General features: G+C 43.9%; 5 protein-coding genes across 14 annotated transcripts in view; 1 reads left to right on the plus strand and 4 right to left on the minus strand.

Annotated features, from left to right (window-relative positions):
• The window catches only part of LOC106576021 (phosphate carrier protein, mitochondrial), a 6,372-nt gene extending 5,551 nt beyond the window's left edge, over positions 1–821 (minus strand). For 2 of the 3 annotated variants that reach the window (XM_014152820.2, XM_014152819.2), the window contains exons 1-2: positions 658–820; positions 59–216 (exon numbers count right to left, since the gene is read on the minus strand). In XM_014152820.2, the coding sequence (XP_014008295.1) occupies positions 59–97 (39 nt within the window). In that variant the 5' untranslated portion in view covers positions 98–216; positions 658–820. Of the gene's footprint in view, positions 1–58; positions 217–657 lie in introns of all 3 variants that reach the window. The other variant, XM_014152817.2, reaches the window with a different exon arrangement.
• A 10,752-nt stretch (positions 822–11,573) lies between these two features.
• Positions 11,574–27,361, minus strand: lap2 (Lamina-associated polypeptide 2). Its single transcript, NM_001141787.1, has 6 exons — positions 27,105–27,361; positions 19,652–19,769; positions 19,128–19,277; positions 18,795–18,898; positions 12,860–12,963; positions 11,574–12,652 (listed from the first exon to the last, which is right to left on the minus strand). Exons 1-6 carry the CDS (start codon positions 27,333–27,335, stop codon positions 12,289–12,291), a joined length of 1,071 nt encoding a protein of 356 aa, NP_001135259.1. The 5' UTR covers positions 27,336–27,361; the 3' UTR covers positions 11,574–12,288.
• A 667-nt stretch (positions 27,362–28,028) lies between these two features.
• LOC106576022 (serine-threonine kinase receptor-associated protein) lies at positions 28,029–37,423 on the minus strand. Its single transcript, XM_014152821.2, has 9 exons — positions 36,910–37,423; positions 36,503–36,638; positions 34,994–35,075; positions 34,718–34,790; positions 34,533–34,632; positions 34,049–34,186; positions 33,615–33,751; positions 31,915–32,064; positions 28,029–28,710 (listed from the first exon to the last, which is right to left on the minus strand). The coding sequence occupies exons 1-9, from the start codon at positions 37,019–37,021 to the stop codon at positions 28,643–28,645; spliced, it is 996 nt and encodes a 331-aa protein (XP_014008296.1). The 5' UTR covers positions 37,022–37,423; the 3' UTR covers positions 28,029–28,642.
• Positions 37,424–45,047: 7,624 nt separating this feature from the next.
• proser2 (proline and serine rich 2) lies at positions 45,048–53,222 on the plus strand. Its single transcript, XM_014152822.2, has 4 exons — positions 45,048–45,567; positions 46,537–46,764; positions 48,597–48,870; positions 49,142–53,222. Exons 2-4 carry the CDS (start codon positions 46,636–46,638, stop codon positions 50,851–50,853), a joined length of 2,115 nt encoding a protein of 704 aa, XP_014008297.1. The 5' UTR covers positions 45,048–45,567; positions 46,537–46,635; the 3' UTR covers positions 50,854–53,222.
• Positions 53,223–55,966: 2,744 nt separating this feature from the next.
• LOC106576024 (regulator of nonsense transcripts 2) overlaps positions 55,967–61,837 on the minus strand; it is a 24,898-nt gene continuing 19,027 nt past the window's right edge. For 6 of the 8 annotated variants that reach the window (XM_014152825.2, XM_014152829.2, XM_014152824.2 and 3 more), the window contains 2 exons: positions 58,543–58,663; positions 57,963–58,345 (listed from right to left, as the gene is read on the minus strand). In XM_014152825.2, the coding sequence (XP_014008300.1) occupies positions 58,207–58,345; positions 58,543–58,663 (260 nt within the window). In that variant the 3' untranslated portion in view covers positions 57,963–58,206. Of the gene's footprint in view, positions 57,485–57,665; positions 57,714–57,962; positions 58,346–58,542; positions 58,664–61,837 lie in introns of those variants that run through there. The other 2 variants (XM_014152831.2, XM_014152830.2) reach the window with 2 other exon arrangements.

Below are 61,837 nucleotides of genomic sequence, written 5' to 3' on the forward strand. Positions count from 1 at the left end.
AGCTAGCTACTTGCTAACTGTACTTGTTAGCTAGTTAGCATGCAGAACATAGGTTTACCAGCGATTGCTGCGGCAGCGAGGTTGCGGCTCTGTCCATTTGCAGGGAGGCTCTGTTTGGGCTCCTCGATTTCTTGGAGGGAGAAGAGTGGGGCGTTGAAGGGATTAGCCCGAGACAACTGCGTTAGTGTGGTCGGATACATGATGTCCAAAACCTGGCTGTAGAATGAAAGCGAATGTTAGCAAGCTAGCTCACTAGTGTACCTTGCTATTGAAACACGATCAGCAGTAAGACAACTCAGCTGACACTAACAGCAGGGTTGGAATGTCACGTGAGTATGTAGCTATAGTTTGACATCCAGATAACATGGAATGGAAATGCAAACCGTATTATATCATGTTATTGTTAGCTAACGAGCTATTCCGGCCTCTGGCTAGTTAGCTAACTTATTTAGCATGCTCACTACTACTAGTTAGTGAGCAACTGATTAGCTAGCTTTCCCAAGGTGGAACAGTTGCACAAGACAAGCTAGCAACATAAAACATTCTAAACGTCCTAAATACAGCATTACAGTAAAGACGAGCCTTAATATTCCCTTCTACTGTAACATTGTAAATTCGAATTATGTTAGATATTTCACAGTACAGTACTCCACTCACTCTCTCGGTGTCTTAAAATGGCACCTCCGCTCTACTGCAACCGGCGGCTCACAGGGACCGAACGACCTAGCGATAAAATCATTTGTCCTTCCCTGACGTCACGGAGAAAAGTGGGAGAGTCCTTCTGCGTTCTGTCCTATCGAGGACGATATATGGAATGACAGTGCGATCAATCAAAATGCGGGGTTCAATCACGAAACAGGACTTTCCTAGGTCTTCAGCGCTATCGTAGAAGTACAATGCTAGAATGCTCTTTAAATTTGGTTTTAGAAGTGACAGTGCCACCAACCACATGGAAGACTAAACAGTTGATACATGATGGAGTGCTGTGTGTGCCAGATAAAGACAGGGGGTGAGGGGGAAAGAGAGAGGTAATGTAAACATATGTTTCCCAGGCCAATAAAGTCCTTTGAATTGAATTGAGAGGCAGAGAGAGAGCGATACAGAGACAGAGAGCTTGTGGGAGAGAGCGAGAGAGGTGAGAGTAAGTAGATTACTATGCCTTGGCAGTGCAGTCTATTCTTGTCCATGGTATTAATCTAGGCCTGTGGAGCAGGGCAGTCTTCCATCCCTGCAGGTCAACAGTGTCAGGGCAGTCTTGACTTTTGCCGCATTCACGTGCTAGTCGGAACTAGGAAAATGGTTATAGTTATACACATACCACGTTCAACCAGTTAGCAAGTCAGAAATATCAGAATGTCCTAGTTCCGAGTAGCATGTGAAGCTCTTATCAAGTGGACCTCTGAATGATTGGACCAGTTTAATAAATATCAAATCAGAGAGCAGAAACCACAGAGAATGCCTTCATGCCTCTACTACAACCTATATTTAACAATTATTTGGCAATGGGCAGTCAGTAGGCAGCTCAACCCTGCTTCTGGCTGACTGTGTGTAGGTGTCTGTGTGAAGTTAAAATTGGCATCAGGGTCCTATATGAGTGCAATAGGTGAAACTATTCCTGATTTCCACTCTGGGCTAAGTAGAGGGTATTCAGTGGGGCCTGTATTTTATCATTGACACCATTACCAAAAAAATTGCCATCAGAGTGCAGTACAGTATGTTGCAAATAACACTATGTCCAAAATAACCATTTTTTTACTGCAGTAATTTTGCAGTATAACTGCAGTTCAACTGCAGTACACTGCTGTTATTCTGCAATTACTGCGTCCAAAATAACACAGTCGACTGCAGTTACTGCACTTTCACTGCAGTTTCAAAAGGGCAATCTTTTTTGTAAGGGCAGGCTCAGCTCCCCCTCTGCAGCTAGAAAGTACTGCTGTAAGAAAAATACTATAGCTATTTTGGAAAGGCTGCTCCAAGGAGTGCCTCAAGGCTCCATCCTCGACCTCTGCTTTTCATTATTTACATGCCTCCCCTGAGCCCGATCATCCGCCGCTATGGTCTCAACATCCACTGCTATGCGGATAACTCACAAATTTACATCCACACCAAACCCACCTCTCATCTCTCTACCCCGCCTCTGATCAAACATCAAGGATATGAAAACTGGATGACATCCAATCTACTCAAACTCAACAGTAATAAAACAGGTCATGCTGTTGGCTCCCAAGGCTCTCCTCAAGAAAGTGGGAGACCTCATAATGTCCATCAAGGGCTGTTCCATCTGCCTGTCATCTGTGGTCAGAAACCTGGGTGTCATCCTGGTCCCACTCTCTCATTTGAGACCCACATAAAATATATCACCAAATCTGGCTTCTTCCACCATCACTTGGTACATCACGTATGGACTAGAGGTCTTCTCTGGTCCAAAACTGTGGACCCATAGAGGCCCAATAATTTTTGAAAGGGGGTGCCCGAACCCGAATGAACCCGCGGACAAACAGACCTTAATAGGTTTAGGCTTTTGAAAAATAACTATTTTTCATAAAATATTTGTTATCTTAGCTAGCTGAATTGTTTACCAGTTGCTAAGCAGTTGCTAGGGACTCTTTTGGAAGAAGCTAGCTAGCTAACGAAGAACAACAAAGAATATCTAGTTAACATAAGAAAAGAAAGAGAAAATCAGGACAGAAGAAAAAGGATATCAAAGTGAAACAGTTCTCTAAAGACACAGGAGACAATAATACAAGAAACAACACTTCTGTAGCTTGTCAACTATGTGTCTGTCTATCCCTGTTCTCTCCTCTCTGCACAGGCCATACAAACGCTTCACACCGCGTGGCCGCTGCCACTCTAACCTGGTGGTCCCAGCGCGCACGACCCACGTGGAGTTCCAGGTCTCCGGCAGCCTCTGGAACTGCCGGTCTGCAGCCAACAAGGCTGAGTTCATCTCAGCCTATGCTACCCTCCAGTCCCTAGACTTCCTGGCGCTGACGGAAACATGGATTACCACAGATAACACTGCTACTCCTACTGCTCTCTCTTCGTCTGCCCACGTGTTCTCGCATAGCCCTAGAGCATCGAGCCAGCGGGGTGGTGGCACTGGAATCCTCATCTCTCCCAAGTGGACATTCTCTCTTTCTCCCCTGACCCATCTGTCTATCTCCTCATTTGAATTCCATGCTGTCACAGTTACCAGCCCTTTCAAGCTTAACATCCTTATCATTTATCGCCCTCCAGGTTCCCTTGGAGAGTTCATCAATGAGCTTGACGCCTTGATAAGTTCCTTTCCTGAGGATGGCTCACCTCTCACAGTTCTGGGTGACTTTAACCTCCCCACGTCTACCTTTGACTCATTCCTCTCTGCCTCCTTCTTTCCACTCCTCTCCTCTTTTGACCTCACCCTCTCACCTTCCCCCCCTACTCACAAGGCAGGCAATACGCTTGACCTCATCTTTACTAGATGCTGTTCTTCCACTAATCTCATTGCAACTCCCCTCCAAATCTCCGACCACTACCTTGTATCCTTTTCCCTCTTGCTCTCATCCAACACTTCTCACTCTGCCCCTACTCGGATGGTATTGCGCCGTCCCAACCTTCGCTCTCTCTCTCCCGCTACTCTCTCCTCTTCCATCCTATCATCTCTTCCCTCTGCTCAAACCTTCTCCAACCTATCTCCTGATTCTGCCTCCTCAACCCTCCTCTCCTCCCTTTCTGCATCCTTTGATTTTCTCTGTCCCCTATCCTCCAGGCCGGCTCGGTCCTCCCCTCCTGCTCCGTGGCTCGACGACTCACTACGAGATCACAGAACAGGGCTCCGGGCAGCCGAGCGGAAATGGAGGAAAACTCGCCTCCCCTGCGGACCTGGCATCCTTTCACTCCCTCCTCTCTACATTCTCCTCTTCTGTCTCTGCTGCTAAAGCCACTTTCTACCACTCTAAATTCCAAGCATCTGCCTCTAACCCTAGGAAGCTCTTTGCTACCTTCTCCTCCCTCCTGAATCCTCCTCCCCCCCCTCCCTCTCTGCGGATGACTTCGTCAACCATTTTGAAAAGAAGGTTGACGATATCCGATCCTCGTTTGTTAAGTCAAACGACACCGCTGGTCCTGCTCACACTGCCCTACCCTGTGCTTTGACCTCTTTCTCCCCTCTCTCTCCAGATGAAATCTCGCGTCTTGTGACGGCCGGCCGCCCAACAACCTGCCCACTTGACCCTATCCCCTCCTCTCTTCTCCAGACCATTTCCGGAGACCTTCTCCCCTTCCTCACCTCGCTCATCAACTCATCCTTGACCGCTGGCTACGTCCCTTCCGTCTTCAAGAGAGCGAGAGTTGCACCCCTTCTGAAAAAACCTACACTCGATCCCTCCGATGTCAACAACTACAGACCAGTATCCCTTCTTTCTTTTCTCTCCAAAACTCTTGAACGTGCCGTCCTTGGCCAGCTCTCCTGCTATCTCTCTCAGAATGACCTTCTTGATCCTAATCAGTCAGGTTTCAAGACTGGGCATTCAACTGAGACTGCTCTTCTCTGTGTCACGGAGGCTCTCCGCACTGCTAAAGCTAACTCTCTCTCCTCTGCTCTCATCCTTCTAGACCTATCTGCTACCTTTGATACTGTGAACCATCAGATCCTCCTCTCCACCCTCTCCGAGTTGGGCATCTCCCGGCGCGGCCCACGCTTGGATTGCGTCCTACCTGACAGGTCGCTCCTACCAGGTGGCGTGGCCAGAATCTGTCTCCGCACCATGCGCTCTCACCACTGGTGTCCCCCAGGGCTCTGTTCTAGGCCCTCTCCTATTCTCGCTATACACCAAGTCACTTGGCTCTGTCATATCCTCACATGGTCTCTCCTATCATTGCTATGCAGACGACACACAATTAATCTTCTCCTTTCCCCCTTCTGATAACCAGGCGGCGAATCGCATCTCTGCATGTCTGTCAGACATATCAGTGTGGATGACGGATCACCAGCTCAAGCTGAACCTCGGCAAGACGGAGCTGCTCTTCCTCCCGGGGAAGGACTGCCCCTTCCATGATCTCGCCATCACGGTTGACAACTCCCTTGTGTCCTCCTCCCAGAGTGCTAAGAACCTTGGCGTGATCCTGGACAACACCCTGTCGTTCTCCACTAACATCAAGGCGGTGACCCGATCCTGTAGGTTCATGCTCTACAACATTCGCAGAGTACGACCCTGCCTCACACAGGAAGCGGCGCAGGTCCTAATCCAGGCACTTGTCATCTCCCGTCTGGATTACTGCAACTCGCTGTTGGCTGGGCTCCCTGCCTGTGCCATTAAACCCCTACAACTCATCCAGAACGCCGCAGCCCGTCTGGTGTTCAACCTTCCCAAGTTCTCTCACGTCACCCCGCTCCTCCGCTCTCTCCACTGGCTTCCAGTTGAAGCTCGCATCCGCTACAAGACCATGGTGATTGCCTACGGAGCCGTGAAGGGAACGGCACCTCCATACCTTCAGGCTCTGATCAGGCCCTACACCCAAACAAGGGCACTGCGTTCATCCACCACTGGCCTGCTGGCCCCCCTACCTCTGAGGAAGCACAGTTCCCGCTCAGCCCAGTCAAAACTGTTTGCTGCTCTGGCACCCCAATGGTGGAACAAGCTCCCTCACGACGCCAGGACAGCGGAGTCAATCACCACCTTCCGGAGACACCTGAAACCCCACCTCTTTAAGGAATACCTAGGATAGGATAAAGTAATCCTTCTAACCCCCCCCCTTAAAAGATTTAGATGCACTATTGTAAAGTGGTTGTTCCACTGGATATCATAAGGTGAATGCACCATTTTGTAAGTCGCTCTGGATAAGAGCGTCTGCTAAATGACTTAAATGTAAATGTAAAATGTAATGTTGGCTAGGCATTCTATAAGTCAATAAATTCACCTTATTGGTGTAAAATACATATCTTACAGGCTATGCAGAGCTGTGGTTACATATAGTGTATTTGGAAATTATTCAGACCCTTTGACTTTTCCCACATTTATTTTTACGTTACAGCATTATTCTAACATTTATTAAATTGTTTTTTCCCCCTCATCATTCTAAACACAATACCCCATAATGACAAAGCAAAACACAGGTTTTTAGAAATGTATTAAAAATAAAAAACGGAAATATCACATTTACATAAAACTTTGTTGAAGCACCTTTGGCTGCGATTACAGCCTCAAGTTTTCTTGGGTATGAAGCTACAAGCTTGGCACACCTGTATTTGGGGAGTTTTTCCCATTCTTCTCTGCAGATCCTCTCAGGTTGATTGGAGAGCATCACTGCACAGCTATTTTCAGGTCTCTCCAGAGATGTTCGATCGGGTTCAAGTCCGACCTATGGGTGGGCCACTCAAGGACATTCAGAGACTTGTCCCAAAGCCACTCCTACGTTGTCTCGGCTGTGTGCTTAGGGTCCTTGTCCTGTTGGAAGGTAAACCTTCACCCCAGTCTGAGGCCCTGATTGCCCTGGAGCAGGTTTTCATCAAGGATCTCTCTGTACTTTGCTCCGTTCATCCTTTCTCGATCCTGACTAGTCTCCCAGTTCGTGCTGCTGAAAAACATCCCCACAGCATGATGCTGCCACCACCATGCTTCACCTTACGGATGGTGCAACGTTTCCTCCAGATGCATTTAGGCCAAAGAGTTCAATCTTGTTTCATCAGACCAGAGAATCTTGTTTCTCATGGTCTGAGAGTCCATTAGGCGCCTTTTGGCAAACTCCAAGCAGGCTGTTATGTGCCTTTCCTTGAGGAGTGGCTTCCGTCTGGCCACTCTACCATAAAGGGTTGATTGGTGGAGGGCTGCAGAGATGGTTGTCCTTCTGGAAGGTTCTCCCATCTCCACAGAGGAACTCTGGAGCTCTGTCAGAGTGACCATCGGGTTGTTGGTCAATTTGGTCAATTTTAGAATAAGACTGTAAGGTAACAAAATGTGGAAAAAGTCAAGGGGTCTGAATACTTTATGAACGCACCGATGACAATCAAACAGGACCCGACCTGGACCCAAGGAAAAAGTGAGAATTTCAGGTTCGGGTGGACCCGTGAAGACGTCTAGTCTGGACTACTGCGGCTCCAGTACGTTCAGAACTCCGCTGCCAGGGTCCTCTCACACACCAAACTCTCGGAACACATCACCCCCACTTTGCACTACCATCACTGGCTCCCAGTCAAATTATGCATTACCTGCATTACTCCTCACCTACAAGGCCCTCCATAGCCCTTTTATTTATTTCACCTTTATTTAACAAGGTAGGCAAGTTGAGAACAAGTTCTCATTTACAATTGCGACCTGGCCAAGATAAAGCAAAGCACTTCGACAACATACAAAAACACAGAGTTACACATGGAGTAAAACAACATACAATCAATGATACAGTAGACAAAAATGAGACTATATACAATGTGAGAAAATGATGTGAGATAAGGGAGGTAAAGGCAAAAAAAAAGGCCATGGTGGCAAAGTAAATAAAGTATAGCAAGTAAAACACTGGAATGGTAGAATTATAATTTGAAGAAGGTTCAAAGTTCAAATATAAATAATATGGTGCAAAGGAGCAAAATAATAAAATAAATAAATACAGTAGGGGAAGAGGTAGTAGTTTGGGCTAAATTATAGATGGGCTATGTACAGGTGCAGTGATCTGGGAGCTGCTCTGATAGCTGGTGCATAAAGCTAGTGAGGGAGATAAGTGTTTCCAGTTTCAGAGATTTTTGTAGTTCGTTCCAGTCATTGGCAGCAGAGAACTGGAAGGAGAGACGACCAAAGGAGGAGTTGGCTTTAGGGGTGACCAGAGAGATATACCTGCTGGAGCGGAGATAAGGGGGGACTTTACATAGCAGGGTCTTGTAGATGACCTGGAGCCAATGTGTTTGGCGACGATTATGAAGCGAAGGCCAGCCAACGAGAGCGTACAGGTCGCAGTGGTGGGTAGTATATGGGGCTTTGGTGACAAAACGTATGGCACTGTGATAGACTGCATCCAGCTTGTTGAGTAGGGTATTGGAGGCTATTTTGTAAATGACATCGCCGAAGTCGAGGATTGGTAGGATGGTCAGTTTTACGAGGGTATGTTTGGCAGCATGAGTGAAGGATGCTTTGTTGCGAAATAGGAAGCCAATTCTAGATTTAACTTTGGATTGGAGATGATTGATGTGAGTCTGGAAGGAGAGTTTACAGTCTAACCAGACACCTAGGTATTTGTAGTTGTCCACAAATTCTAAGTCAGAACCATCCAGAGAAGTGATGCTGGACAGGCGGGCAGGTGCAGGCAGCGATCGGTTGAAGAGCATGCATTTAGTTTTACTTGTATTTAGGAGCAGTTGGAGACCACGGAAGGAGAGTTGTATGGCATTGAAGCTCGTCTGGAGGGTTGTTAACACAGTGTCCAAAGAAGGGCCAGAAGTATACAGAATGGTGTCGTCTGCGTAGAGGTGGATCAGAGATTCACCAGCATCAAGAGCGACATCATTGATGTATACAGAGAAAAGAGTTGGCCCAAGAATTGAACCCTGTGGTACCCCCATAGAGACTGCCAGAGGTCCGGACAGCAGGCCCTCCGATTTGACACACTGAACTCTATCAGAGAAGTAGTTGGTGAACCAGGCGACGCAATCGTTTGAGAAACCAAGGCTACTGAGTCTGCCGATGAGGATGTGGTGATTAACAGAGTCAAAAGCTTTGGCCAGGTCAATGAATACGGCAGCACAGTATTGTTTCTTATCGATGGCGGTTACGATGTCGTTTAGGACCATGAGCGTGGCTGAGGTGCACCCATGACCAGCTCTGAAACCAGATTGCATAGCGGAGAGGGTGCGGTGGGATTCGAAATGGTCGGTATTCTGTTTGTTGACTTGGCTTTCGAAGACCTTAGAAAGACAGGGTAGGATGGATATAGGTCTGTAGCAATTTGGGTCAAGAGTGTCACCTCCTTTGAAGAGGGGGATGACAGCAGCTGCTTTCCAATCTATGGGAATCTCAGACGACACGAAAGCCCAGCTGATTTGTAGGGGTCCAGATTTTGCAGCTCTTTCAGAACATCAGCTGAATGGATTTGGGAGAAGGAGAAATGGGGGAGGCTTGGGCGAGTAGCTGTGGGGGGTGCAGTGCTGTTGCTGTAGTTAGGTGGAAAGCATGGCCAGCCGTAGAAAAATGCTTATTGAAATTCTCAATTATAGTGGGCTTATCGGTGGTGACAGAGTTTCCTATCCTCAGTGCAGTGGGCAGTTGGGAGGAGGTGTTCTTATTCTCCATGGACTTTACAGTGTCCCAGAACTTTTTAGAGTTTGAGTTGCAGGAAGCAAATTTCTGTTTGAAAAAGCTAGCCTTGGCGTTTCTAACTGCCTGTGTGTATTGGTTTCTAACTTCTCTGAAAAGTTGCATATCGCGGGTGCAGTTCGATGCTAATGCAGAACGCCACAAGATATTTTTGTGTTGGTTAAGGGCAGTCAGGTCTGGGGAGAACCAAGGGCTATATCTGTTCCTGGTTCTAAATTTCTTGAAAGGGGCATGCTTATTTAAGATGGTGAGGAAGGCATTTAAAAAAAATAACCAGGCATCCTCTACTGACGGGATGAGGCCTTGCCCCCTCATACCTCTCCGACCTCCTCCATACACACATGCCTTCCCACTGCCTCCGCTCCCCTGACACAGGACTACTCACCATCCCTAAAACAAAGATTGGGGGACCAGGTACTCAGTATCACTGCTCCCCAAATTCTTATACTCTCTCCCCCCCAGCCACCCACAACTCTGACTCCATCACCACCTTCAAAAGCAGACTAAAATTCCACCTGTTGAGTCTGGCTTTCCCTCAGTTTAGCCCAAGCTTAAAATAAGTAGCTTATATTTATATTTTAATTAGGGTTTCACAGAGAAAGCTATGAAAGCTACTGTTATTCTTAGATTTTTTTTCCCTTTTCTTGATATGGTCAAATAAATCAAGCATACATTGGTAACTTTTTTTATCATTTGGCACAGCAACTAGAGGCCATGAGTAACTTGGTCGAAAATAATGGCACAGATTGGCCTATAGGTGGCGATGTTATAAGCAGTCTCACTTAAACACTCACATGTGTCGCCCGTTTGAGCTAGAGACTTGAAACTTTGTATGTAGGCGTTGTTCTTCATGCTGAACAAATTTACCTCAAAGACCTGTAAGGTCCGTCAGGGTAGATTTTCCTCCATTTTTGAAAACCTTTGAACTATATAACACCAAATAACAAAAGTCTAGTCCAAATATCACCAAATTCACTATGTAGGCCCACTTAAGGGACTGGTTAAGAGATGGCTGTTATTGATCAAATCAGGAAATCAGACTTTCTATCCATTTAAATCCTCTGTAAATCCACTCTACAATGGCCTTTCAACTTGAAACTTTTTAGGGTCATCAAAGACATTACCATGATGAACCATGTTACGTTTGGCATTGATATCTTAAAAAAAAGGAAGCTATTAATAATGAACTTTTTTGACTATTTAACACTAATGCTTAAAATAATCATACAAAATCTTCCTTCTCATGGACAAAGTCAGATTCACTCCAAATGTGGTCTTTGGACTCACCACAATAGTCCCTAGAGTTTGAGAAAATAACATTGATGCATTCAAAGATGTCCACACTATACCAGCAGATACATTAATATGCAAAAGATTCTTGCTCCTATGCATCTTCTCATGAACCACAGGACCAAATGACACCAAACTTGGAATGTAAGCTCATGGAACGTCTTAACTTAGTTTGAGAAAAGCTAAGGGATTGGTCAAAAGGTGGCTCAGGTATTGACAAATCAGTCCCTAAAATGAGATGAATTGAATTTGGTATTATCAACAAAAATGAGATGAATTGAATTTGGTATTATCAACAAAAAAAAAGAAAACTATGTAAAGCTAATGCTCAAAATCTGCAATCTTTTCCTCATGAACCATGCATGAGATTCACTCCAGATTTTGGCTTTGAGAATGATTAGTTGCTACATTCGTTGTCAGCCACGCTACAGCACTAGATGGCATCATATCACACCAGGGCTAGAAGAACTGAACCGATGGACATTGGGCAATGAAATTTGGTATGTAAACCTTATGTATACATCCCTTAGATTTTATTTTGGAAAATTAGAAACCATAAGTCCTGCCACTTGCCCAGTCAAAGTATTACAACGGAGAGTGTATTGAAGCATGTACCAACAGACAAATCATTTAGACAAATATTTACACTAATGCTGAAAATATTTAATCTTAACATAAACCATTAGTCAAATTGACCCCAGGATTGGTATAGAAACTCAATACATTAAGTAAAGATAACCAACCTACAGTACTAGACTAAACTTCACTTGCATCCTCCTTGTGGTATTGAGAGGAACTTGGTAATGCTTTCACTGATTGTTTCTACATGACCGAGCACTTCCTCTGTTTTCCAACAAAAATCGTCATGCTGTGAACTCCGTTGATTTGTTAATAATATCTGTTGTTACTCTTTGCTGTACTGCCCCTTTTTTTGGAATGGTGCTTTGTTGTAATATGTATCCTTACATATTACAATAACAGTTTTATTGAGAAGATATTCCATTATTTATTACTATTATTTATTATTATGAATACATACATTATTAATTTGGCTACACAGACAATTTCAATAAAAAAAATATAAAAAAAACGGGGCGGGGGCATATAAGAGCTATATGTGTGCATGAGTTTTAAGAATCCCCCGTCTCACACGTACGCTGTATAGATGGTTCGATCAAGAAAACAATTATTACAATGTTGAAATTCCTTCAGTCTTTTCCTGACTGTTTTTGCTAATAACTGCATTAGATTACAGCGACAGCATTACAAAAGCAAACCGCGTGAAACAGACAAGCACACAGGCAATTCTCTCTCAGACTCACGGAAATGCAATCATACAACTACACCATGCAGAGACATAAAGCAAAAATAGACCATATAAAGCAAGTTCACATGATTTGGAAGCCACTGTTTCGGTGTATGTACGTTATCTGGAGATGAGTGGTGCAACTGGCTCTCTCTCAGGCTCAGATGGGGAAAGGACAGACAAACAGAAGACGGTATTGTCATTTCAGAATGAGAAGCGGTGGTCATCTTCAAGGTTCAATGTCATATTGGACATTGTCGTCTCCAGGAGGTGTTGACAAAGACTAGGCTACCGTACCTGACCATTTAACCAATTATAAGTGACAGAAACAGGGGAAGGGAAAAAAAATACAAGAATGCCAAGGAAGCGAGGGACGATGACAATGCAAATGGTGGCAGTAACATTATGCTGCCTTCACTTGCGGACCTCACTGCCACTGGTCTGCGTGGAATGTGAGGACCCTCCAAAGGGGGCCATAGCGTTGGTCTCCATGGTCTGGTAGACGAAGAATACGAAGCCAGCTACAACACTGAGGAGCAGCAGCTTCAGCCAGACAGGCAGGCCACGGGGTGGTGCTACAGCCTTGCCAGCAGGGGGCGCCACTGACGTTACCAGCCTGGTAGAGGGGGGCAGAGTGGTGACTCTGTGGATGGTGGCGGTGCGGCTCTCCGTGTAAGAAGAGTTAGAGGCGGAACGCAGGAGGTTCTCATCTGTCCACAGATCACCAGACTTTAGGGGCCTACCGGCTGCACCTCGGATGGGCCTTCGACAGGTGGCGCTAGAGGGACAGGAAAGGAAGAATGTTGAGTTTCATGGTGACATTTCACACGAGTTGCCATCAGGCAAGTATTACTATCAAGCTCTTAAAATTAGTTACAGGACACCGCTTTACAGGAATGACAAGACTGTGGGTGGCAGTCTGCCAGATATAGCGATGTTTTATTGAAGTTGTTTATGTTGATAGAATAACGTGCATGTGTCTTACTTGATTCCTGTTGGAGTGTTGGTCTCGTAGGGGAACATCTCCTTCAGGATATCCTTCTCATCCGCCCTGCTGGGTGTCTGCTCACCAGCTGCTATCTTCTCCACCTGCAACACACATTTTAGTACACTTTCTTTAGACGTTGAAGCTGACATGGAGCGATTAAGGTGAGGATGAGACATTGTTCCATTTGCGTGTTACAAAGTCAATGCCACATATGGTATTATTTTTGGAAAAGGCCAGAGAGGGTCTGTGTACACCTTAGAACCACTAGGTGGCCATGTGTTGTAGTCCTCTTCCCATGTGACCGCGCAACCATAAACCCAAGGCTTGTGACAAACCCATTTGACCACAAACACAATTACCCCGTCTTGAGAAACGAACCAGCCCAGACCCTGGGTGATACATACATAAGGAATAGCAATTAATTACTTTCGTACCCATGGGTCCTTAGAGATACTGGAGGAGACACTGCCCTGCCCCCTCACTGGGGTGACCGAGGAGAGGAAGGGGGTGCTTTTCTGCTGTCTCCACTTAGGTTGGAGGTCATCTTTAGACTCATGCTCTGGTCCTGCTGGTCAGAGAGGTGTTGGCGTCTGCGTGTATACACGTGTGCGTGTTAGTGAGAGCGAGTCGAGGTCGGGGGTAATGGTTTAGAGTCTTTCACTCCCCTCACTTCAGCTGGCATTTAAGCAGCTGTACTAGTACAGACAGCTGTGTGCCACACACACACACATTACAGTAGCCCCATTCATAATTGTCACCCATTTGTTTACAATTACAACATGTGTGAAGAAAAAACGTGAGACCACATTCACTCAATTAAATTCACCTTAAAGTTCCCATTTCCGGGTGCCACCACAACAAACCGCTGTGAGAAAAACAGAACTCTATTTGAGAACAACTATTGGGCAAAGACTGTATACCAGAGTAAAGCGATTGGACAGCGTGTCAAACTTGGCAGAGAGAGATGATAGGGATTCCAGTTGTTCCTTCAGGACTTGAGATGGAGATGAAGGAGGCAAAGGGGTCACTTCCAGACAAATGAGGTAGTGAGGAAGGCTTGGCTACTAGGAGCGGGCGGACTTCCTGCGGTACCCCCTTTAATATGGAGAGGGTAAGTAACACACTGGATCAGTCTCCTATACTCGTAGAGTTGGGCCATGTCTTAGACAGGTACATTTCAAATCCAGTGAGCATCCTAAGAGGACATTGTGATTAAGATCATATACCCACCAGGGGCCATTGTTTCAGGGGTCTAATGCTCTGTCCTACTGGAGCGTGGACACTTGGTGCAGGTTCCTGAGATGACCACAGATACAGAATAGAAATGTCAGTTATAGAAGAGGCTGGTTGATATACATACAGACCCAGGAGAGACTGACGGCAAGAGAGACCAAAACGAATAGCCAGTGATCAGAGCACTGATGAAATTGTGAACAGATCGAAATCAGACAAAACACCCAATACAGAGTGATGTCCCAAGTACTACAGCAGGTGAGAGAGATGTCCCAAACCTCTAGCAGTATTGAGTAGGGAGGTTGGCTCATGACTGGGAGCTTTAGCAGTCAGAGTGAGAGGAAGACCACCATCCTCCTCACAGCACAGCTAGAATAGAAGAGAATGGATTTATTTTTTCACAGAGAGGAAAGAACAGTTGTGGCCTTCGAATTAGATAAACACACACAAGACAGATACAAACATTACAAGAAACAAAGTCACGAAAATCCATTTTTTTAAGTGGATGAAAAGGTCTTTGGTCTTGGTGGCAGAAAAATCTTCCAGGACGTTCTCCTTATACCAGAGGTCAAACTTGTCCACTGAATTGAAACAGTCGAGATGTTTTGCCTTGTGCTGCACTCACCGTTTACACAAGGTAGGCATTGTTCCCGAACCCATCCAAACTCAGTTCGAAGTAGATCAAATCATCAAACCATGTTCAGTTAACCAAATCAGGCTGGCGTCAAAGGTATGCCCATTGGAACCAAACATGGACATGTCGCTCATCCTGTTTAATACGGAGACTAGAGACTAGCTAGAACTATAGAAGAGAGTGGTGAGCATACCTTCCATAGTTCCTCTACCACCAGCCCCCCTCTACTTCCTCTCTTCCTTTTGGTTTCCGCTACCTCTTGCCACACCTCATTTGGCTTCCTCTAGGGTGTCAACCCATTCTGAGTGGGTGAAAACACAGTTTAGTGATGAACTTTCACTTCCTTATTTTATAAAATACATTTTACCAAGACAAATATGATTCTTCATGTTCTGAATCGTTCAGTGGGGTCTTTCTCAAACATATCATCTAACACGTCTGCAAAGACGTTTCTGAGTCGCTAAATTAGTATGAACCAAGCTAAATTAAATGTAAAAAGGCATTGAAAACACTTGTTTGTGTGAGAAATATTCTGTCATGTCTCAAAATCGATATCCATCTTAACTCTATTGTTTTATGTTCTCTGGATTCAGAAGAAAGATGAGTTCAACGGTGAACCTGTCAGTTTAGCCTCAATTCTCGCACAGTAACCAGCCTAGCTGAAGCAATGCTATTTTCCTGGTTTTTAACACTTTTTGTCTCTGGCCTACATTGATTTAGTCATCCTAATTTGGGCCATCCTACAACGGTAAAAACGACAATAACTTTTAAACAGATTATGACAGAGACATGAGTTTGGACTATTGGTTTTCTTAGAGTATCTACACAATTAACATACATTTACTAATTAGTCAAAAGATGCGTTTTTGATTGGACACCCTACTTCCTCCATCTGCCTGCCCTCCAGAACACCTACAACACCAGGTGTCACAGGATGGCCAAAATAAAACCCAAGCCATGGCCTGTTCTCCCCGCTTCTTTCACCTCCCCAACAAACATTTACCCTGCCCCCACCCACCCCCCAATGGACATATATCATTGTCACAGCGTAAATAAATAAATAATAGGTTTTATTACAGTTCCACTCACTTCTCACTCCCCCCTGCTGCACCCCTATGGACATTCGCCAACTGACTCTTCCCCTGCCCCCACCACCCAACGATTATTCATGATTGCTACAGTTGTAAATGTGTTTACATTATTATTCATATTTTCTCGTTCACTTCTTTTTTAAATGTATTTTTACCTGCACTGTTAGAGCCAAGAGTATAAGATCTTCACTGTACCCTGCAGTTATATATGCATCCCTGTACATGTGACTAATGAACTCAATCTAATGCCACACCCATTCCATCTTAAGATTCTGAAGAAGCAGGCTCTCTCGACTATGATAACATCTTATGTCTCCATCATTAACGTTAAGTCACACAGGTGAGAAGCACATCAAAACCAACAAAGTTAAGAAAGTATACCCACGCACAAATGTACAAGTTAAAATGTAGCCTGACAATACATTGTTCTAACGTGGCAAATCATTTTTAGTTCCCAATGATTGACCAAAAGGCTGTTTATCTCCCAGTAAGTGAATAAATGAGGGGGCAAGGAAGGCACCTTCCTACTGGTCTGCCAGGGAGTGAGGGCCCTCCAGATCTCTGTGGCCCTCAGGGACACTGTGGCTGGGGGTCTTGACTGGGGGGCCGCTGGGTTTGGCTTTGGGGACCCAGAGCGCAGCAGCATTCACATTCAGGGGGAAGGCTCGGTCAGGGACAGACTGAGGGTAAGACACAGTAGAGACTTTAGAGTACTAGACTAAATAGCCAAAATGCCAGGTGGGTGGGTGACTCTTCAACATTAAGGTTCAGCAATAAGAAAAATATATAATGGCACAGTCCCACTTATCTTACTATAACTAAGAGACACCACTGTAACTATGTGATCATTACCTATGTACACCCATTAAACAACTTCCAATATCAATCCGTGCCATGATCACAACAACAAGTCATAGCGACAGTGAGTGACAAGTAACCACAGAGAACCCCAGCGCCTGAGCTGGGAACCTAGGTACCTCAGTCAGTCTGGGTGAGGGAGACTCAGCCCTGGCTGTTATGGATAGTCCTAATGGACTGGGCATGGGCTAGGCCCTGCAGTAAGGGAGAGGGCTTAGAGCTTGGCTGGTCTGCAAATATCGGCTTAGGTTCCTTAGGGACTTCCTAGAACATGACAGAGGGGGAGAGAGAGGCGAAAGGAAGTTAAATAGAGGGAAGACTGACAAATGGATCAGGGAAGTTTACTCAGGACATCAAACTCACTAGAAGCAGAGGTGCCTTGGTCCTTGCCTCTCTGGGATCTGATAGCTCAGATGGAGCAGGAGGATGAGGAGGCGGCCTAATAATGGAGGCAATCAGGCAGCTAGGCTTAAGGTGAAACCTGCCACCTGTGCAGTGTTCATTGTTCACTATGGCTGAGGAAGACAGTGGCAGCAGGTGATGTGGTGAAAGGTAGGACACACCCACCCACACAAGAGTAGCTTCCCAAACATATATTAAATAGTGGATGTAGAGAACCCAGTGAATAAAAACATTAGTCTAAGCCTTACTTTGTGAGACTGCTTAACTAATTGTATACTACATCTCATTAACTTACTTCTACGCAGCTTTTAGCTGGAGATGTGTACAATTCCAAATAAACCTTAAATATATATAACATGACTAACACTATCCACAAAAAAGGTGATTATCAAGCTAAACACTTCTCCATCGCACCACAAACCTAGTGAGATTGATAGGCTCAGTGTACATTACAGAATAATCGCTTGCAGGGACCACCTGGTCAACTCTATGAGAGGATCTCCTCGATGGTCTCTTTATATCAACACAGGATGCTCTTCCTCAAGATCATCATCCTCCTCCGGAGCATAGATCTAAACACACACTTCTCAGAACACCCGACCTTCCACCTCTTCTCAAACACACCTTACAAAGCCAAGTCCACAACTTCAGTGAGTAAAGTGGGCAGTCCACAAACATGCTTTAAAGGGATAGTTTGATATTTTTCCAATGAAGCCCATCGACTTCCCCAGACTCAGATGAACTCTGGGATACCATTCTGATGTCTATATGTCCAGTATGTAAGAAGTTAAAAGGTGCAAGACAAAACTAACCAGTTAGCTCATGACTGAAAATACACGGGAACTGCTAACTTGGGGTAGTAGATACAGGGCTTAATTTCCAAAATGTGAAACTCTTCCTTTAATGTGGATATGATATCCACATGAGACAGGCAGCTTCAGTTGAGTAGGTTACCATCTGGTAGGTTCAGGATTTCGACACCAGATGGCACCAACACCTCCCAAAGTATCAGGAAAAAAGGAGGAGAAAAGTAAAAGGGCTTAAAAATATTAAAAATCACTCAAACGACAGGTTTTGCATAGGAGTTGGGAAAATAATAAGTATGTTCTTGCAAGGAAAGAATGAAAGAGGGAGAGAGAGAGTCAAAGAGACAGAAAATAGTGGACTAGAGGCACCCAGTGGCAAAGAGAAAACAAGCTAATCCAAGTCAGTTGACCGGTCCAGAATCTCCCAGCAGACAGACACACCGAGGGCCTTCAACAGACATTTGGTGCTTTGTTTTCCACACACACACACACACATAATTCCCACCCCTATAGGAGTCTCAAAGGACACACTTCCTCTTTCTCAATTAATATTTGAGACAGGTTTAAAATCAACCCTATAGCCTCTGACTACTAATCACAACTTGAGATATGCATGCTATTTAACTCATATTTACATTTTAGTCATTTAGCAGACGCTCTTATCCAGAGCGACTTACAGTAGTGAATGCATACATTTTCCCCCCCGTACTGGTCCCCCGTGGGAATCGAACCCACAACCCTGGCGTTGCAAACACCATGCTCTACCAACTGAGCTACACGGGACCTATTTCAACACATTCTGTATGGCGAGCTTTGAAGGAATAAAAAGCCATGAGGTTGGCCTAGGGTGAGGATGTGCTTTTGTCCACTGATTAAATAAAGACAATAAAATAGAAACAGGGACTCACTCGGTTGTGCTGGTTGCTGCGGGTCCTGGTGGTGACTGGGGTCTCCCCTCTGCTTCTGACAGGTCTCTCCACCACGGGGACTGGCTCTGGGACTGTCGTCATCTCTAAACACATACACACCACACAATTTCCATCAATGTCATGCTCTGTCAGTCAGTCTATTAACCAACAAATCAAATCGCATGTATTGTATTATCCCAGAGGGCCAATTTGGTTTGAAAGTAGGCATGTCTGAAAATAATTTGTAATGTAATGTGTCAACTGCCGAGATGAATCTGATTTGAATCTGTAATAGCCTGGTCTAAGAGGATGATTAAGTGTTACGTTTCTTACCTTCCTCCTTGTCGCTGTAGTGGTATGAGTCAGAGTTGCCGTTGTGGTTGCTGTCTACCTGAGTGATGACCACCGGTAGAGCAACGGCCTCAGGAGGACCATGGTCCAACAGCTTCTGGAGCCTTCTCTCATACAGCTTACGGGTTGAGGCTGCCATGACAAGACATTCAAATAAATTCAATGGAACTTTATGAATTCCCTCTTCTCATACGGTCTATGGGTGGAGGCTGCCAAAAGATCACATTATTCAAATGAATTCAACACAACTTTATTAATAAACAAATGAAGACTGCAACAATAATGGCCATTATTAAAATAAATGCAATACAACTCTTAATTCCCTTCTGTAGAAATATAGAAGGCACTCTATGTCTGGATCAAAGTAGTAGTTTTATTTACATGGTCGGGATACAAGAGCCCATCACAATTAAATACATAATTATAGACTCGATAACACAGAATGAACCCAATGTTTTCTAAAAACAATGCCCCTGGCTAATGTACTAGCAGACTGACTGACTCACCCACGATGGGTCCTGCGTTGACTCCATACTTGAGCAGCTCGTCCTTCAGGCCCTCACTGGTCAGCTCAGTCACATCCAGGTCCTCAGGCCGAGGCTTGTCTGTTTTCCTTGTGGCTTTCTGTGAAAGAAGGACCACAGAGGTCAGATTGATGCAACATGAAAAGTGTTGAGATCTATAGGTCACATAATTAGCCTTACCACCCATCACAGAAGGATGACTTGAATTGGAACGGCCATTCTAGTAATTATATTTCTTTGAGTTATTTTTAATGCACTTCAAATAAAAAGGTTGGATTCAATTTTTGCTGGAGCCCACCAAAACAGAAATCCAAAGAAGCAAAGCAAAGAAATCCATTTTGTGCTACTGAACATTACAGGGTTTAACATTTGAAATCCACAAATTGAAATGTCCAAATAACCTCTCCGTAACTCTGCAGTGTGTGAATGTGTGAGAGAGAGTTGACTGATCTTTAGATTAGTGTGTTCTTTACCCAGCTCCATGGGCTGCTTCAGCAAGCAACACCACAGATGTTAAACGCCTTAAAAAGGTTTCTAATCGCACACTAGTTATCAGCAGAGCTAGTTTAACACCCTCTCCTGACCCAAACCATCATGACTGATCAACATTGCACGTAAAGAAACAAGTCTCAGCTCAGATGAATCATCAGTAAGATATTAATGTTTGCCTAACGCAAGACATGCATCATATACACTGAGTGTACAAAACATTAAGTACACCTGCTCTTTCCATGACAGACTGACCAGGTGAATCCAGGTGAAATATTTGATCCCTTATTGATGTCACCTGTGGAATGCTCTTGACACCTTGTACTCCATTCCCCGATGAATTGAGGCTGTTCTGAGGGCATGTAGTGTGTCCGCCTTGCCCCGAGGACAAAGGGATTTCCTCCTCTAGATGTTCACAGAGATAAAACAACAATACTCTCCACATTGTGTCGTACATGCTACACACTGGTTGAACTACTCAACCATTAAAGGTGGTAAACAAACAACCAAAGATCAAACAGAGCGGTATACTACGAAGCATGTTAATGCCTTCTTTGGTGTGCTTATCAATGCACAAGCACCTTTTTCCTTCTATCTACGGAACAGCTTGTTGCGTTGTGGGCATTCCCATTCAAGACTGGCAGCCATTGCTAGTGTATCCATGAGTTTAACAGTCATCTATGGAAAATATGTCTATGGTTGGTTGCGGCTGGCAGTTTGCCTTTCGCAAAAGTCAGAATATAATAGCGCAAAAAACAGTTTGGAAAGAAAATACTGTCATTACTGAATGTGTAATGTGATAGACTTTTATTGTATAAAAAGTCTCTTTTACACAATTTTTTATACTGAACAAAAATATACAACGCAACATGTAAAGTGTTGGTCCCATGTTTCATGAGCAGAAAAAAAAAGCCAGAATGTTCCATACGCAACAAAACCTTCCATTTTGTGCACAAATTTGTTTACATCCCTGTTAGTGAGCATGTCTCATTTGCCAAGATTAGAAGCTGATTAAACAGCATGATCATTACAGGTGCACCTTGTGCTGGGGACAATAAAAGACCACTTTAAAATGTGCTGTGTGACAAAACTGCATAATGCCACAGATGTCTCAAGTTGAGGGGGCGTGCAATTGGCATGCTGACTGCAGGAATGTCCACCAGAGCTGTTGCCAGAGCATTGAATGTTCATTTCTCCACCATAAGCTGTCGTTTTAGAGAATTTGGCAGTACGTCCAACAGGCCTCACAACCGCAGACCACATTTAACCACGCCAGCTTAGGACCTCCACATGCGGCTTCTTCCCCTGCGGGATTGTCTGAGGGGGGGTGGGGGGTTGCTGAGGAGTATCTCTGTACTAAAGTCCTTTGGTGGGGGAAAACTAATTCTGATTGGCTGGGCCTGGCTGACAAGTGGGTGGGCCTATGCCCTGCAAGGCCCACCCATGGCTGTACCCCTGCACACTCATGTGAAATCCATAAATTTAGGGCCTAATGATTTATTTCAATTGACTGATTTCCTTATATGAACTGTAACTCAGTAAAACCTTTGAAATTTGAGCATGTTGCGTTAATATTTCTGTTCAGTATAATTCATAAAATATTTAATTAGTCCTCTTCCTCAAATGAAGGGGATGATGACAAACTTTGCTAGAGGAAGGGTATCGGATTTCATTGGTCCTCAACCTCGTGGCTCAGACATTTCATTCAGGATATACTGAGTTAGCCTGCCCTGGAGCAGATTAGTTTCATAAGAATTTGTTGGTGTAGAAATGTACCTGGCTAAAAAGGTGAGCCACTTTCATGGAACCAGTTGACCAAAGTTAACTCCTCAAACCTGATTCGTAGTATAGGGCTCAGGTTCAATCCCCTTCAACCAGGCTGCAGAGAATGTATCCACTCTGCTGACAAGTATTTTTCTAGAATGGAAAAACATTCTAGCCATTCTGTTTAGTCCCAGAAACTGATGGGTTGGGCCAGACCCAGAACACACATGGGTAAAGCGGCGGTTTGAAAATGTGCCATTGGATTTGATCCGATCGCTGATGACTTTGTTTTGTATAACAACTCATTTTGATGTCATCACAAACAACTTCAATGATGGCAGTCTCAGACTGAAGTATACAGCGAATGATAGAGCAGTGGAAGAATTCAGTTTGAGTCGTCAGACAAGGTATAGCGTGCTACCGGCAGTCACCTAGTATTAGTTTTTAGTGATTCTTCCTCCACAGAGGTGGATGATTGTAGTTGTTCACAACCAAAGGCTATTTTCCCCCTTGGCCTAGGCTGTGCAACCGTATCGAACCGCCCCGCCCCCAGGACGCCTCTACGGCAGAGCTAAACAACTATCACTTTCTGTGCATGTGTTACTCTGATTCATATTTCTTAACAGCTAGAATAAAAGCCCTGTCTCTATTTGAACAAATATTTCATATATACTGTGTACGTACACAAACATTTGTAAGGGTTGTCCCTGACAAAAACAAAATCTTGGTTGACCGAAAGTGCTCTTTAAACCAATTGTTCGGTCAACATTTTTAAACGTGTATTTTTCTATACAGTGTTTCAAGAAAATCAACTCCACGCATTGAGCTTGTCTGATGCTTTAAGCTCACGGTTGGATGAGATAGGACAAATGCCTCAAGAGGGTGGCAGAGTTCTAGATAACCTGACCCAACTATTCTCTTCCTGCTGGCTTTCGCAGATTCTGCCATTACTCTCCTGAAGTTGCTGGTAATAGACTACACGAGGAGTCGGCAACCTTTCATGTGGAATGCCAATATATCTTACCATTTCTACCAATTTGCGTGCCAGTTATGGTTTTCATATGCAAATATTTGTGAAACAGATTCATTTAATTTATAATAACGTCTTCAAAATGATTGTCATGTGGTTAACTAAAATTCTATCCAAATCTAAAATTGTACAAATGTAAAAAGAAACTTCTATTGCCATTGCTAATTATAAACAAATAGCCTACATAAAGCCAACAAATAAAAACATTACAGCCTGCAGGTAAAAAAAAATATCCTGATAATAAAAATCACATTGGCTACACATGGCCTGTCTGCAACATACTTGAAACATCAACTAACTTCTGTCCTGAAGCTTGAAACATTGTATAAAATATTCTGGGCCCTCAGTTTCCAACACTAGTGAACGCGGGACAGTAACACAGACACATCTGTAGGCTATTTGCACAAAGGTTAAGAAGCAGTGATATTGCAGAAGCAAACATAAGCAGGACGCAGACAATCTGTGTTTTAACCATAAAATAACATACAACTATTATTTAGCTTCTCAGTAATCATGCAACACCGCACATCATTGAAATTTGCCAGAGTAGCCTGTTGTGCCTTGTGCATAAAGTTGCAAATGTGCATAAGGTAAGGATTTTTAGCTATCAGGAAGTCCAGAGACCCTGGCCACGCAGCTACTCTGTTTGCTCTTCAGTCTAGGATCTTTTTGTTTGAAGCAAACAAGCAAAAAAAGTGACAGGAATTAGGAAGTTCTAACTATTTCTATAGTTCTTGCCACATTCCATTGGAACTCTGCCATGGTTCTCTTATCCATGGAACATTTGATGGGGTGGGAGTAGTAAGGAGAGAGGGGGAAAGAATCTCAAACAGACACAGGGGGATTTAGCAGCTATCAGTCTCCCACTAGCCTCTATTAGACTCCTTACTGTGGGCCTCAGTAAAGTTGGAGCTGGATCTCAGCCCAGCAGAGCACATTCCATAATCACAGCATTCCAAGGAAGAAATAAGGAGGGGGAAAAATAAGAAAACAGTTGAAGACTACCCGTTTGTTCCCTCACTTTTCTTCCGCTCTCTGACCACACAGTTTAAAAGTGAAATCAAGGCACTGAGCTCATGGCTAGCCCCAAGGCCCAGACCATCCCTGTGCTTTAAGTTTTGCGTTAGGTTACTTGCAGGTGGTTTGTAGACTAGAGGTTTAAATTACATGGAATACAGATTGCATCAATGTATTGCAGAACGATATGGATTAATATAGTTCAGTCGCATGATCGCCTAGATTTCCAAAATGCTCTTTCTGACTAAGTGGATGTTTCTACTCACAGAAATCAGCTTGGTGATGCAATATTGAAACGGACTATTTTATGTGGCTTTTGGGGTAAACTATAACAAATTGCTAGGTTATGAATTATGATGAGCATATGGTTAACCACCTTTATGGATGGTTATGGCAGACATGATAGTTTTCATATCTGTGGTCCTCATGATGACCGCTGCATCGAAAACCTCCTCAACTCCCATTGACAAACCATTCAACCTCAGTTGAACTAAACCATAGGAGAGAAAAACAGTATTCCATTTTTATTTTATTTTTTATCTCAAAGGGTTTATTTTGATAGCTGTTATGAGTGAAAATGTGTGTTTAATGTTCTGAGTGTGCCAGTGGATGTTTGCCTCAAATGCTTCATGGTAAGCTATAAAAAAAAAAAAAAATCACACAGACAGACATGACTGGGAGTCAGGTGACTATGTGAAAACATCAGGAAGAGCACTGCTACGATAGCATTTAAATCTAATGAAAGTACTAGCCTACACAGCCCCACTTGTCGCACACACAGTTAACCGCACATCTGTTCAGGGATAGTCCGTGCACGCATTCCTCTTCCAGGGAAAGTATTTCCTCAATAAAGAGACCAAAACCCCATAGGAAAACAGCCCCATCCTCCACACCAGGAGCCTTGATTTCCTTCAATCCCATTACCCATACCTTAATGCCATTTCCAGCACACTCAAAACTCCTTCAAGTTCCTTTCCTCTTCTCTGCATACCAAGGCTTTTCCCCTAACATAAAACGTCTCAGGTCCAGGTCCATCCCTTCTATGGATTCCACCACTTATGACACTAGCTGCTTTTAGCAAAGCGTGTGTATTTTCATACACCCTCGTTGCTTCCTATTATATTGGGTTGCACAAAATCAGTCCGCAGGAAGTTAAATAAAATTCAATTTCAACTTACTGTGCCAGTGGGCAGGATGGTTGGTCATTATGACGGGGAAAATAAGACATTTCTAAAATAACGTATTATTAAAACAGACTTTACAAACGTGGGTCTGTTGTCTTTAGTCTCAAATTCCACCCTTCATAATGAGCAACCGTCCTGCCCACCGGCAACAGTAAGTTGAAATTGAATTTTATTTAACTTCTAGCTTCCCGTGGTCTGTGCCCTATAATCTCATTACACAGCCCTGGGTCTGAACTCCTCCCTATGCAACTGGGTCCTGGACTTCCTGTCGGGCCACCCCCCAAGTGACGAATGTAAGCAACATTACCTCCTCGACACTGAGGCCCCAAAAGGGTGCATCCTCAGTCCTCTCTCTTGTATTCCCCCACTGCGTGGCCTCACAGTTCCAACTCCATCATCAAGACACGTCAGTAGAAGGCCTGATCACCAACAACGACAAGACAGCCTACAGGGAGGTGGTAGGCACTGGGATGGGGTGGCGCCAGGTAAACAACCTGTCCCTCAATGTTAGCAAAACAAAGGAGCTGATTGTGGACTTCAGGAGGAACCAGACTGGACACGCTCACATACTCATCAACGGGGCCTCAGTGGAGATGGTAAAATAACTTCAAATGTCTCGGCGTACACATCTCAGAGAAGCTGAAATGGTCTTACCACACAGACACTGTAGTGAAGGCGGCACAACAGCGACTCTTAAACCTCAGGATGCTGAAGAAATTTGGCCTGTCCCCGGGGGCCCTCACAGTGTTCTACAGGAGCACCATCGAAAGCATACTGTCGGGCTGCATCACAGTCTGGTACGGGAACTCCACCGCCGCTGACCGCAAGGCTATTCAGAGGGTGATACGTGCAGCAGAACACACACTGCCTGCTCTACAGGACACCTGCAACACCAGGTGTTGCAGGAAGGCCAACAAGCCATGCCCTGTTCTCGCTGCTTCAATCACTCAGACGCAGTGACTGCATCATGGCAAAAACAGAGATGGGCCAATAGTGCCTACCCTCAGACTGCTGAATACCAACCACTAGTCAGCTACCCCCGACATTATCCCCCATTGCTACTCCCCCTGTGGACATTCTTTCTCCTGCTACTCCCCAGCCCAATGACATGAATAATTGTTGCAGTTGTTAATTAATATGTATATTACTTTTAGTTTTTTACTTCACTTAATGATCATGCTGCTGCTCCCCCTATGGTCACCCCACCCTACAACCTGAGTCTACTCTGCCTCCACCCCAGCGGACATTTATTTATTGCTTCATCACTGCCACAGTTATGTATATAGTGCTATTTCTATTGTTTTTATTACCATTTTCATTATTTTATTTCACTAGCCCTGCATGTTGGAGTTCAAAGCTCTTGGAGACTTAACCAGAAAAACTCACAGCTGTAATCAAATCAGACTGCCACCTGCGCCGAATTCAACATGTGTAGACCTTTCTGAAGGCACTGTTCTACTGTCTCAATTTCGAGGTAGTATCAAGACATAGTATCTCGAAACCTTGATTTACAAAAGTCAAATTCGACACTAGTATGGCCATGTTTACTTACATATCTCGACATTTTCAAATAGTATGGATATTTACGCACAACTGAGTGGCGAGAATGGTTTCCATAAGCATTCAGCAGTGACACTGGCAGATATTTTAAGCGGGAAACTTTCAGCTGATTTGTAATACAATACAGCCAACATGTGTTTGTTTTTAGATTTAAAACGAGATGGAACTCGCTTTAATTGAAAAGATGGGAAATATAAATTGCATGCATTTAAAAAGAAAATGTAATTACCTAGAAGACCAAATCACATCGATAGTTTTTTTTTTTAAGGGAGATTAAAACACCCTACAAAACACTAACGTCTTTCATACATACATTTACTTGCAACATTCACACTGGAAACAATGTTACAAATATTATATTCCCGCGCGAGAAAGAAAAATCTTAACTCACCCTGCCCGAGCGACTTTTGTTGAAGACTACCGGGACTGGAAACTCCTCGTCACTGGAGAAAGCGTCTGTAGATGAGATCTTCTTGTTCTGCACGGTCAAGTTTTTCAGATACAGCTGCACATAAACGTCCTTTCGCTGGTCTCCGGTCGGGAGAGCAACATTGTTGGCCAAAAGCTCGCTCTTGAGTTTATCTTTGGTGAGAACCGATGGGTCCTCCAGATATTCCGGCATGTTTTCTCGCTATGAAAAAAGCAACTCCGCCTCCGTAACAACAAAATGAAGTATTTAGCAGGCTATGTTGGCTAACTGGCTAAGTAGCGCCTCTTGTTGGATTAAATCTGCGTAACTATGCGTGTACACAAACGTGATACTTCAAGCTTCCTGGAACAATTTTAGCACGTTAGCTTACTAGTTGTGACGCCTCTTTTGTAAAACTCTTCTCAGTAGAATGAAGAAGTGAAAGCGCTAAACACAAGACAGACCTCCCCTTTAAAGTACGTGGTCTTGGGCTATTATACCAATATCTGCTAGCTTGCTAGGACACCGGCCCTCTGCCAACATTGAAGGAACAAACGCGGTGAGAATGGAACCATCTGTGTGTGTGAACCACTGCCCTGTGAAACCAGACACTATTGGACAAGAGAGGTAACACCGAGCTTTGCCATTGGTAGAGGGTACATGCACATTTTAGGCGTTCATGAGCTACCGAAATGCATAGAAATGATCTCTTTTCCCTCTACTTACATTTTAAACGTATGTGAGTCAAGTCATTTGCACAATGCACTATCCTTTAATTGATACAATAACTTATCTTGCTGCAACAAAAAGCTTTTTTTGTGCATAAAAAATAAAATAATGTATGCGTCTCTTTATTTAAATTACATAACTGCAAAGTTGCAACCAAGGACAAAAATACAAAGCAAACAACTTAAGTAATTTTATTCTCTCACCTGTTTGAGAACATTTCCCCATATACTAGTTTAGGGTACAAGTATGGACAAAATACCACTTTTACTGAATTTAAGATAATTCCATTGAGAAAATTAACATAATTTCTCAAAGATAGCATCAGTTTCCCTCCCCCGTGTAACTATGTGTGTATTCCCTTATTGGAAAATGAAAAATCACAGAGAACCAAATTGCCCCTAAATTCAATACATTTTAAATAAAAATTGCTCATGGGGTCACAGTGTTGAACAGACAGACAGATCAGGGGGGACAGACTGAGGTGATCAGAGAGAAAGCAGGCAGCGATGAGCTTGATGCTCACAGGTCTACTACTTTTCTCTGGAGCCCAATCTCTCTCTCTCTGTGTGTGTGTGTGTGTTCTAATTACCACTAGAACCCATTTTGTGTGTGTACATTTGTGTGTTGGGTCTGCCTGAACACGTGTGTAAATCGGGAGCTCAACTCCAGATCAGTTTCCGGTGAAGAGGGGCTCAGGTCCTTGCTGGGGCTTGTTGTTCTGAAGAGACTGGAACACCCTGCTCTTCTCTTCACCTCCTTCTGCTCTCCTTTCTTTAATCTCCTCCTCAGTCTCAGGCCTTGATCTCAGGAGCAGCAGGAGTGCAGTATATTGTGTCAGAGTTCTCAGACACCAGCTCCTCTGTTGAGTCAAATTACATGACAACTCAATGACATTTGCCTCTAGCTATTAGTGTGACAGATTCATGGATCATTCCATTTCGTTTTCAAGCATCTTAACGAAGTCAGTACTCCTTCCGATAAGTATTCAGACCCCTTGAGTTTTTCCACATTTTGTTATGTTACAACCTTATTCTAAAATGTATTTTTTTTATTTTATTTCACCTTTATTTAACCAGGTAGGCAAGTTGAGAACAAGTTGTCATTTACAATTGCGACCTGGCCAAGATAAAGCAAAGCAGTTCGACAACATACAACAACACAGAGTTACACATGGAGTAAAACAAACATACAGTCAATAATACAGTAGAAAAATAAGTCTATATACAATGTGAGCAAAAGAGGTGAGATAAGGGAGGTAAAGGCAAAAAAGGCCATGGTGGCAAAGTAAATACAATATAGCAATTAAAACACTGGAATGGTAGATTTGTAGTAGAAGAAAGTGCAAAGTAGAAATAAATACTGGGGTGCAAAGGAGCAAAATAAATAAATACAGTAGGGGAAGAGGTAGTTGGGCTAAATTATAGATGGGCTATGTACAGGTGCAGTGATCTGTGAGCTGCTCTGACAGCTGGTGCTTAAAGCTAGTGAGGGAGATAAGTGTTTCCAGTTTCAGAGATTTTAGTAGTTCGTTCCAGTCATTGGCAGCAGAGAACTGGAAGGAGAGACGGTCAAAGGAGGAATTGGCTTTGGGGGTGACCAGAGAGATACACCTGCTGGAGCGCGTGCTACAGGTGGGTGCTGCTATGGTGACCGGTGAGCGGAGATAAGGGGGGACTTTACCTAGCAGGGTCTTGTAGATGACCTGGAGCCAGTGGGTTTGGCGACGATTATGAAGCGAAGGCCAGCCAACGAGAGCGTACAGGTCGCAGTGGTTAGTAGTATATGGGGCTTTGGTGACAAAACGGATGGCACTGTGATAGACTGCATCCAGTTTGTTGAGTAGGGTATTGGAGGCTATTTTGTAAATGACATCGCCGAAGTCGAGGATCGGTAGGATGGTCAGTTTTACGAGGGTATGTTTGGCAGCATGAGTGAAGGATGCTTTGTTGCGAAATAGGAAGCCAATTCTAGATTTAACTTTGGATTGGAGATGTTTGATGTGAGTCTGGAAGGAGAGTTTACAGTCTAACCAGACACCTAAGTATTTGTAGTTGTCCACATATTCTAAGTCAGAACCGTCCAGAGTAGTGATGCTGGACAGGCGGGCAGGTGTATGCAGCGATCGTTTGAAGAGCATGCATTTAGTTTTACTTGTATTTAGGAGCAGTTGGAGGCCACGGAAGGAGAGTTGTATGGCATTGAATCTCGTCTGGAGGGTTTTAAAACATTTAGTCATCAACCTACACACAATATCCCATAATGACAAAGCGAAAACTAACAGAAATACCATATTTACATAAGTATTCAGACCCTTTGCTATGAGGCTCGAAATTGAGCTCAGGTGCATCCTGTTTCCATTGATACTCAGCAAACTGGATGCAGTCTATCACAGTGCCATCCGTTTTGTCACCAAAGCCCGATATACCACCCACCACTGCGACCTGTATGCGCTCGTCGGCTGGCCCTCGCTACATATTCGTCACCAGACCCACTGGCTCCAGGTCATCTATAATTCTTTGCTAGGTAAAGCTCCGCCTTATCTCAGCTCACTGGTCACCATAACAACACCCACCCGTAGCATGCGCTCCAGCAGGTATATCTCACTGGTCATCCCCAAAGCCAACACCTTCTTTGGCCGCCTTTCCTTCCAGTTCTCTGCTGCCAGTGACTGGAACGAATTGCAAAAATCGCTGAAGATGGAGTCTTACATCTCCCTCACTAACTTTAAGCATCAGCTATCTGAGCAGCTCACCGATCGCTGCAGCTATACACAGCCCATCTGTAAATAGCCCATCCAACTACCTACCTCATCCCCATATTGTTTTTATTTACCTTTTTTGTACACCAGTATTTCTACTTGCGCCTCATCATCACTCCAGTGTTAATTTGATAAATTGTAATTACTTTGCTACTATGGCCTATTTATTGCCTTACCTCCTTACTCCATTTGCACACACTGTATATAGATTTTTCTATTGTGTTATTGACTGTACTTTTGTTTATCCCATTTGTCGCACTGCTTTGCTTTATCTTGGCCAGGTCGCAGTTGTAAATGAGAACTTGTTCTCAACTGGCCTACCTGGTTAAATAAAGGTGAAATTAAAAAAAATTAAAAAATAATAATCCTTGATGTTTCTCCAACCTGATTTTTTTGTTTTTAACCTTTATTTAACTAGGCAAGTCAGTTAAGAACAAATTCTTATTTCAATGACGGTCTAGGAACAGTGGGTTAACTGCCTGTTCAGGGGCAGAACAACAGATTTGTAACTTGTCAGCTCTGGGATTCGAACTTCCAACCTTTCTGTTACTAGTCCAACGCTCTAACCACTAGGCTACCCTGCCGCCCCAAAAACTTTGGAGTCCACCTGTGGTAAATTCTATTGATTGGACATAATTTGGAAAGGCACACCTGTCCATATAAGATCCCACAGTTGACAGTGCATGTGAGAGTAAAAACCAAGCAATGAGGTCAAAGGATTGACCGTAGAGCTCCAAGACAGGATTGTGTCAAGGCACAGATCTGGGGAAGGGTACCAAAACATTTCTGCAGCATTGAAGGTCCCCAAGAACGCAGTGGCCTGCATCATTCTTAAATGGAAGTTTGGAACCACCAAGACTCTTCCTAGAGTTGGTCGCCCGGCCAAACTGAGCAATCAGGGGAGAAGGATCTTAGTTAGGGAGGCGACCAAGAACCCAATGGTCACTCTGACAGAGCTCCAGAGTTCCTCTGTGGAGATGGGAGAACCTTCCAGAAGGACAACCATCTCTGCAGCACGCCACCAAATCAGGCCTTTATGGTAGAGTGGCCAGACAGAAGCCACTTCTCAGTAAAAGGCACGACAGCCCACTTGGAGTTTGTGAAAAGGCACCTAAAGGACTCTCAGACTGATGAAAGCAAGATTGAACTCTAAGGCCTGAATGCCAATTGTCACGTCTGGAGGAAACCAGGCACCGCTCATCACATGGCCAATACCATGCCATATTACTTATACCTACCCAGTCATTTCAGATACTAAAGTTTCTAGGAATCCCTATTAATTTGGAATAAAGCATCAAAACTCACCAGGAAGGACACACTTCCACAGGCCATAGGTTTTGCCGACCGCAGTCTGCCACAGCCGGAGTGTACCATCCTCAGAGCCACTGGCATACAGCTCCCCGTCTGGACTGAACCGCACGCAGTGTACTGGCCCAAAGTGGCCCTTGTACGACTCTACAGGAGTGAAGAGAGCCACAGCAGTGTTAAACATGACCCTAACCATGTCCACACACAGGTTATAAAGGCATACATGTGAGGCAGCCACTATTGTCCAACAGTATGCGGTCAATGTCAGCGAGTTGGTTAGGATTGAGTGAGCATTCTCTTATATACAGCGCATTTGGAAAGTATTCAGACCTGTTGACTTTTTCCACATTGTTACATTACAGCCTTATTCTAAAATGTATTACTTTTTTCTCATCAATCTACACACATTACCTCACAATGATAAAGCATAAATAGATTTTTAGAAAATTTTGCAAATGTATTAAAAATAAAACAGAAATACATTATTTACTTAAAATAGGATTGTGTCGAGGCACAGACCTGGGAAAGGGTAACAAAAAAAATCTGCAGCATTGAAGGTCCCCAAGAATACAATGGCCTCTATCACTCTTAAATGGAAGAAGTTTGGAACCACCAACACTCTTCCTAGAGCTGGCCGCCCGGCCAAACTGAGCAATCGGGAGAGAAGGGCCTTGGTCAGGGAGACGACAAAGAACCCGATGGTCACTCTGACAGAGCTCCAGAGTTCCTCTGTGGAGATCGTAGAACCTTCCAGAAGGACAACCATCTCTGCAGCACTGTACCAATCAGGCCTTTATGGTAAAGTGGCCAGACGGAAGCCACTGCTCAGTAAAAGGCACATGGCAGCCCGCTTGGAGTTTGCCAAAAGTCACCTAAAGACTCTCAGACCATGAGAAACAAGATCCTCTGGTCTGATGAAGCCAAGATTGAACTCTTTGGCCTGAATGCCAAGCGTCACGTCTGTAGGAAACCTGACACCATCCCTACGGTGAAGCATGGTGGTGACAGCATCATGCTGTGGGGATGTTTTTCAGCTGCAGGGACTGGGAGACTAGTCAAGATCGAGGGAAAGTTGAACGGAGCAAAGTAAAGAGAGATTCTTGATTAAAAACCTGCTCCAGAGCGATCAGGACATCATACTGGGGCGAAGGTTCACCTTCCAACAGGACAACGACCTTAAGCACACAGCCAAAACAACGCAGGAGTGGCTTCGGGACAAGTCTCAATGTCCTTGAGTGGCCCAGCCAGAGCCCAGACTTGAACTGTGCCGCAACGCTCCCCATCCAACCTGAGAGATTGAGAGGATCTGCAGAGAAGAAATGGGAGAAACTCCCCAAATACAGGTGTGCCAAACTTGTAGCTTCATACCCAAGAAAACTTGAGGCTGTAATCGCTGCCAAAGGTGCTTCAACAAAGTGTTGAGTGAAGGGTATACTTATGTAAATGTGATATTTACGTGTTTTTTTATTTATTGATAAATGTGCAAAAATGTATAAAAACCTGTTTTTGCTTTGTCATTATGGGCTGTTGTGTAGATTGATGAGGGAAAACAATTGAATGAATTTTAGAATGTGGCTGTAACGTAACAAAATGTGGAAAAAGTCAAGAGGTCTGAATACTTTCCGAATGCACTGCAAATTGGTGTGATTTTATATGACTCCTTGTGAAGTTGTTTTGTAGTGTAAGCTGCTGCTTACCCAACTCCTCCTCGGTGCCATAGTCAAATTTGTAGAGCTTGAAGTCGTCTCCCCCGGCAACAAAGAAGTCCTTATCTGGATGCAGCGAGGCAGAGTGAATGGAGGCAGGGGCATCCACAGTCTTGATCATGTCAAGGCTAGGGAGAAACACACGTCAGAGTAAGGAAACACACACAGCTTTAGCACTAGCCATCACAATCAAATATGAGAGAAATCAAATTATAATGGATGTCATATACTGTATGCTATGACTGCCCCTGAGGATTAGGTAGAGGTAGTCCCTAACCAATGATACAGGGTCAGATATTTTATCAGTCCCCTAATGGTTTAGGCTAGGTTTGGAGGTAGGAAAATCTTATCCTAGATCTGTGGTTAGTGGCAATGTCTACCTCGAGCTATGCCTGAGGGCAATGCCTGGGTTTTCTGTATTGTACCTGAGGGCATTGTAGAATGCAATGGTCTTTCCATAGGTGATGACCAAAACCTCTCCGTCAGGGATGTACTCCATGCTGCTGACTGACATGTCGAAGGAGAGCTGCTTCACAACCTCAGTGGAATTCCTGTCCCACAGTCTACACAAGGGAACAGAGTGTGTATATAGCAATACCCATTTTAGATCAATAGATACAGTACCTTCTTGATTGAAAAGTCATCAAGAAATGACAGCAAAAATCGAAGCAAGAGTGACGGCCAGACTCGTATGACCATAGTATGTTAATGACCTTTCAATGTTGATAATCACACACTGCCCTCCTGTGTTCATAGTGGGCAGAGACTTTTTGCTGCAAAGGAAAATGACTGCAAATGCTTCCAAATGTTCTCAATAGTATATAAGGTGTGTGGTCATGCTATCAGCCTTTTGGCATCATAATAATATCCATGACAAATGTAGAACCAGGTAGATCAAAGAGCACTGACCGTACGGTTTTGTCATCAGCGGCAGAGAGGATCTGTGTGTCGTTGTTACACCACAGGGCTTTCTTTATGGCAGACGTGTGCCCTGTAATCTCTTGCGGTTCTGAGGGAAACAAAACACAATCCATATCTAAACACAACCAAACGTTGACGCAAACAATTAAACGAGGGCTTGCATTGGTACGAACCTGCTTCCGGTTTGTTGAGGTCGTAGATGCGTATTATCTTATCATTCCCTCCTGTTAACAGACAACCGCTATCCTGTCGGAGAGAAATAGAGGGGGGAAGAAGTTGACTCAAATATCCAATACATGAAAGTCCCATAAGAATATCCCTAGAACAAAAAAGATACGCAAGACATGTAAACAGGTTTACACTGTCATGACAGGGAGCATTTAAGTCCTCAATCTCATACATTTGACACATACAGTAAAACCCATATCAGTACCAAGTAAGTGTAGTACCTGAGTGAAATTGACTGACTTGACAATGTGCTTGTGTGCCAGCGTGAGGACCTCATCTCCAGTCACGGCATCCCACACCTTCCTGAAGAGCAAATAGATAGTCATCATCAGTATGTCAGCCAAGAAAAATAATACAGTAGCCTAGTTACCACCTGCCAGACATGCGTTTGCTTTCACCAACTCTGTTGTTGAAACGACAAATGAGTTGGCTAAAGCAGACAGACTAGTGCCTAGGCTAGGAGAGTAATAAGTTACTGTCAGAAATCTTGGAGATCTCTCATTGAACAATTTGAAGAATTGGAAGACTTAACACTCATTCTGTTCTGAAGTACAGTATAGGATTATAGCCTGGTTCTATACTGTATGTGCAGTAGCAAACACTTATTATTTTTTACCTTTATTTAACTAGGTCAGTTAAGGACAAATTCTTATTTACAATAACGGCCTACACCGGCCAAACCCAGACAACGCTGGGCCAATTGTGCGCTGCGCTATGGGACTCCCAATCACCGCCAGTTGTGATACAGCCTGGATTCGAACCAGGGTGTCTGTAGTGACGCCTCTAACACTGGGATGCAGTGCCTTAGACCACTGGGCCACTCGGGAGACTTATAGAGCCCACCAGCTTGTAGTCCTAAAAATCTGAAATTGGTTGGCATTTTCTACCTATGGTTCGTTCACCATTCCTATGGGGGAAAATAATGGGGTTTTGGGATATACGCCAAAAATAAGGTTAACACAGGCTTAGGAGATCTTATATGTTTTGTTCTATGCGATAATATCAGTCAGTTACCATGACCTTTATGAATTATAAAGCTTATGTGCTCAAAATAAGTCCGTTGCTAACAAGTCACTAACTTTTTACTTGTTTGGATTACATAAATGCTTCATAATTATCTCATAAGCCCTTGTTTACTGCAGACCTTATTTTCGGCGTTTATCCACCTAAAAACATTAATTTCCCCATAGGCGTTGGCCATTGAGCCATGGCAAAGTTAGCCTCCGTTATAGCCCGCAAACCCTAGTCGGCATTCTGCCTTCTCCTTACAGTTTTCAGCCAACAGCTGTGCCCACAACTGGCGAGTTAATCTACACACAAGTGTTTGGAGAATGATAGATAGCCAATTAGTACAGGTGGTCGCTGCTCGTCTTCCATCTGTTTCCCATAAGCAAGCGCTATAACATGAGGATATGGCCGTGCAGCAACACTAACCCTATCAAGGTGTATCAATTTAACCTTTTGTATTTTGAAAACTATTTCTTGCTGATATGAAAGTTAAGGTCCTTGTTCTTCCAAAACTGTACCACAAGCGACACGTGTTAATGTTCAGATTGAGCGTTGCTGCTCTTAACAAAACGCCTTCGTCCAATGACTCCTATGTGTAATGGAGTCATGATCAAGGAGTCATGAGCTAGCCTCCATTACAAAAAGACACCATTACTATTGCTCTCTATATTGTTGTCATAACATGGTCATGACCAGGCTATGTTGTGGGCCTAAATACATACGCAGTGAAGTCTGCAGCAGCAGTGGCTGCCTTGGTGGCTTCATTATTCAGAGTGGCCCCCCAGACAGCACCCTTGTGACCCAGGAACGTTCCAATCCAGTCCCCTGTGTCTCCCTGGCGCAACATTGGTTTGCCATCTACAAGAAGGAACATTCATAAGTGGTTAGTACATTCACACGTGGTTAGACAACTACAGTACCTCCAACTGTAGCACATACATAAGAAGTGAAATAGTCTGATGAGCATTTTCAAAATGCATCTATTCAATTCCCCTCTCTATTCTGACTCCCACCTGAGGAAAAGGTGTGATGGAACTTTGTTGACCTCTACTTTACATTCAATATTTTCTAAATAATGATCTATGGTTATCTATTACAACAAGGCCTGTATCTAGCAAATATATCTTACCTTTGCAGGCACTGATGAGAAAATACCCATATGGGGTGATTCCACTGAAGGCTAGATCCACCACAGGTCTTGTGTGGCCAGAGCAGGTGAGTGGTGTCTGTCTCATTGCCATGCTCACCTTTGTTTCAGACTGACTAGCTAGTAAACAATACAAACTGTTAAATAATATCACCAAAAGTATGGAGCTAGTTAATGAATATAAATGACAGCTTGCAACTGGCTAGCTAATGTATGGAATGAGATTGCTAAAACTCTGGCTCGTGCTGAATAGCTAACGTTAGCTTCCAATGGAACCAAAGTTAGCTTGACAGACATTAGCTAGCCAACGATTCTAGATAGTTTGAAGATAACGCAACCACCGTTAACTAGATGTTATGAAAAAAAGAGAAGGAATTAAGCGAAGATATTGATGTTTCAGTGAAGGCAAAGGGCTTCTCTCCCAGCTAGGAAATAGCGCTAATAGCTAGCAACGTGCAGTTAGCGGCCTTGGGTATTTAAAAAACATTGTAAATATAGAAATACTTCCGGTATCATGAACCCTGACGTATTTTCTAAATAAAAGTCCCAGATCTAAGTAAATGGTCAAGACTCAGGATCATTGGTGGTACAATGAAATCATCTATAATTTTGCACTTTGTCAAATATTTTAAACGTGTCCACCAACTTTTTCGAATAATATTTGATTAATTACATTTAGACTCCAAATGATTGATCATCCTGTCTGTATTTATCAGTATCATCAAGACTCATATTTTAACGTGCTACATTGAATATTATAATATTGTAAAATTTACAGAACTTTTTGAGGGGACATGTGTAAATCTAGAGCATCAGGAGTGTGAGGGGTACAATTTGTGCAAAGAAAGCTCTTAGAGCTCTATGATTTTGAAAATAACATGTAGACTTGCCTTAGATGGTTTTGCCACACACAGGTTGTACATGAAACGTAGAGGTAGAAAGAGGATTAAGGCCCCCAGGGTTCTAGACTAGAAGCACACTTTCCGCCAGTGGTGGAAAAAGTACCCAATTGTTATACTTGAGTAAAAGTAAAGATACCTTAATAAAAAATTACTCGATAAAAAGTGAAAGTCACCCAGTAAAATACTACTTGAGTAAAAGTTTTAAAGTATTTGGTTTTAAATATCAACAGTAAATGTAATTGAGAAAATATACTTAAGTATCAAAAGTGAAAGCAAAAATATGAATAATTTCAAATTCCTTATATTAAGCAAACCAGACGGTATCATTTTTTATTATTTATGGATGGCCAGTGGCATGCTCCAACGCTCAGACATCATTTACAAACGAAGCATGTGTTTAGTGAGTCCGCCAGATCAGAGGCGGCAAGGATGACCAGGGATGTTCTCTTGATAAGTGTGTGACCATTTTCTTGTCCTGTTAAGCATTAAAAATGTAACCAGTACATTTGGGTGTAAAAGTAAAAGTTTTCAAAAATATAAATAGTAAAGTAAAGTACAGATACCCTAAAAAACTACTTAAGTAGTACTTACAGTTAATTGAGGTAGCTATGTACACTACCGGATAAAAGTTTTAGAACACCTACTCATTCAAGGGTTTTGCTCTATTTTTACTATTTTCTACATTGTAGAATAATAATGAAGACATCAAAACTATGAAATAACACATATGGAATCATGTAGTAACCAAAAAAGTGTTAAACAAATCAAAATATATTTTATATTTGAGATTCTTCAAATAGCCACCCTTTGCCTTGATGACAGCTTTACACACTCTTGGCTTTCTCTCAACCAGCTTCATGGGGTAGTCACCTGGAATGTATTTCAATTAACAGGTGTGCCTTCTTAAAAATGAATTTGTGGAATTTCTTTCCTTCTTAATGCATTTGAGCCAATCAGTTGTGTTGTGACAAGGTAGGGGGTATACAGAAGATAGAGCCCTATTTGGTAAAAGACCAAGTCCATATTATGGCAAGAAAACCTCAAATAAGCAAAGAGAAACAACAGTCCATCATTACTTTAGGACATTGTCAATTATCTGAAAAATTTCAAGAACTTTTAAGGTTTCTTCAAGTGCAGTCCCAAAAACCATCAAGCACTATGATGAAACTGGCTCAAACTGGCTCTCATGAGGACTGCCATGGTCGAATTGCTGCAAAGAAACCACTACTAAAGGACACCAATAAGAAGAAGAGACTTGCTTGGGCCAAGAAACACGAGCAATGGACATTAGACGGGTGGAAATTTGTCCTTTGGTCTGGAGTCCAAATTGGAGATTTTTGGTTCCAACCACCGTGTCTTTGTGAGACGTGGTGTGGGTGAACGGATTATCTCCGCATGTGTATTTCCCACCGTAAGCATGGAGGAGGTGGTGTGAGGGTGCTTAGCTGGTGACTGTCTGTGATTTATTTAGAATTCAAGGCACACTTAACCATCTTGGCTACCAAAGCATTCGGCAGCAATACGCCATCCCATCTGGTTTGGGCTTAGTGGGACTATCAATTGTTTTTCAACAGGACAATGACCCAACACACCTCCAGGCTGTGTAAGGGCTATTTTACTAAGAAGGAGAGTGATGGAGTGCTGCATCAGATGACCTGGCCTCCACAATCCCCAGACCTCAACCAAATTGAGATGGTTTGAGATGAGTCGGACTGCAGAGTGAAAGAAAAGCAGCCAACAAGTGCTCAGCATATGTGGGAACTCCTTCAAGACTGTTTGAAAAGCATTTCAGGTGAAGCTGGTTGAGAGAATGCCAAGAGTGTGCAAAGCTGTCATCAAGGCAAATGGTGGCTATTTAAAGGATCTCAAATATAAAATAGATTTTGATTTGTTTAACACTTTTTTTGGTTACTACATGATTCCATATGTGTTATTTCATAGTTTTGATGCCTTCGCTAAAATTCTACAATGTAGAAAATAGTAGAAATAAAGAAAAATTCTTGAATGAGTAGGTGTTCTCAAACTTTTGACCGGTAGTGTATAGGTAGGGGTAAAGTGACAAGGCAACAGGATAGATAAGACAGTAGGCGCAGCATATGTGGTGAGTGTGAAAATGTGCGTGTGTGAGTGTGTGTGTCAGTGTTTGGGTAGTCCAGTGTGTCCAAGAGAGTTTGTGCAAAAAGGGGTCAATACAGGCAGTCCGGGTAGCCATTTGATTAGCTGTTTAGCAGTCTTGTTTAGCAGTCTATTGGCTTGGGGGTAGAAGCTGTTCATGGTCCTGTTGTTTCCAGACTTGGTGCAGTGGTACCGCTTGCCATGTGGTGGTGGAGAGAACATATGATTTGGCAATTTTTTGGGGCCTTCCTCTGATATTGCCTGGTATAGAGGTCCTGGATGGCAGGGAACTTGGCCTCAGTGATGTACTGGGCCGTATTCATCACCCTCTGTAGAGCCTTGCAGTCGGGTGCCTTACAGTTGATGTACCAAGACCTGATGCAGCCAGTCAAGATGCTCTCAATGGTGCAGCTGTAGGACTTTTTGAGGATCTGAGGGCCCATGCCAAATCTTTTCAGACTCCTGAGGGGGAAGAGGTGCTGTTGTGCCCTCTTCACAACTGTGTGGGTGTGTGTGGACCATGTTAATTCCTTACTGATGAGGATACCGAGGAACTTGAAGCTCTCAACCCTTTCCACTGTAGCTCCAAAGAATGTGGATGGGGGCATGCACGGTCGTCTGTTTCCTGTAGTTCACGATCAGCTACTTTCTCTTGCTGATGTTGAGGACATTTTCGGTATTGCAGTTTAACTATTGTCCGGCCCAGGAAGACAATTCCCATAGACATGGAGACACCTTAATCATCACTTTATGCACAAAACATCCATTGAATTATTCAAATAATAATTGTTGCAGATGCCAATCATTTTTTCATCCCCCACAGCCAAAGACATTAAATGGATAATTCACCCAAATTACAAAATGTCATATTGGGTTTACTTCAATGTAAGCAGTCTAAGGACAAGGTATGACATGCTTTCCCATTTAAGTCATGGGACCGATATTATAATTGTTTGTGCATCATGTTCAAATCATCTATAAGTGATTTTATTGAGCTTCACAATACAATTTATATAGCTTTGGATGATTTGGACATGAGTAAAAAAATGCTAATTTCGGTCCCCTGTTGTATTCGGCGCATGTGACAAATGAAATTTGAGATTTGATTTTTGCCACAAATGCTAAAACGTTAGCATATGGAAACAGTGCCAGGGAAACTAACATACCAGGAACATACTTGCGAACATTTAAAAAATAGTTTACTTTTAGACTTCTTCTCCTTCTTAAAAAGGTGTGAGGCCCCTTCGTGTCAAGCTTTTTTGTTAGAGGGATACTTCAGGATTTTGCCAATGAGGCTTTATCAACTTCCCCAGAGTCAGATGAACTCAGTAGATACCATTATGTATCTGTGTCCAGTTTGAAGGAAGTTAGAGGTAGTTTTGCGAGCCAATGCTAACTAGCAATTACGCTAGTGCTAGTTAGCAACTTCCTTCAAACTGCATGCAGAGACATAATGGTATCCACAAGTTTATCTGACTTCGGGGAAGTAAATAAAGGGTATTACCATTACCAAAATCCCAAAGAATCTGTTCTAGGAAAAAACTGCTAGTCGTCAATGCTCGATTCAAATAATGCATATGTGACAAAGTGGATTATTCTAATGCATAGGACACTCAAGGACATTCAGAGACTTGTCCCAAAGCCACTCCTGCATTGTCTTGGCTGTGTGCTCAGTTGGTAGAGCATGGTAGAGCATGGTAGAGCATGGTAGAGCATTAACCCCTTTTGTAACATGGTGTTTGCAACACCAGGGTTGTGGGTTCGATTCCACGGGGCCAAAATATAATTCTTTAGTCGCTCTGGTAGAGCGTGCTAGGGTCGTTGTCCTGTTGGAAGGTGAACCTTCGCCCCGACCTGAGGTCCTGAGCGCTCTGGAGCAGGTTTTCATCAAGGATCTCTCTGTACTTTGTTCCCTTCATCTTTCCCTCGATCCTGACTAGTCTCCCAGTCCCTGCTGCTGAACAACATCCCCACCTCATGATACTGCCACCACCATGCTTTACCGTAGGGATGGTGCCAGGTTTTCTCCAGACGTGACGCTTGGCATTCAGGCCAAAGTTCAATCTTGGTTTCATCAGACCAGAGAACTTTGTCACGGCCGTGAGGAGAGACGGACCAAGGAGCAGCATGATTGGAGTTCCACATCTTTATTTTAGTGAAACTTAAACAAACCAGGAAACAAACAATGACCGTGAAGTACCGTAGTGCTACATGCACTCACTCAAAACAATATCCCACAAAACACAGGTGGGGAAAAAGGCTACCTAAATATGATCCCCAATTAGAGGCAACGATTACCAGCTGCCTCTAATTGGGAACCATACAACTCACCAACATAGAAATACAATGACTAGAACACCCCCCTAGTCACGCTCTGACCTAAACACCATATAGAACTAAGGGCTCTCTATGGTCAGGGCGTGACACTTGTTTCTAATGGTCTGAGAGTCTTTAGGTGCATTTTGGCAAAATGTAAGAACGGCCCATGTTCTGAATTCTGGCGCTGTACATTTCAAAAGTGCTGAACAAATAGTTATTGACTACGACCGTCTTAGCTCACTCATTAAGGTCTTAATCAAAATTACGGATTGCCTCATCTGCTCGTCGTTCCCTTATGCCATACTTTGTACATCTCAATTATCAGTAGAAGCCACATTTGTTTAAGCAAGTCAGCCATTTTTTTATTTCACCTTTATTTAACCAGGTAGGCAAGTTGAGAACAAGTTCTCATTTACAACTGCGACCTGGCCAAGATAAAGCAAAGCAGTTCGACACATATAACAACAACAGAGTTACACATGGAATAAAACAAACATACAGTCAATAATACAGTAGAAAAATAAGTCTATATACAATGTGAGCAAATGAGGTGAGATAAGGGAGGTAAAGGCAAAAAAGGCCATGGTGGCAAAGTAAATACAATATAGCAATTAAAACATTGGAATGGTAGATTTGACAGTAGATGCGTGTGCAAAGTAGAAATACTGGGGTGCAAAGGAGCAAAATAAATAAATACAGTAGGGGAAGAGGTAGTTGTTTGGGCTAAATTATAGATGGGCTATGTACAGGTGCAGTGATCTGTGAGCTGCTCTGACAGCTGGTGCTTAAAGCTAGTGAGGGAGATAAGTGTTTCCAGTTTCAGAGATTTTTGTAGTTCGTTCCAGTCATTGGCAGCAGAGAACTGGAAGGAGAGGCGGCCAAAGGAGGAATTGGCTTTGGGGGTGACAAGTGAGATATACCTGCTGGAACACGTGCTACGGGTGGGTGCAGCAATGGTGACCAGCGAGCAGAGATAAGGCGGGACTTTACCTGGCAGGGTCTTGTAGATGACCTGGAGCCAGTGGGTTTGGCGACGAGTATGAAGCGAGGGCCAGCCAACGAGAGCGTACAGGTCGCATATCAAATTAATTAATAAAATTAGCCATATCTGCTATGTTTTTTTTAAAAGGCAGTAAATGAGGCTGAATGAACTGTTTCGCTGCCAGACAAGTCTCTGCTGATAGCCAGGTATAGCGGTGGTAAGGATTCACTCCATTATGCTTAAAAGAAAGCTCTGCTGTTGGGACAGCTTTATGTAGACACTAACAGTTTGTGTGCACCGTTTGTCACCGTTATAGTGCAATTAATGTATTGTTTAGTGTTGTGTTGTGCAGTGGCTTTGCTGGCATGTATCCCAAAAGAAAAAAAGTTTACTTTACCCCACCAAGATTTCCATGCTAAAATCGCCACTGGGAGTCCCTAACCAAAATAATTAGAAGAAAATGCATTCATTTGTTGGGGCCACTAGAGGGCAGTGATCAGTGGCGATTTTCGCATGTAAATCTTGTACATCCACCACCAAGTCTGAACATTAGGCTAAATTATGAGGGGGAAAGGGACCAAAGTATTAGGGTGAGGCACATGGACTATTAACACCTTACTACACTTAGTATTACTTTCTTAGCTACAGTATACATATCTCCATGGCATATTACATCATTTATGCAGCAGCATACAAGGCATTTTAGGACTCATCGCTGTGCTGTGCTCACTTGAACAGGAAGGTTGCGCGACGGTCCTTCTTGTGGGCAAATGTTGTCATCAAAGTCTGGCAATCTCTGGATTTATGGTGCTTTCAAGACAACTGAAAAAACAAAGTTGAATCATGACGTCAGTGATCTTCAGGTCGGAGCTCTAGAAAGAGGCCCGAGTTCCCGAACTGGAATTCCGAGTTGGATGACCGTTCAAAATGTATTTTACTAGTCAGAGTTCGTTTTTTCCCCGTTGTCGTGAACTCACAGAAGTCCGAGATTCCCCAGTTCCGAGTTTCCAGTTGTTTTGATCGCGGCAGAAATCATGCTGGATTGAATTGATATGTGACATGTATTAATGCCAAATAACATGTAAAACAGGCAACAAACAAACAAAAAATATAAATATATATAAATATATAGGCTAAACAGGTGGGGCACTGCTGTGCCTTCCCTGAATGACGGATCGCCACTGGGTCCTCCAGCACTAGAGGTGCCGTAAAATCACCAATTTTAGCTTTACGCTTTTTTCAAACAAAATAAGAAGTAATGTTACTTTAAAATTGAGATAGCGCTCAATGGTACTGCCCATGTATTCACAGGTGCCGCTATGCCACAGATACAAAGACGAACTATCTTTCTATTATGGGTGGCGGATAGTGTAATGCCAGCAGCACAAAGTGCGGCCAAAGACTACCGGGTCATGGCCAAAAAAATAAAAAAATGTCCTCAAATTAAACGCAATGTTCGCACGTAAACCAAACTACATAACAATTCTCCAATTGTCTTGCATTTTAATTTGGGTGTTGCTATGATAACAGTTCTTTGGAATTCCAATAATTATGTCATTCACAAGGCTGGAAAAAACTATGATTCATGAAAATATCAGACATGCCTGCCTATGAATGAAATGTTAATAACAATGCCAGGGTATGGCGTGAATTGGGTGCCAACCTCATTTGTACCAAAGTAGAAACTGTAATGAAACTCTAGTCCAGAGAGTCGGGTTTGTTAAGTTTTGGTCCCAACCAGGGCAGGGCAAAATCTGCTACACGAGATTTGTAGGTTAAACAGGATTGTTAATTACATCTCGTGCATGATATTAGCTCATAATAATTAAAGCCATAGGGTCTGAAACAAAAGGTTTGCAGAACATTCCAGATGTGACACGTTAGTGCGTGCGTTAAGTTCAAGGGATGGCCATGCTGTCATTAGCCAAGATTGCTTAATTGTTTAAGTGAAAAAGCCTATAATAGCCTACGTATTTAACTGGGACTCAGAGAAAGGCAGTCTTGATCATTTTCTAGTAGTCAGTGGGCGGTCTCCAGCACTTGAAAGAAAGCTCCAGTTCACTGCTCAGCTGCGGTATTGGGTGGAGTCTTGTGCGCTTGACGCTTGACTGGAACAGGAGACCTGCTACATTACGCACGGGGAGGTCGCCAGTACGCCTGTACCGTGAGGAGACTGGAGGGCAGAGAACTCTGAGAACAAAGCTAACGAGTTTATGTTTTTGTTCTACGAAAACGAAGAGTTTGTTCCTCCATCCCCGTATACAGAGTGACGTTTTGGGACATTTGGATATATTTTTCTCAGAAGCCTATGGTTCTTTTAAGGTAAGTGCATATCTAAATGTTTAAGAAAGTTAAGTACAGTACATTCAATGTGTCTATAGAAGCCTATTTTGGACTAATTGGGTATAATATTTCAAATCTGCAATGAAAATACTGGGAATGGGAATATGAAGTCCCAGTGTCCCACTGCAAAATATCTTAATTTTAGGCTTTATTTGATCATGACATAAACTCATAAGCTACATCGAAACCAATGGCGAGAATGGAATGTGTCAAAGCAGTCACCTTGACAAATCACCCATCAACAGCTTTGAGCGTCCAATGTAGGTGTATTTGAAGGTCCTAAACAAGGAGGGCTTGTCCGGTGGAGCCTGTTTGCTCGTCTCTAACATACCTGATCCAGAATAACTCGTCTATCAGTTTATGAGCTCTGTAGTAGTGATGCTGTGCCAAAAAAACGTCACTGTATGTACTAGGTATGTTGTAATAACTACCTGCTATAGAGGGTGTAATAACTGTATTATGAGGACGCACTAGTCGAGGGACCTACTAAACAAGGTGGACCTTGTTTATGGCTGTGACTTGGATGTGTTGCCCCGCCAAACATGACAACCTGTTGCAAAATGACTGATACTTCACTTCAGCTGAGATGGTTGAGTCAGTGTCAGTTTGGAGTTCAAACTTTGGGTTGAGAGTTTGGTATTTACATGAAATAGATTTACCCTGAATAAGTGTTTTGGGGGTGGAAGGAATGAGGAAGACATTTTCCCAGGGGAGCTGTGGGAGTGTTCTGTTCTCCCCAGCTGTCTCCCCGGAGAGTATTGAGACAGTCAACATGATATTGATGTTATAGTAAACAAAAACACCACTGTAATATTACATTCATTCTATTACTGTACACCCTTTGTTCAGGCTATCAGGGAAGTAGTCTTATACTGTACACCTACTACTACGTTATTGTTTGACCTAGCCTCCTTTCCTTAAAGCCGTCCCTCTTCTCTCTGTTTCCAGACTGTTTGAGGAGATTAAAAGGTTATTCAGAGTGAGAGCAGACACGTTCCCTCGACTTTCTCTCCAAGGACTGCTCGGAAACCCCTGACCCTTCATGAGATGCCCACGAGTCGCCTGGCATTTGACCCTATAACCATGGACGTCCGAATGCAAGCCAATCCGAACCTCTACTTTGGGGTCAACGGGGGTCACGATGGCGCTGATAGAAACTCCCACAGTAAACCATTTGTGAGTATAACTTATATGAAACCCTTTCCGCTAACGGCTTATTCTCTTGGTATCTTAGATCAAAATGTCAATATTTCTCCCTTTGTTCAAACTTTACGCACCCATATTAGGGGGGCATGGCGTTGAAGTATTCACCCACCTGTTCCTGGTTTAGAGCAGGTCTTTTTCATTGTGTGACTTAAGAAAACCCTGACTTATCTGTTTATACAGCAAAGTCTGTCTCCATGCCCCCCTCTGTCATGCTGTCACTGAGAAATGACACAGGATTAATGACTACATCCTGTTGCATGCCTCAGGGATGACACACACACACACACACACACACACACACACACACACACACACACACACACACACACACACACACACACACCTCAGAGACTGAGGGAAACCGGTTAAGATGCAGTTTTAGTTGGTCCTGCTTCACACAACAGAAGTCAGTGGTCTTTGTGTTTGGTTTCAAATGAGTTTGCCTGCAGATGTGCACGCATGTGTGTGTGAGTGTGCACATGGGTGCGTGCGTACGTGTGTGTGTATGGCTGGTGTGTGTGGCTGAGTAGAACAGGTCTGTGTTGTGGTACAGATTTACCTCTGGTAAAGGTTGATCTCTCGATCCCTACAGTGATGCCTAGCAACGAGATGGCATCCTGCTGCGGTAACCTGTTCACCCTAGTAATCACAGGCACAGGGTCGTAACCTGAAACGGCAAACAAAACATATTTGGTTTGTCGCTAATTGACAGTGGTGGTAATGGTTGATGAAAGGTGGTATGGGTGCATCCGTTGTTTATTTTCTTGTTGCAATAAAAATGGGCCATTGTCAGCCAGGTATTTGTGTCTGTGTGTGCTTTCCTGGGTTTGTGTGTCTACTGACTACATGTGTGTGTTTAGATGACACATTGTTTTATGGGGGGGATCTTCAGTATATAGAGCTAGTCTCTAGCTCATTTGTGCATTCTGTTGACCTAGTACCTTTTTCCTAAACCCATTAAGGTTCGTTTTAAACAATCTAACCAGGTTGCCCTTTGATTCAGCGTATTATCTTGAGTGAAACAGATCACAGGGAGCAGTGGAAAAATCTATAGTCAGGGTCATGCAGCAGCCGTCAAAGCAGCCCTATCATTGTATACCCTATGCCTATTGTGTTGTGGTGTTCTGTGGCTGTATGTGCTCTGTACAGAGGGACAGGTAGTGATGTAACATGTAGGCAGTGAGGCCACCCTGTTGGAGGGGCTGGAGGGTGTAGGCTCCTTCCTCCAGGTCTCTGTGCTAGGTTGGGGGGATTAGAAGGTTGAGAGGTGGGAGAGCACGAACAAGCAGCCCTGTGTTCTCACCGTGGCTCATACACACACACAAACATGCGAGAGATGGCAGGCAGATGGATGGATTGGGACACAGGGTCTCTAAGTTAAGAATCATGCAAAAATGTTGGCAGTCAGATGTCCACGAGCGGATGGTCCCTAAAACACAGCACACCAAACGAACGGCAGACAAACGGCAGATCAACATTCAGTGTAGTGTGCGTGTGGTCCTTTCGAGTATGAGGGGAAAGGCTAAACCGACAGGATCTGTGTTTGTTTACATCCTTTACATAACTTTTTTGGGCAACAGGAAGTATATTCCATACACTAGACCTGATTATGGTATAGGAGATACTGTTATACGATACTGTATGTCACATTAATGCAACTCGTGTTACCAATTACCCCTTAACCAAAGAGCACCTTTAACCTACGTTTCTGATGATCTACTAGTGTGTCCCTGTAGTCGGTCGCTTCCCATCCAAGTAACTCGTGTGTTGTGTTGCCCTGTGCCCTGTGTCGCCCCCTACAGGAGGATAAGGCGCTGCATTTCTTAAGCCAGGAGGAGCAGGATTGTATCCTGTTCTTTGAGGAGACTATCGACTCCCTGCTGACTACCCCAGCAGTAGATGAGCTTGACGGACCAGGACCCCCCATCCGGGCATCCGCCCCCAGCCTCAGCCCCGTACCACCCTTCTCAGCCTCGAATAGGCCCACCAGCCCCAAGGACATCATAGACCTGGTTCGCCCAGCACAGCCTGATCTGGTCCACCCCACACATGCACCATTCAACCCCCCCATGCCAGGTACAGCACAGTTCACTCCTTGCTCCACCCTGAACAGTACTGTTTACATTTGATTATGATTATCAGTCCCTTGGATCATTAGAATTACTACAGTCAAATGAGATCAGACTTCATCACTATCATCAGCATGACAGATTACTCAACATTGACATTTGTACTGTATAGTGAATATACGTGTGAAGATATAGATTTGCCATTGACCTTGTCTTTTGAAGATACAGAATGTATAGAGAACTGATGAGTTTACCTCTCAAACTCTTTCTCTTTGCAGATTTCACCCAGAATATGGTAATGAACAACCCTGAGAGGCATTTTGAGAACAAGCCGAGGCGTGAGGTGATGGAAAACTTCCCTACAGAGTACAACCTGCCGCCCCCTGGCAAGGACAGTGCCCCCTATGGCCACGCCCTGTACCAGCCTGTAGGCTCCGTCCCCACCCCCGTCCGCATCGCCCAGAAGATTGCAGAGCACCAGGGGAGTGTGGGGAACACCAACATCCTCTCTTCCTCCCTCCTGTCCAACTGCCGTAGGAACCTCGATTTAGAGAACGTAGAGAGACCACCCACCTCCCCGGATTATCTAATCAAACAGGACCCGACCACCTCAGCCAAACCCACCCATTACCCCAACAACATCAACATGATAATGGGCAGCAACCAGCACCACAGCCATTCGCTGGCCAGTGTGAACCTCCAGGACAGGAAGTCTCAGATGCTGGCTAACCTATCAGGGACATCCCACCCTGTGGAGGCGGAAGAGCTCCATGGGCTGCAGGAGGCCCAGGTAAACCTTCCCACCCACAGTGTGTCTTTCAGGGATCCCACTCCAAATAAGTCCCGGATGGAGGCACTGTCCAAACTGGGCTTGACCCGAAACCTCACCCACAACAGCAGCACAAACACCAAACCCGCTGCTGCCCCGATTCCGGTTGCCACCCCTACACCCGTTCCTATGCCTACACTGACACCTGTGAGTAAACCAGATGTGGCCAGACAGGCAAAGACCTTGCCACCAGCAACAGTCAACACCAACACCTCTCATGCAAGTATCCATGACAACAAGCCTGCTTCTCCGTCGCCCGAAGTCTCGTCCAAGGACTTTAACAGCTATGGCGGGAAGACCATCGTGGTGAACCCCTCTAAGGCTGCTGCTGTAGCTCCCTCCACCGGTGGCCATGGCAGTAAGGCCCAGCCAGTGACCTCTCACAGTGACTTCAACCCTTACGGGGGTAAGACTAAGGTAATGAAACCTGCTCCTGTTACCACAACCAGGGCTGACCTAACCCAACCAGACATCGAGAGCAGGGCCGTGCCTCCCCCAGCCTCCACCCCAGCCAGAGTGATGCCTCCCCCAGTCTCCACCTCCACCCCAGCCAGAGTGATGTCTCCCCCAGCCTCCACCCCAGCCAGAGTGATGCCTTCCCCAGCCTCAACCCCAGCCAGAGTGATGCCTTCCCCAGCCTCAACCCCAGCCAGAGTGATGCCTTCCCCAGCCTCAACCCCAGCCAGAGTGATGCCTTCCCCAGCCTCAACCCCAGCCAGAGTGATGCCTTCCCCAGCCTCAACCTCCACCCCAGCCAAAAGGATGCCTCCACCAACCTCCACCTCCATCCCAACCAAAGGAGAAACCATGTCCTACGAGGTCAAGAGCTACGGGGGGAAGACCAGAATGGTCACCCCATCTCACACCACCCCCTCCCCCGTTACCACCCCTGACATCCTCACACACACCCTAGTGAGGTCCCCCAGCAAAGCTTCAGCCCCAGTGCCTTCTCCAGCCTCCAGACCTTTCCGCTATAGCACTCCCCCTAGCGCCAACAGGGCGGGGGCATCTCCTCCTTCTCCGGAGTCCCGGCCGAAGTCCATCTCCAAGCCATCCTTCCGCTCCCAGGGGATCACTGTGCAGTTCTCCGGACGGGGAGTGACGGATGAGTCGCGCAGAGAAGCTCTCCGGAAACTGGGGCTGCTGAAAGACACTTTCTAACTCTCTGCAAAACCTCCATTGAGCTTCCAGGTGGACAGACATAACGAAGGCCTCTGGAGTTTTTCTGAAAGGGTGTGAGGCGTGGCAGGAGAGGATACCTACATTACTGTGGAATGAAACAGGATCCGGGCTGAAACCGGCACACCTGGTTCTGAGCGCTGACAAACGAGTCCGACACGTCACATGGCCTGGTTGACAAATGAGCACACATACGTTTTACAGATACACACACGCGGACATGTATACACACACATTCGTCAAACAGACATACACGTGCACATGCACTCATACCCACAAATACATTCACCCAACAACTCACACACTTATATGCATCAAAGCGCTGTCTCTTAAATTGTGCTCTATTTAACTGTAGTCCTACTAAGTGTTTTACATTGTCTCTGAATCAAGACATATTGTACTTTACAGTATACATGTACCTCTATTGTTCTCTGGGCCAAAACAGACAAAAAAAACAGACCTGTGCAAAGGGGAATGCAGACAGCTGAATGTCTTTGGCATTGGCACATTTGGCAGAGACAGACTTTTTACTACCTTTGCCACCTTCTGATGTCACATCCTCAGCTACCAGTGAGAATCCTTACATGCTCTCACTCTCCAAAGATGGATTTATATACCCAGTATATTTACATTTACTTTGTATGACACTATATTGATTACTGATCAGTTTGAGGCGGGTACTGATAAAGTGAACTTGAATCATTATAAACTGGCTGTGAATCACCTGAGAACTAAAGAGCCTCACAACATGTTATTTTGTTTACCGATTTCAGCGTTGTTGTTATCCAGGGGGTTATTATGAGTGTGATGTATCTCACCGTTCAGCTTTTAAGAGCATGAACAAGGACATAGTGTGAAGGACTTTCCTGGCAGAATAAGGTTGAATTAACTTCACTCACTAATTGTCACGTTTACACCCGCTCCCCACTCTCCGGCGCTCAATGTCACCAGTTTACTCATTATTATGTACACCTGCCACCATCTTTACGTGTGCCTACGCCTCATGAGACTCACCTGGACTCCATCACCTTCCTGATTACCTCCCCTATATCTGTCACTCCCCTTGGTTCCTTCCTCAGGTGATATTGACTCTGTTTCTGGCTAGCTGATTAATGTATATATGCTACTTGTGTTGCTTGCATTGTTCCATGTTGGTTTATTTATTAAGTTCACTCCCTGTACGTGCTTCCCAACTCCCTGCGTACACGTTACACTCATCTATTAGAATGTATCTATATTTCCTGTGAGGACGGTAACCATCAAACTCATAAATATTGATGATATCCTACTTGATAAGTATTTATGCACCCATTGATTTCCACTGCTGCCTTATGGTATGTTAAAGACAGGTCACTCGGAAGGGGGTACATTCCCCCATGCAAGAGCAAAGCTTAGAAACTTAACAATTGATTGGCATACCAAGTAAACTAAGCAGCAATTAAAATAGTTTGCATTCATGTACCTCATATGCTCAGCTCGAAGGATATCAAATTATTGGAAGTTCTGAAGTGACCCCCATGTGTTAATCTCCTCATAGGACATTTTTGTGAATGTATGTTACAGAAAAGAGGGAGTGCAAGACAGGCTTGAGTTTCTAGGAAAGGAGTGATATGTAACTACAGCGCTGGTTAAAGTGTATTTTTACTCCATGGACATACCTCCCACACAAAACCACTAAATGTGGTTTGAAATGTAGACTTTTACTACTTCGAGGGAAAAAACTTAACTTTGTGAGGACGGGCAAGGGCTTGCAATGTCCAAAACACAAACACTGAAGCCACAGAATCCAGAAATACTCACAAGGACCATTTTTTCTTGTTTTGCCCTTCTTTTGTTCATGAACTGTATGCTGAACTTGCATTTGCAATATGTCATTTAACTGTCATCATAACTGATGCCTCTTGTTTCTCGCTGGACTGCAGATATATTGGTACATAACCCTGTGTGTGTGTGTGTGTGTGTGTGTGTGTGTGTGTGTGTGTGTGTGTGTGTGTGTGTGTGTGTGTGTGTGTGTGTGTGTGTGTGTGAAACATGTTTGTCCATTTTTAAAGTTTTTTTTAATGAAAAAAGTCAGACTCCGGTTTTGTAGTTCATCTACAGTAACTCATGAAGTATCTAATACACACAAACACACACTTGGAAAATATACCTGTAGTTTGCAGACCCAGAGAGAGAATCCAAAAAGACTCACATACAAAATCTTTATTTGACATTCAATTAACATTTACAAATTGTCAACAAAAGTTGCTGCAATGGTACAACAGCGCCTTTATAGATTTTGCTCATTGTCATATTGTACACAACGTTTAATGTACATCTGTGTCACCTAATAAAGAGAGTAATATACATGACTTATCCTATCCAGAGTTTGTTATTCTTCGCAGGGCATTTACTATACCATGTTATGAATGAGTAGAATCTCAGTGTATGGTTTATGATGATTTCTCTTCCCTGGGAAATAGTTCACCATGGTTTTAATGGAACCGTAAACAGACAAGCTTTCCAGGGCATCAACTCACCTCAGCCTACACTCGAACCCCTCATTCTATTACTTCATTGACTGTCCGTTCTTGAAGGTCATGATTCCAAAGTTCCCTGTCTCCTTTCTGCCACTAAGATTAAATAATTGGACAGTCAAACTCCCATAAGTCTTCCTCAATATTGTTTTTGTCTTTCCCTTTTTCAGATCGGATGACAAGAGGAAGGCGTAAGACTACTGAGATACTTTCTCTTTCGTACAGAATATTTCCCTGGAAAGCTGCAGCCCACTGTGTACTCTGCTAGGTGGACGGCCGCTCCCAGTTTCACATGGGTATGCTGTCTATACTGCAGAGTCACACCCCTTTACCCAGACCCAACAGAGAGCCTTTCTTTCCCTCTGTAGGGCATGGGTCTGAGTGTGTGTGACCAAGAGCATCTGGGGCATTAGCTTTTTCGGGAGTGTGAGGGCAACTAAAGCTGTGGTTTGGTAAGGGGGGTGTGTGTGTGTTGATGGGCGGTACACAGGCAGGAAGTGAGTAAATAAGCATGTTTAGGGTCTGTAATTAGAGGCATCAGAAAAATCCTTTAAGAGTGCCCTCTAACAAACACACACACTCCCTCTGCCATACTACCTCGTTCTCTTACACACAGATGCACTAATACAGTCTTGCACTCCCTCTCATACACACATAGGTACATCAATGGAGGAGCTAAGGCTCCCAGCCATATTGGTGGGACCAGGGTTGGGGAGTAACAGATTACAAAACGGTAACTGTAGTTGTACATTACCAGTAAAAATATTGTAATCAGATTACAGATACTTTTGAAAAACTAGACGTTTACTTTGAGGATTACTTTTAAATTCAGAAAGGAGGTTTGCCAAAACAAATATTTGACACCTCTGTTTTCTCAATGACATTCAAATCAGCATTGAAAAATGGCGCAAATTTAAGTTTGTTCCACCTGAGCGAGTCTGAACACAAGTCAGAGACCACTATGATGACACAGCATATGATTTTGATGGATCGCGGGAAAAGAACAGGAATCGGCTTTTGTAGGCTACAGTCCAAGATATGTCTTCCAATGGTGAGACTGCTGTCGGCATCCAAAGATTATCCAACTTGAATAACCGCTTGGAGGTTAGGGTGACAGCAGTGGTGTAGTCTACGGCGATACGGATATCACTTATTATTGATATCTACATAGCGCATTGATGTGAATCACACTGCTGCTCTCTCCTTTAGCTAATTGTGCCTTATGGATTGTGGTTGTTGTGGATGTCTGTTCACAAATCTAAATGTGTATTTGTACCCAATAATGGTTGAATTCAAGAAGTTTAAGCTGCCTATCAATCATTGTTTTTGAAACCAGTGGACAGCCAGTGAAAAATGCGCTCTTGCAACAGCTGCACAGTGCTTACCCCAGCCCATGGAATAAAGTGGGGCTTTTATTGCTCAATCTAATTCATGCTGGTACATTTTTTTAATCCATAGGCCTACAGGACACATGTTCAAACTCGCACACTTTTGATATACTTAAAGGGGCAATCTGTAGTTGCTACATCCATATTTTGACTTATAAATTATATATATCCATTGATTCTTGAAGAATATAACTTATAAATGCCTCATGAGCTTAGTTCAACCCAAAATATAAGCTTGTTTTCTCCAATGTCTGTAAACATTGTATATGTAAACAAACACTGTATTGCCTCATAACATGGTTAAAACTATACTTTTGATATCATGGATGGTCAGTCCTTGCATCCAAAGGTCTGTCTATTAATCTGAGAGTGATTACATCTCTCCAGACCCATCCCTCAGCTTTTTACAAAAACAGAGGTGGTTATTTTGTTATTGTTTCATCTGTGGATTTGCCCTTTAAACAGCTGCATATTATCAAGACATCAAAGTGTCACCAACAAAAAGGTAAACAACAGGCCTATAGCAAATGCAGCATATGGCATTCTTTTTTCACATGTAAATAGTACTTTTCAGTAGTGCTCAAAGCATGCCATTCCAAGAGTGCAGCATCTATTTTTCAACTTGAATCAATGAGCCCAATCAGTCCTCCATGACAACAAAAATCATAAACAGAGTAGGGCCGGCTAATAAGTCCTTTGTTTTGGGGTTATGCTCAGGTAAAACAATTTGGCTAATCTATACTTCCATATTTCCAAGTCCTATTCTTGAAGATCAAGGGGTATAACATTTACTGGAGTGACTATAATGATGATATTCATTTAACCGTATTATTATATGTAATAGAAAGCGATGTGTTAGAAGAAGCCTACATAACCAACCCATAAAGTCAAATGAACATCCATATATGGCCAGCTATGTAAACTTTAACATTTATTTATCCTGCAATAGATGTGGTTATGTTGGTAACATACATTTATGTCTTCTTCTAATGCCTCTAAGGGGAAAGTAATCTAAAAGTAACTGAATGTAATCAGATTATATTACCGAGTTTTGGTAATCAAAAAGTTACATTACTGCTTACAATTTTGGACAGGTAACTAGTAACTAACAGATAACATTTAGACAGTAACCTACTCAACCCTGGGTGGGACAAAGATCATGGACACAGTAAAGAAGTCGAGCCAGAGGAGTGAGTCACAAACTGACACTTTTACTGAAACAGGCAGAAATTGGCTTACAGAGCTGGTGCAGAAAGGCCTATGCAGTAGAGTACAGATGATCTATCTATAGACTCAACAGACAGAAATAATCAAACAGAAGTTATCATCACTGAGTAGGACTCAGGAGGCAAGAGCACAGATAAGTATCTTATCCATTTGTCAAAAACTACAATACGGCACACAAATTCCAAATGAACAAACTGTATATCACCCCAAAAAAGTATAGATTTTTCATGAAAATAAAGGAAACATCTAGAAAGCCAAAATTCTGAAAAAATAAAGAATATGTATTATATTCATCACTTATATTTTATTTTTATTTCTGATGATGAAACGCTGGTCAGTCAACACTGGTCTCGTACCCGCCTCCGGGTCAGGGTCGTCACCGTGACAAGGTGTTCCATTTCCAACAGGGTTAGGAGGAGCAAACCATCTCTATAGTACAGATGCAGGATCTTCATTTGATCACCCTGTTGCAGGAGAACTGGACATTTTAAAACTTTTAGTGTATGAGGTTTAAAAAGGCTTCTGAAGTTTGTAATTTCCACTTAGAAATTTCAGACTTGATTTTCCCTTACAAAAATGTATCAACCCCTACAAAAATATCAACTAATCATAATCCACATAATAATTCACATTTCCTGTTGCTGCAGGATTATTGTCCCGCTGTAGCAAACTGGCTCAAATTAAGATCCTACATCTGTAACCCATCCTCACACACAATCAACCGCGCCTTTCTGTACATAATCCTGTCCTCCATGTTCCCTTGTTTATCAAGTCATTTAGTAGTGGTGACCCCGTCTGTGCTCCCTCTCCTCTCCTCCTCCTCCTCCATACCCCTCTCAAAGCTGCCTTTGAACAGTGTGTGATTTAGCTAGATAAAGAGATAAAAAGACTGAATGACAGATCTGTTCCTAGTAAGAGAAGCACAGTCCATCTCCAAAGATGTCACACCCTCACCCGTCCCCTTTGCTTTCACACACATTCTGTCCGTTCTCCTCCTCTTGTGAGCCCTTGTACACCATATCCTCATCCTGCACGGGAGCAAAGAGAAGACGACTGTGGTCCCTTGTCCTGCTGCCTAGCTGTCCGTGCGTCTGTTTGTCTGCGTCCATGTCTGTCCGTACATATGGCCGTCCGTCAGCTGGTCAGTCGTTCTTTCATTCATCTTTTGGTTCATTCTCTTGTTGAGACGGGGTGGGTGTTTGTGCTGCTGTGCTGGTGTCGTCCCGGGCGACGCACAGAAAGGAAGGGGAGTTCTCTGGAACGCCTTAGCTGGATGAAGGGGGTGCCCCCCTCTTCCCCACCCCTCGTTGATGCCCTTTCTCTTTCTCTTCTTCCGGCGGCAGGGTTAGGTGTGGGGGTCTGCGCTTGCGTCAGTGGGCGGCTGGCGGACTCACTCCCTGCTCAGGCGAGACCGATGGTCCGCTCGCCCTCTCTCGCTCTCTCATTCGCTCGCTCCCTCAGCTAGACTCCAATCAGCGTCTCCTAGGGGACAGAGCAGGGCTTTACTGCAGTAGCTGTCTTCCAGAACACTCACTGTAATATTTATCCCCTCCTCAAATCCTCAAATCCCCAAAACATCCATCCAAGATCCACCCCCTTTTCTCCACCCATCCCTCCCTCAACCTCCTGCCCCAATATCCATCCCCGTTCACTCCTTCAGTACCATCATTACTGCAGCTCCTTCCATCCATAGGTTGCAATGGTCTAGCGTCTGTTCGTAAGAAAATGTAATTGTGAGTGACAATCCAAAACAAAGTTTTGTTATTCATCAAAAACATCATGGTGTACTTTGCCATCAGTATCATGTAAGCATCTGTCAAATGTATGTTAGGTATGTATATGATGCGTGGTGTTGCCGCAGATCTGAAGATCTCCTTTCTGAATTCTTTAGTCACTTTTCCGAGACAAATATGAGGAGGAGGACAAAGAATCACAAACTATTTTTGTTCTGATGAAAATAGAAAGTTCATGCAATCTTTATTTCCAAAAATAGAAAGCAATCTTTACAGCATTTAAGTAAAAATATGAAAATTCACTTTAGTGCCTGCAAAGCAGAGCAGATATAGTTTCTTTCACGGTGCAAAAATAAAGGGGGACAAGTCTGTCTCTGATCAGAATACTCATATGCCAACAAAATATGGTTTGACAGTTGGGAGACATTAACCCTTTCCCGTCTTAACATAAGCAGGCCTGAGTGCAGTCTGTCAGTAGCGTGTCCGGCTGAGCTGGCTGGCCCTAGCCTCCTGGCCCTCATATCTGTCGTTTCTCTTGTGTTTCTCTTGCCTCTCTTGTCTGTCACGCTTTTCGTGCCTTTCATTTCTCTCCTGCTTTGTTTCCTGCTTTCTGTTCAGGTGCAGAGAACAAGGAGGGAGAGTCAGTAAGTTGACAAGCACCACGTCCTTCGACAGGATCCCATTCTGATGCCATCCCTATTTCTACCAGCATTTGGCTGGTGGTCTGCTGTTAATTCCTGGCCTTGGTGGTGTGTGTGTGTGTGTGTGTGTGTGTAGTCGGTAGGTAAGTTGAGGAGCGAGTCTCACCTTCCTCCGGTCTTGAAGATGAGGTCGGCGTTGGGTGCCCCTTTGGGGTGTTGGTAGCGCGGGCGCCGCTCCCGGTTGGTGTTGGCAGGAGCGGGCCGCTGGGCCAGAGACGCCATCATTTCTACATAATAATAACCAAGAAGGTTAACACAATGCTACACAAACCAACAAAGTGTAGGCATGTTGAATTTTGGTAGTACTCCTGCTACTTTCTCTCGTCATCTCTCAAACACACTCTCCATTTCTTTCCCTAACGCATGCCTCATTCACCATCTGTCCCTCTTCTTATCAATATTGTTCAATCAAAAACACATATTTTGACCAATGTGTAAAATAATGTTGTGTAGATACTCCTCTATGAAAACCAAATTGTCCAAACCTGACGTCTCTATCATAACCCGTTACAAAAGTTACTTGAGTTTTTACTCTTGTAGGATGGCCAGAACTAAAATCAATGGAGGTGCGAGAAGAAAAGTGGGCAAAAGTCAGGACAATTGCATGGCGTCAGCTAGGAGGATTCTGTGAAACAATTAACAATTATGCTAAGAAGATTTCTACGAAACATTTAAGGTTCCTGCTAACTGACAGGCTCACTTTCCCATCGACTCTTTTTTTTGTTCTTTTTTTTTTGGAATCGGCAGGACATAAAACAATAGAGGTGAGATGGATATCAGTTTTGAGACACGGCATATAGTATTTTCATATTATAGTATACGCATTTCATATTATACGCTTTTTCATTTAGAAGATTTCACACAAAAACAAGCGTATCTCTGTGAGATGTCAAAGGAGCACTGAGCGTATACCAAGCTTTTTATTTACAAAGCCTTTTCCATTTAATTCAGCTCGTGTCATGCTAATTTAGCTTTTTTGCAACCTGCAGAAACATGTTTGAGAGAATGATTGAGAGAATGCCAAGAATGTGTAAAGTTGTCATCAAGGCAAAGGGTGGCTACTTTGAAGAATCTAAAATATTAAATATATGTTTAACACTTTTTTGGTTACTACATGATTCCACATGTGTTATTTCATAGTTCTGAAGTCTTCACTATTATTATACAATGTAGAACATTTTAAAAATAAAGAAAAACCCTTGAATGAGTAGGTGTCCAAACTTTTGAGTGGTGATATGTATGTATGTATGTATGTATGTATGTATGTATGTATGTGTATAGACAGTATATGAATAGAAAAGGTGTGTACAGCCACAATTATATAGGATGAGCCATGACTAGAATACAGTATATACATATAAAGTTGGTAAAATAGTATGTAAACATTATTAAAGTGAGCAGTGTTCAATGACTACGTACATAGGGAAACAGTCTCTAAGGTTCAGGGTAGAGTGCTGGGTGGTAGCCGACTATTAACAGTGACTAAGGTTCAGGGTAGAGTGCTGGGTGGTAGCCGACTATTAACAGTGACTAAGGTTCAGGGTAGAGTATTGGGTGGTAGCCGACTAGTAACAGTCTCTAAGGTTAAGGGTAGAGTGCTGGGTGGTAGCCGACTAGTAACAGTGACTAAGGTTCAGGGTAGAGTACTGGGTGGTAGCCGACTAGTAACAGTGACTAAGGTTCAGGGTAGAGTACTGGGTGGTAGCCGACTAGTAACAGTGACTAAGGTTCAGGGCAGAGTGCTGGGTGGTAGCCGACTAGTAACAGTGACTAAGGTTCAGGGCAGAGTGCTGGGTGGTAGCCGACTAGTAACAGTCTCTAAGGTTAAGGGTAGAGTGCTGGGTGGTAGCCGACTAGTAACAGTGACTAAGGTTCAGGGCAGAGTGCTGGGTGGTAGCCGACTAGTAACAGTGACTAAGGTTCAGGGCAGAGTGCTGGGTGGTAGCCGACTAGTAACAGTGACTACGGTTCAGGGTAGAGTACTGGGTGGTAGCCGACTAGTAACAGTGACTAAGGTTCAGGGTAGAGTACTGGGTGGTAGCCGACTATTAACAGTGACTAAGGTTCAGGGTAGAGTGCTGGGTGGTAGCCGACTATTAACAGTGACTAAGGTTCAGGGTAGAGTACTGGGTGGTAGCCGACTAGTAACAGTCTCTAAGGTTAAGGGTAGAGTGCTGGGTGGTAGCCGACTAGTAACAGTGACTAAGGTTCAGGGTAGAGTACTGGGTGGTAGCCGACTAGTAACAGTCTCTAAGGTTCAGGGTAGAGTGCTGGGTGGTAGCCGACTAGTAACAGTCTCTAAGGTTAAGGGTAGAGTGCTGGGTGGTAGCCGACTAGTAACAGTGACTAAGGTTCAGGGTAGAGTACTGGGTGGTAGCCGACTAGTAACAGTCTCTAAGGTTCAGGGTAGAGTACTGGGTGGTAGCCGACTAGTAACAGTGACTAAGGTTCAGGGTAGAGTACTGGGTGGTAGCCGACTAGTAACAGTGACTAAGGTTCAGGGCAGAGTGCTGGGTGGTAGCCGACTAGTAACAGTCTCTAAGGTTCAGGGTAGAGTGCTGGGTGGTAGCCAACTAGTAACAGTGACTAAGGTTCAGGGTAGAGTACTGGGTGGTAGCCGACTAGTAACAGTGACTAAGGTTCAGGGCAGAGTGCTGGGTGGTAGCCGACTAGTAACAGTCTCTAAGGTTAAGGGTAGAGTGCTGGGTGGTAGCCGACTAGTAACAGTGACTAAGGTTCAGGGCAGAGTGCTGGGTGGTAGCCGACTAGTAACAGTGACTAAGGTTCAGGGTAGAGTACTGGGTGGTAGCCGACTAGTAACAGTGACTAAGGTTCAGGGCAAGGTGCTGGGTGGTAGCCGACTAGTAACAGTGACTAAGGTTCAGGGTAGAGTGCTGGGTGGTAGCCGACTAGTAACAGTCTCTAAGGTTAAGGGTAGAGTGCTGGGTGGTAGCCGACTAGTAACAGTGACTAAGGTTCAGGGCAGAGTGCTGGGTGGTAGCCGACTAGTAACAGTCTCTAAGGTTAAGGGTAGAGTGCTGGGTGGTAGCCGACTAGTAATAGTGACTAAGGTTCAGGGTAGAGTGCTGGGTGGTAGCCGACTAGTAACAGTGACTAAGGTTCAGGGTAGAGTGCTGGGTGGTAGCCAACTAGTAACAGTGACTAAGGTTCAGGGTAGAGTATTGGGTGGTAGCCGACTAGTAACAGTGACTAAGGTTCAGGGCAGAGTGCTGGGTGGTAGCCGACTAGTAACAGTGACTATGGTTCAGGGTAGAGTGCTGGGTGGTAGCCGACTAGTAACAGTGACTAAGGTTCAGGGTAGAGTGCTGGGTGGTAGCCGACTAGTAACAGTCTCTAAGGTTAAGGGTAGAGTGCTGGGTGGTAGCCGACTAGTAACAGTC

The sequence above is a fragment of the Salmo salar genome, chromosome ssa17, assembly GCF_905237065.1.
Source record: "Salmo salar chromosome ssa17, Ssal_v3.1, whole genome shotgun sequence".
Lineage (NCBI taxonomy): Eukaryota > Metazoa > Chordata > Actinopteri > Salmoniformes > Salmonidae > Salmo > Salmo salar.

What these genes read in the sequence shown, in the direction of transcription:
- lap2 (NM_001141787.1), bottom strand. Translation starts at nt 27,335, where the DNA reads ATGCCGGAATATCTGGAGGACCCATCGGTTCTCACCAAAGATAAACTC. An exon ending in CAACGCAGGACCCATCGTGG is followed by an intron (nt 19,278 to 19,651) that starts GTGAGTCAGTCA and finishes TTGTCATGGCAG; the next exon opens with CCTCAACCCGTAAGCTGTAT. An exon ending in AACACTCCAACAGGAATCAA is followed by an intron (nt 12,653 to 12,859) that starts GTAAGACACATG and finishes CTGTCCCTCTAG; the next exon opens with CGCCACCTGTCGAAGGCCCA.
- LOC106576022 (XM_014152821.2), bottom strand. Translation starts at nt 37,021, where the DNA reads ATGGCAATGAGACAGACACCACTCACCTGCTCTGGCCACACAAGACCT. An exon ending in GCTGATGACAAAACCGTACG is followed by an intron (nt 34,187 to 34,532) that starts GTCAGTGCTCTT and finishes TCCCTTGTGTAG; the next exon opens with ACTGTGGGACAGGAATTCCA. An exon ending in TGGCACCGAGGAGGAGTTGG is followed by an intron (nt 32,065 to 33,614) that starts GTAAGCAGCAGC and finishes TCACTCCTGTAG; the next exon opens with AGTCGTACAAGGGCCACTTT.
- proser2 (XM_014152822.2), top strand. Translation starts at nt 46,636, where the DNA reads ATGCCCACGAGTCGCCTGGCATTTGACCCTATAACCATGGACGTCCGA. An exon ending in ACTCCCACAGTAAACCATTT is followed by an intron (nt 46,765 to 48,596) that starts GTGAGTATAACT and finishes CGCCCCCTACAG; the next exon opens with GAGGATAAGGCGCTGCATTT. An exon ending in ATTCAACCCCCCCATGCCAG is followed by an intron (nt 48,871 to 49,141) that starts GTACAGCACAGT and finishes TTCTCTTTGCAG; the next exon opens with ATTTCACCCAGAATATGGTA.